A 72,089-nucleotide genomic window follows, 5' to 3' on the forward strand; every position below is an offset into this window, starting at 1 on the left:
TCCTTAGCTAGAGGGGGGCAACTGCCTTCCCTGAGACCCTGCTTTGCCCCCCTGTGAAAAATACAGAACACATTCCTACCTGGAATTCTCACTAATCTTTACAATTATATCATGTGTTACTCTAGCAACATAACAAAGACACTTATTGATTTTGTGATTTATTAGGGTGTATGGAATTCCGTATAATGTCGTATCAGGATTGGGAGGAAAAATTCACTTCCAGATTCAGACTTCGGGAAATGATTTTGCAATTTTCAGTATCTAGAACAGTTGTGAAATTTTGAGTAGTCTTATATTAAAGGTGCGCAATGTGTTTGGGTGTTTTTTCTTGGATGTGTTGCTATGAAGTTTGAACTGCTTAAATTTTTGTTTCCCCAGTTTATCTACCAGGTGGTTATAATTAAAGTGACGGTGTTCAGAGTGGTACCGCACGGGCTGTAATGAGAGTAGCAGTCTGAAACTTCGTAGATATGATAATGAAGCAATGCGCTCGCGAATTATGCAAAAAAAAAAATAGTTCCCATTCTCGCCACCAGGGTAAAAAATAGCGCTGTAAGCAGTCAAAACATGGTATAGTTACAGAAAAAACACTATAAATCGCAGAAAACAATACTCTTTGTAATAAAATATCGCTACAATTTCGCTATTCGAATTACATGAACATTACTAAAGGAAAAACCAACAAGCGTCACCAACCACAACCAGGGAGCTCACACAATGGTTAGGCAATGTCACCGACTTTGACGTCAGAGTTACGGAAAATTCCACGTTTTGACTGCTTACAGCGCCATTTTTTACCCTGGTGGCGAGAATTGGAACTAATTTTTGTTTTTGCATAATTCGCGAGCGCATTGCTTCATTAGCATATCTACGAAGTTTCAGACTGCTACTCTCATTGCAGCCCGTGCTGTACCACTCTGAACACCGTCACTTTAATTATAACCACCTGTTATCTTTTGCTAATAGTGATTCATGTGGTAGAGAGAGGGAGTGGATATTTGATTTTTGTTACTTAGCGTTGTTTTTCTGTCACTTCTAGCTAATCGCAACAACGAGTGATGACGTGAAATTGATGAGGAGACACTCATAAACAGTGTCGCAACCACAAAGGGCCAAGGGGCATTGTCCCCCGCCCGTCGACCTTGGAAGTCCATTCTAGGGGAAGCAAACATTTGAAGTAAAAATCAAGACTAGGAGAATCTAAGAATAGCAGAACAATTGGATACTCATGATGGAATTAGTTTTACGTGTCCTTAGGAGCACAGAGGGGCAATTACGCCACCCTCGATTTCAAATTTTATACAAATAAAAATACATTTCATAAAATTTTCTTGCTCGCTTAGCTCGCAATGTCTGCTGTTCTTATGGTCCAAGTTCAGAGCCATAGCTATGGGGCAGCGGGAGTCGGCCCTGGGAGCAAAACGATCTATCTATATGAAGAAGAAAAATATTAAAGAGAATGCCCTGGTGCGCCCTATTAAAACAATTTCTTTCTAAGAAACTTAATATGAAATATTAATGATGACACTAATCCAAGAAATCATTGCTCAATCAAGGGATTCCTATTTGTTTGTCAGGTGTCAAAACATGTATTTCAACTATAATATAATACAATTCACACAATATTTTGAAAATGGTTAACGTAACCAGTAGGCAAACATTGTCTGTAGTGATGCAAGAGTCTCCCCTTTGAAGGAAATTGAGTGCGTGGTGGACTAAGGGACCCATGCTTTAATGTTTTAGCAAGTAGGCCTACAAAGAATATTATTATTTAATTAATTCGATTTTTCTTGCATAGCACAACACAATGGTGTTGTTGGATTCTCGTTAGATTCCTTTGTGCGTAAATATCTTGCATACTGGAAACTAGAGGAATCATGATTTATAAAGGGCTCCCTTAATCAGTTCTGCAGAGAGGCCCAAAGCTGTTGATGCTGCAGCATTAGGCTCATTCCTGACATAAGCCCAGATGAAAACAAACGAGAATTTTCCGAAAGCTGAACAGTTTGCTTTTGCTATATTATTGGATTGATTTGGTGTTTTAAGTCCACTTTATGCACAGTAAGGCTAATCGGGACTGGACCTACAGTTTAAAGTGGGATCCGAACCACTATGTGCCTCCACCAGACTCCTTGATTACAAGGCGACGTTTTGCTATATTAACCTGAAAATAAATCTTAGAATGAAATTTGGAGCCCCAATTTCGGACGCCTAGACTCAGTGTTTCTTATTATACAGTTACTATTATTCTTTGCGCATCAGGCCCAATTTCGTCTTAATCCGGCCCTGGCTGTTGGTACATATTAATCGTCTATTAACATTATCGACCTGTAAATATCAAGTAGATACGTCCCTATTAGCCTATTTATGTTAAACTTTATATTCTTTGGCAATCTGGAAAGGCCATTATCCAAATATTGCTATTTGATGTTGCTCGAAGTTTTTTTTTGTTCGTTGCAGTATCAACCCTTTTCTGTTACTTACCTCTTTTGGGGGAAGGGGCAAGTGCCTCTGTATACCCTGCTATATCTGCCAATGCGACACAACATATTAAAAATTTGCCCCCCCTACAAAGAATTCCTGGCTACGGGCCTGCTTACTGAAGGGGGAGGCACGCCCCCCTGGAAAATGAATGTCCACCTAAATGTTTCACACATAATTTCATTTCAGTCACAGTAATTTATTTATGTTAATTATTGTAAGGGTGTTGAAGGAACATGATAATTTCAGACTGAAACAGTATATTTTTTGAGAGGGCATCTTTGGGCTCCATGAAAAAAATTACCTTTCTTGCCCCTCCCTGGAAAAAATCTGCGGACGTCCATGCGCGTTGACACATGAAGTAATTTCATTTCGATCAGTTACTATAAAAAATCATTTACGGCAGAGATAAAGTATAGGAGTAATGGCGTGCCAAAGAGAGGGTGGGGTTGGTGGGTGTCATAACCCCCTCACTGGCTTAGTATTCCTATAAGAAGTATACGCACTCTCCTTTCAAAAATCCTGGGCACGCCACTGAGGGAGAGTATAGACCACCGTTTCTCAACCTATGGGGCGCGACCCACTGCTGGGTCCCGAGGGGCGTTTGGTGGGTCGCGAGGTCTGGCTCAAAATTTAAATTCAAACCGTGTTGTACAGTGGGATCCATGAGTATTGCCGTGCAAATTGTCCATCACCATGTTAGTGCACTTTATTTGACCCAATAAGAGCTTCAAGAATTAAAAGAAAACTGAAAACAAGCTGTTGACAACTTCTGCACCAGTATACATAAAAATCCATTGCTTTAAAACACACAGGATGGAAGAGAAAAAGTAATGAAAATAGTAATGGACAATTTGCACGGTAATACTCATGGACACCACTGTACGTAGTCTCAACTCTACATTTCTGTTATTTGCTTTCTACCATTGCACATTATCACATTTTATCGGTGATTAAAAAAACAAATGTTTTCAAAATCAGCATGTGTGTTTAATTAAGTATTAGACTAGAGTAAATTACATATTTAATTTTCTATAATGAAGTATATGCAATATTTGTTTAAGCAAGCGTAAAAGAAGGCTTCTTAAGGAACTGGATGTTAGAAAAAACATGGTTTTAAACTGGGTGCACACTCCTACAAGTAATTCTGCCGGAGCCAATGCTTATGGGTCCCATCAAGTGTTATATCCTTCAAGGTGGGTCCCTGACTAAAAAATGTTGAGTATAGACACTTCTCGGACATACCATAAAGCATGTATAATTTAGAAAAAAATAATTTTTACTAGAAAAGTTGATACATTTGAAATTCATTATTTTTCCAAATAAATTCATATAGATTTCGCTGTTTTCCTATAATATTTTAAAAATACATGTATAGTTTTATTCTCTCATTTGGAGGGAGCTACTGTCAGACACGTATCTAGTTACAGTTGGACACTAACCACGTGTCCCAAACATTATAATAATAATAATAAAATTATAAATGTTATCAGTAAATAAAATGGCTAAAATAATCTAATAGTAAAATATTAAGATGCAGGATTTATAAGACGATAAAATTATTTTTATTTCCGGCTTACGAGAAATGAAATAGCTTATTATTATTATTATTATGCATTAATTTTCGTAGACACTGTCATTGCAATTTTTTTTATCCCAGTCTAACTTTAACTTCATGTTAATTTCGGGGAAATAAATACAATTCATATTATGCAACAAGCAGTCAGTCATTTAATTTTTAGGGGGGCCTTACGACCCGCTGGACCCCTTCTAAATACGTCCTTGGCTGCAATCTAATCCTTCAATCGCCAGAACGTTTTGTTTGATTGGCTGATTTTGTTTAATTTACTTCTCCATTTCTGCCACTTTTTGGCGAAAATGAAGATGAGTGATTTGTTTGTTCGATTTGTTGTTTTAAGTCCACTTTATGCACAGATAGGCTTATCTGGATCGAACCAATTCCACCATGGATCGAACCACAGTGCGATGTGCATCCGCCGAATATCGAACCCGGGGCTCCTTAATTGATTACAAGGTGACGATGTTATCGCTGCGCCATCTGTAGAGACAGAAGGAAGGAAGATGAGCAAGAGAAGGGAAGAAGGTAGATGGAAGAAGAAGAAGAAGAAGAGAGAGATGGGGAAAGGGAGAAGAATATAAAGATGGAGAAGAATAGAGAGAGAGAGAGAGAGAGAGAGAGAGAGAGAGAGAGAGAGAGAGAGAGAGAGAGAGAGAGAAGGAAATTGAGAAAGAGAGAGTGAACAAGGTTGAACAAGGTTGGTTAATCGCAAAGATGATGAGTGATGATATGACGAAATTGATGGAGTATCACTTATAAATACCTAGGTACAGTGAGATTATTTCCATAACATCCCTGGCTGTTGTGCAGTTGGAGCTTGGAAGCGAGTCATAACTCCCAACGCCCCCAATCAACAAGCGAGCTGCTGACGTCATCTTAATCCAGCGCCTATCACCAACGCTCTTGCTGACGTTCTGCACTGTTGGTAGGCTCGCTAACCATGCTTTCGCAGTTAGCTGGAGATGTTACGGAAATAATCCGACTATAACATCCATGCCCAGGCCGGGATTGGAACCAGAGAACTCTGGCGTCTCAGTGTGATGTGCTAAGGAAGAATTTAAATATGGCCGTGCAATGCTTCATCTAGGAGTAGAAGGGCACGTCCCGGTAGGGAGTGGTTATCACATCGTGCTACAACGTTAGGGGTCCCGGGTTCGAATCCCGGCCTGGGCATGGGTGTTTCTGAGTGTCCATTCATCAATTTCAATTGCATCATAGGTCTCCTCGATGGCGCAGTGGTATCGTCGCTGCCTTGTAATAAAGGGGTCCCGGGTTCGATACCCGGTGGAGGCACATACTGGTTCGGATCCCACTTTATACTGTAGGTCTGGTCCCGATCAGCCTTTCCGTGCATACAGTGGACTTAAAGCAATAAATCAACCAATCAATCAATTTCATCATGTCGTCACTCATCCCCATCTTCGTAAATTAGCCTAAAGTGGTACAAAAGGGAAGTAAAATAAACTAAATCAATCAATCGATCTAGGAGTAGAAGCAAATCTTTCTGAAAATAGTTTGTGGATCGAACCTTAGTGACTCACAATACTACCACGCGCCTTACTGACTAAACGAATATGGCTCAGACAATGTATAGGCGCCTCAATTAGTACTCTGACAGTTTGTTTCTTTATACAGCATATTTCCAGAAGATACAATTCAACTTACAAGTGCATCAATATATGCTGTGTAAAACACAGCTTATTACTAACTTCGTTGACCCTGTACTAGTCATTTTATACAGTTGACGCACATACAGTACTGGCCAAAAGAGTGTCAACTTTTGGTTTTTTTGCTGTAACTGAGTTATTTATTGTGAGAATTACACAATATTTGCACCAAAACATCTTCAAATGGATTACATTCGACTGATAACTGAGTGGTTCGGCAAACTGTGAAATGGTCTACAAAAGAACAAATTGATTTAAATAGAAAAAAATACACACCATCGACCATAAATACATATTGTACTTCAGTTCACCGGGAAAGGTCAAAACTGGTGTTGATGAACACAAAACTAACAAACAGCATCTAGTACTTTGTGGCAAAGCATTTGGCGTCAATAGCGGCTTGGCAACGACGCGGCATGGAGTCGATGAGATTGTGGATAAGAGAGACTGGTATCTTCTTCCATTCCTCCTCCAACTGAGCAAACTTCTCATCAACATTCGCTGCTCTCTTCCCTGCCAGACGACGCTCCAACACCTTCCACATGTGCTCAATCAGATTGAGATCCGGGGATTGGCTGGGCCACTCGAGAACATTAACGCGACGACGGCGGAACCAGTTGCTGATGTGCTTGGAGGTGTGTTTTGGGTCGTCGTCTTTTTGGAGGGTGAAGTTACGGCCACGGGTTTGGAGAGCAAATGGTCTCATTGTGTTCTCCAGTATGTCCTCGTACTGGAAACGGTCCATAATACCATTGATTCGGCGTAGTGGGCCGACGCCATTGACAGTGATGCACCCCCACACCATCACAGATCACCCTCCATGCTTGACTGTGGGAAGTTGAAACTTGGGATCAAATCTCTGGCCGACAGGACGTCTAATCCACACTATACCTTCTGTTCCAAAGAGGCAATACTTTGATTCATCACTCCAGACCACATCTTTCTATTCTCTCCTGATCCATGCCAGATGAGCTTTTGCCCATGCAAGTCTGGCCTTCTTATTCTTCGCCGAAATCAGCGGTTTCTTGACAGGCCTACGTCCATTGAGACCAGCCGCTTGGAGACGACGTCTGATGGTCCTTTCAGATGGCGACGGGGTGGTTGGGAATGATAGCTCCCGAGGAATGTTGGCTGACGTCAGTATGGGGTTGCTTCTGCTGATGCGGAGGATGGTCCTGTCGACGTGTCTCGACGTGATCCTGGGTCGTACTATATGGGATTCCTTCACAACACCTCCCTGTTGCTTCCACCGCCTCAGAAATTTCGACACTGCACTTCTAGTGATTCCGAACTGTGTTGCCAGTTCCTGCAGTGTTCGCCCTTGTGCGCGTCCGTTAGCAATGCCTCTCTGCATGTCCGGAGACAGATTGGTGCATCCACGACGAGCACCCATACTCTGAACACATAGATATGTGTCATGATGAACACAAATTGGACAATGTCTGGTATACATTGTTACAATCATTAACCAGCATGGATAGGTACAATAGTAATTTTTCGGCGGTTTTTCTAAATTACTCAATATTATGATGAAAATGGTACACTTCGACCAAAGTACATGCATTGAGCATCAGAAACATCCTCAACAACATATTATGAGACATTCATCCTCATCGGATAACACTGGCAAGAGGTATGCGAAAGAAACACGAAGTTGACACTCTTTTGGCCAGTACTGTACGTTACGTTGCTAACACACCAAGTTCGACACTCTGTATGTATTGAGAGCATCATAACATTTTTCCTGTTATATGCAAACTAGGTTCACTTAATGGATACTTCGCCGTTGAATGGGAGAAGAAAAGCTGAATACTTGACAATAGTCATAAGTGGAACAAATCTGTACATTAAGTAATTACGAAATTGAGCGATATGTTCCACATTCCTGTTTGCCCCTACAGTTGCTCTAGATATAGGCAATTCTCCATCCACTGCAAGAATGAAGTTTATCCAGTGGCGTGCACAGGATTTTCGAAAGGGGTGGGTTACGTTACGTATAACTTATTTAGTATACTCTGTCCTCATTTTGTCATCCTTTCCTGCCGTTGACGTTTATTTATTTATTTATTTTACTCACTTACGTGGTAGAGCACAACGGGAAAGCAAGTCTCTTTTTCGGCAACAATGTCACCTTTTCTGCAATTGTTGCACTAATTTTCAACCGATTTCGAGCCTTTTTTATTCACTTTTCCGTTAAAATACAAAACCTGAGTTAAAGTTTCCGTTCTCTGTGTTAAATCTCCCGTTATTTTGCCCATGAATATATTGATTGTAGCTGTACAGCTCATAACATAATGTGCCACAACATAGCAGCTAATGAGTCGATTTTAGTATGACTTTATTACATGGAGGCTCCGCCCTAAATCCTTCAAATTTAGATAGTGTACAGTGGTAATTAATTTTACTTAATTAGCAGGATTAAACATCTTATATAATATGTTGTAATAGTGAGAAATTCATCTTCAGTCCTTCCTCCGAAATGCGTGATCACATGTACTGTATTGCTACTATGAATGGCCAATAAATCCGGATTTCAAATTATCCGGATATTCGCATAATACGAATAATTCGGATTTCAGAAATCAGACCGTTGTTCCTGATACCTGAGTATTCAGATAATCTGTGTAGTCAGATCGCTATTTACCTTATTGTTCAGTAAGTTATTCTGGCAAGAATGGTATCTGAATGAAAGGAAAAAATCACCAAATAATGGATCGGGACACCAAACTGAGAATGTTATATTCTAAATTGTTTCTCTTTTACGTTCTTTTTTTACGGTGGAAAACTTTGTACATTTATACTGAACTTAATAGTGGACAGATCTGTTGTAGGCAAAAAAAGTCAAACATTTATGAGAAGAATTCGTAAAACGGATAAACACAGATTGGATGAAAGATTTGTAGAGATTCCGTATAACAGAAGTACGATGATAAGTAAAAGAATATGCGAAGACGCAGTAAAACGTATAAACAATAAAACTATAAGGGTAACTTGGCGGGGACAAGGGAGAGCATTTGCCCCCCAAAATTGTCAGGTTTGTTAAAATGTACAAGTTAACCATACTTTTGTTAATATCCTAAGACCTGAGGAGCTAAAAGTACTAATAAATAATAATATTTATGATTTCGCAAATGTAACAGTTATTTAGCAAATAATCCTGGACACTATTTTTATGGGGTGAAAAACTTTTCGACTTTGCTCCCCCAAAAGTTAAGCCCCCCCCCCGAAATTTAACTCCTAAGTTACGCCTATGGATAATGCACACATTCGGGTATTTCGCATAGACATTTCGGATTATCCTAATATCCGATATCCGGATATTTCAGATTCGGATAGAGAAATTATCCGAAGTCACGTGGTTTTTGTTTACATTTACTTCGTTCTTGCAGTGGATGGAGAAAAGATAGCAAGGAAGTTGAGTGTTTACATGTCCGGCGTAATGATTTCCTCTTTAGCTTCCAAAAGTTACGCCTGATGGCGCCACGGGAATGAGGACGTGGGTAATGCAAACACACAAACTCCAGCCATTCGGAACGGATGGACGAAAGTTCGATAGAAGCCTGGTCTGCACGAATATAACTGTTAAAAGCAGCCAAATGGGTGACACGATGAAAGTTTCAACTCGGCCAGGGTCTCGCTTGAGCAGTTTCCACACACTTCGTGAGTGTCCCTTCATCAGTTTCTTCAAATCTTCCAGATGGAGTAGTGGCAAATTCGTCGTCTTGTAATCAAGAGATCCCGGGTTTGATTCCCGGTGGAGGCACGTTGCACCGTGGTTCGGATCCCACTTTAAAACTGTAGGCCCAGTCCCGATCAGCCTATCTGTGCATAAAGTGGACTTAAAATAACAATTCAATTCAATAACTCATCTTCGCGATTAGGAAAAAGTAGCAGAAAAACAAAGTAAAATAAACGAAATCAATAAATTAATTTGTAGGTCACATGAACTAACTAACTAACTCTCTAGCCTTCTTAAACCCGAAGGTTCATGACCAGTAGAAAGCGAACAATCGTGGGAAACATCTATTTATACGTGATTACATGTAGCTGTTGGTATTATTCCATGTATATGTAACACGCACCATAGTTTTGCGGGGATTAAATTTGGAAAAGTTCATGTTATATGTGAAAAAATAGGCATTTTTATTTTAAAGGCTAAAATACAAGAAATGTTAAATTTCACGTTATTTGACGTTTTTTAAAGCACGAACTATGTTCAAATTCGTTAAAAGGCCAAAATTCGGATTTTATGCGAAATCCGCGAATTCGAATGTATGAAAAATGTGTTGAGAACATGTCACTGCACATACATAAATTAAAAACATTTTTTTTTTTTTGCAATAAATAACATTTTTCGGTGTAATAGTGTTTGCGAAAGATCAAGGTCCCTGGTGGGCTATCTTAGTCTGAGTGCTAAGAGGGGAGGGGGAGGGGTAACCTAAAACTTCGACTGCCTAACGCTTTTTGCAGATTCTTGTAGAACTATATACATGCTGTGAACATGAATCCGACTGATGCCAGCGTGGCACCCTTGGGCAATCGGCGCGATATTCGATTCAAATATAGCTGCCAACAAACTACACATGGAAGCTTATACCTTGTGATAAGATTATTATACTGTTGAACGTAGAAGCTCAGAAATAGCGGTAATCGAAAGATAACGCTTCAAAGATTACAACGATAACAAGTGAATTGTCGTTTTCTTTAAAACTTGCATTATAGAAGGAGAAACAGATTGGTAACATTAGCTCCCTATTTTGTCACAGCCAGAGGCACGGCAGAGGCGTCTCCTGAACGCATGCGGTGCATGCTGCGCATGCGTTCAGGAGACGCCTCTGGTAGAAACTATGCACCCAATAAGAAATAAGGCGCATATCTTTGAGAGTAGATTCGAAGTATTTTATCAGATGTTTAGCTTTATTAGTTAGAAAGTTATGTAATAAAACATATATATAATGTAAAATTATAAGTCAAGTTGTAGGATACGATAACATTTGGATATTGTAGATAACATGCAATCTTTGAAGCTAAAAGACGATGCCAGACTGAAGTAGGGACGGCTTAGCTCTAAACACTAAAGTAAATATTGACAGTGAGGGAGAGAGAGAGAGAGAGAGAGAGAGAGATTAAAAACTAAACTATGTTGAGCAACCGCCCTTTAGAGTTCAAAATGTGCAAAGCAGCTTTTCCTTGGGAGATGCGTGGTCTGTGTATATAGTTCCATCCTCGCTGGTTTCTCTATATCTTTAAAGGAGACCACTACATCTATTCAAGCATCTCCCCAGTTGTTCTGGCTCCCAACAGATATCGAACCTGGCATCACTTGCAGTAAAGGCGAGATCGCTAATTACTTGGCTACGTGAGAACTTTAGAGGGATTAAGGAAAATGGAAAAAAGAGAGTTCAATATTGGTTCATCTTTATATTTCCTTTTGTCAAGTTTGGACAATTATTTCAGTTGTTATCGCTTCTAATTCTTATCTCAAGGTTAATGGCAGCTGGAACATGCTATCCCACTATCAGGATGTGTTTATTATCTAGAGTGCGCGTCAAATCACCTGCATATGGCCTTGAACGGCTGAACAGCACCAACGAATCACAGACGTGCGTCGTTGCCTGGTTCCGTGACATGGCGTTTCGCTCAACCACGCTGTCTCTTTTCCGGGTGAGATTTCGACATGGCACCGCTGCAGTACGCTACTATTGGCTATTGCCATATGCAGGAGATTTGACGCGCACTTTAGTTTCTTAATAGTGTTGCTTGCTTATCTCAGTCACGCTAAGTACCTCTACACGTCAACAGTTTCCCCCTGAAATGCTTTCTTAACTAGTATAGAATTGTGATGTGGTTTCCCCCCCTTTTTTTAACGCTATTCTTAACCTTGGTACCGCTCCGCCATTCCGCAGTGTTCCGGCTGCTGGAAGACCATCATGTGAATGCTTGCACCCAATGAGAGGAGAGCTGGGGAGAGCACGTGCTTTGCTCTCTGCCAGTCAGAGCTCGCTGTTACGTTTGGGAGGGGAATTTAAACACTTGGTTCTACAGTAACCTGGTCCAAAATTCCCAAAATGTGAGCATTTAGCAACTCGCCCCCTAGTTGGGTACCAATGGACATTAAAACACCCCACACGAAATTTGTGATCAGAGCGACATTTTCTGGCCGTGCCCCGTGGGATTTTATTTCTCCCTTAAGGGGATAACATGATAGAATGTAAACATCCTCACCGAACCTGGTCGATGATCCTCAAAGAGTATGATCACTTTAATGTTTTTTTAAAATTATTTTTTAAACTTGAGCTCAAAGGTATACAGAAGGTCATGGAAGAGTCACAGAATACATATTCATTGCATAAACATTACATTGGAAATTTATGTATAACATTATCACAAGTTTTTGCTGAAAAAGAGTACAAGTCACAACTTAAGCACTTGCATAACATTAAAGAAAGAGTACAAGTCACGACTTAAGTATTCGCTTAACATTAATAAACAAAAATTCAAGTGATTAGATCATTTGAGGGTCATAAAGTAAGTTCAACGGGGATGCATACAGGCATGTTATCCTTATGGTAAAAATAAAAACTCGTGGGACATGCCTGGAAAATGTCGCTCGGATCCTAAACTTTGTGTGAGTTGTTTTAGGTCAATTGGCACCCAACTGGGGGTGACTTGCTTTAGTAAAAAAAAGGGGAATCTTATTGCTTGCCCTTTCGAAGAACTTATGCAGCAACACTACGGTCGTCCGGAAAGGGGGGGGGGGGGGGGGGCTCCTCTGGAAAATGAATGCCAACCTATAATTATATCTTTGGCGCATAGCTATAATTTCATTCAGTCATAGGAATTAAATTAAATGAAAAGTAAAATTGTACTGATTTGTTATTTTTCTTCACTTCAAGCAACGAACATTTAGTTGTGTCGAATTATTCAACTATTTTCACAAGTATCTCAAAATCAAATTTTATTAGTATCGAAAGTAATTTTATAGGTTTCTTTTAGAATTTCAGAGAAATCTTGATTTCTACAGCAAACCTGATTTCATATTCGAATTCAGGTCCGTACCCAAAGGGGGGCAGGTGGCCATGGCCCCCCTCGAGTCATGATTTTTTAAAATTTGAACGAATAAAAACTTACAAAAATTACGTTGCATGAATTTCTATTTCGTTCTTGCATAAATGAATAGGTTGTGTCTTAACAGAGGCAGGCTTTACAAGTCTGCAGTCTGCAATATTGGGCTATTTTAGTTCTATAACCATTGATGGAAGGCTATCAGACGTTCCGAATTAGTCGGGACAGTCCATTCCTTTTAATCCATGTCCCGACTTTTTCGGCTCGGACCCTACTTGCTATAAGGGAAGAAAGACTCTTGCGCCACTACAGACATTGTACTGGTTATGTATGACTTTCTGTAGAGTACTGTGCACATTATTAAAATTGTATGAACTTTTTATGAATTAAAAACAGTTGATTGACACTCGACAAATAGAAACCCCTACATTATTGAATGGTTTCTTCTATTACAGTGTCACAAATGTTTCACATAATTAGAATAGAGGGGAATTTTCTGTACTCTTTACATTATGGAAGAAAGGTTCCTCAGTGACTGTAATACAAAACCAACCGTATAAGGGGCATTTAGCTCTCCATCCGCCCCGCAAGGTCTGCGATCCCTTTTCGCCACCACTGAGCAGAAAGATAATAAAGTTTGTTTTCTTTCTCCAACATCAGGGGTTTTCTGCAACTTATGTCCCTTCTGCCACTCAATGGCTTAGGGTTAATTAATATTATGTAAATAGGAAAATCCACTTCACAGCATAATCGTTGCTAGATTTTTGGGGCAAAAAATTGTCTGAAGTACTTTTAACATATATTGTTATTTGTCCAAAACACACAAGAAATTAAGTACATCATTATTTACGAAATTATTCTGTCAATCGGAATTTATTTTAGTGTAATTTCTCTTCTTTTCTACTTGTAATTGTCTTGAACATAAATTCACAGTGGTGTGATCGTGCAATAGACAACTTTCACAGTGTGCAGAGGACATCAAGGCCAAAAAATTCGATGCTACGAGCCCTTGGAAATGGCAACCCCATTTAATAGCTTCTTGGTTGCCACTGGCATTTATTTTTAATGTCGAATAAGATTCTAAAAGCGAAAATACACCATAGAAACAATATTACGCCAGCAGACGAACTGCCAGGGTGAAGTTACTTAGCCGTCTCCTTTACATAATTTATTTACAGGGTTCGCACTGACTCCAAAGTCCTGGACAACTGGAAGAGTCAGAAAAACAAGGCTAGGGCTGAGGTCATTGGAAACAAATGATTTTTTAAATCATTTATTACATTTCTTGGAACTGAAGTGACGCATGCGTCAATTGTGGGAAAATAATTATTAATTTGTTTCACTTCAGATCCAAGAAATGTAATATAAGCTTAGTTGAGCGCTCTCGTCTAAAATAAATCCTTCTCCTATATGAAGAAATTAGAATGTAGAAATGCTCATTAATGTCGTCGCAGAGCAAGCTGTCCTTTTTCCCACAATTGACGCATGCGCAGCATTCACCGCATGCGTTCAGGAGACGCCTCTGGTAGAAACTATGCACCCAATAAGAAATAAAGCGCATATCTTTGAGAGTAGATTCGAAGTATTTTATCAGATGTTTAGCTTTATTAGTTAGAAAGTTATGTAATAAAACATATATATAATGTAAAATTATAAGTCAAGTTGTAGGATACGATAACATTTGGATATTGTAGATAACATGCAATCTTTGAAGCTAAAAGACGATGCCAGACTGAAGTAGGGACGGCTTAGCTCTAAACACTAAAGTAAATATCGACAGTGAGAGAGAGAGAGAGAGAGAGAGAGAGAGAGAGAGAGAGAGAGAGAGAGAGAGAGAGAGATTAAAAACTAAACTATGTTGAGCAACCGCCCTTTAGAGTTCAAAATGTGCCAAGCAGCTTTTCCTTGAGAGATGCGTGGTCTGTGCATATAGTTCCATCCTCGTTGGTTTCTCTCTATCTTTACGGGAGACCACTACATCTATCCAAGCATTTCCCCAGTTGTTCTGGCTCCCAACAGAAATCGAACCTGGCACCGCTTGCAGTAAAGGCGAGATCGCTAACGATTTGGCTACGTGAGAACTTTAGAGGGATTAAGGACAATGGAAAAAAGAGAGTTGGGGTGAGGGAGACAGAACCTTCCCCTACACACACACACACACACACACACACACACAAGTTCAATATTGGTTCATCTTTATATTTCCTTTGTCTGGTTTGGACAATTATTTCAGTTGTTATCGCTTCTAATTCTTATCTCAAGGTTAATGGCAGCTGGAACATGCTATCCCACTATCAGGATGTGTTTATTATCTAGAGTGCGAGTTAAATCTTCTGCATATAGCCTTGAAAGGCTGAACAGCACCAACGAATCACAGACGTGCGGCGTTGCCTTGTTGCGTGACAAGGCGTTTCGCTCAACCACGCTGTCTCTTTTCCGTGTGAGATTTCCACATGGCACCGCTGCAGTGCGCTGCTATTGGTTATATCCATATGCAAGAGATTTGACGCGCACTTTAGTTTCTTAGTAGTGTTGCTTGCTTATCTCAGTCACGCTAAGTCAACAGTTTCCCCCCTGAAATGCTTTCTTAACTAGTATAGAATTGGGATGTGGATTTTTTTCCCCCTTTTTTTAACGCTATTCTTAACCTTGGTACCGCTCCGCCATTCCGCAGTGTTCCGGCTGCTGGAAGACCATCATGTGAATGCTTGCACCCAATGAGAGGAGAGCTGGGGAGAGCACGTGCTTTGCTCTCTGCCAGTCAGAGCTCGCTGTTACGTTTGGGAGGGGAATTTAAACACTTGGTTCTACAGTAACCTGGTCCAAAATTCCCAAAATGTGAGCATTTAGCAACTCGCCCCCTAGTTGGGTACCAATGGACATTAAAACACCCCACACGAAATTTGTGATCAGAGCGACATTTTCTGGCCGTGCCCCGTGGGATTTTATTTCTCCCTTAAGGGGATAACATGATAGAATGTAAACATCCTCACCGAACCTGGTCGATGATCCTCAAAGAGTATGATCACTTTAATGTTTTTTTAAAATTATTTTTTAAACTTGAGCTCAAAGGTATACAGAAGGTCATGGAAGAGTCACAGAATACATATTCATTGCATAAACATTACATTGGAAATTTATGTATAACATTATCACAAGTTTTTGCTGAAAAAGAGTACAAGTCACAACTTAAGCACTTGCATAACATTAAAGAAAGAGTACAAGTCACGACTTAAGTATTCGCTTAACATTAATAAACAAAAATTCAAGTGATTAGATCATTTGAGGGTCATAAAGTAAGTTCAACGGGGATGCATACAGGCATGTTATCCTTATGGTAAAAATAAAAACTCGTGGGACATGCCTGGAAAATGTCGCTCGGATCCTAAACTTTGTGTGAGTTGTTTTAGGTCAATTGGCACCCAACTGGGGGTGACTTGCTTTAGTAAAAAAAAGGGGAATCTTATTGCTTGCCCTTTCGAAGAACTTATGCAGCAACACTACGGTCGTCCGGAAAGGGGGGGGGGGGGGCTCCTCTGGAAAATGAATGCCAACCTATAATTATATCTTTGGCGCATAGCTATAATTTCATTCAGTCATAGGAATTAAATTAAATGAAAAGTAAAATTGTACTGATTTGTTATTTTTCTTCACTTCAAGCAACGAACATTTAGTTGTGTCGAATTATTCAACTATTTTCACAAGTATCTCAAAATCAAATTTTATTAGTATCGAAAGTAATTTTATAGGTTTCTTTTAGAATTTCAGAGAAATCTTGATTTCTACAGCAAACCTGATTTCATATTCGAATTCAGGTCCGTACCCAAAGGGGGGCAGGTGGCCATGGCCCCCCTCGAGTCATGATTTTTTAAAATTTGAACGAATAAAAACTTACAAAAATTACGTTGCATGAATTTCTATTTCGTTCTTGCATAAATGAATAGGTTGTGTCTTAACAGAGGCAGGCTTTACAAGTCTGCAGTCTGCAATATTGGGCTATTTTAGTTCTATAACCATTGATGGAAGGCTATCAGACGTTCCGAATTAGTCGGGACAGTCCATTCCTTTTAATCCATGTCCCGACTTTTTCGGCTCGGACCCTACTTGCTATAAGGGAAGAAAGACTCTTGCGCCACTACAGACATTGTACTGGTTATGTATGACTTTCTGTAGAGTACTGTGCACATTATTAAAATTGTATGAACTTTTTATGAATTAAAAACAGTTGATTGACACTCGACAAATAGAAACCCCTACATTATTGAATGGTTTCTTCTATTACAGTGTCACAAATGTTTCACATAATTAGAATAGAGGGGAATTTTCTGTACTCTTTACATTATGGAAGAAAGGTTCCTCAGTGACTGTAATACAAAACCAACCGTATAAGGGGCATTTAGCTCTCCATCCGCCCCGCAAGGTCTGCGATCCCTTTTCGCCACCACTGAGCAGAAAGATAAAAAACTTTGTTTTCTTTCTCCAACATCAGGGGTTTTCTGCAACTTATGTCCCTTCTGCCACTCAATGGCTTAGGGTTAATTAATATTATGTAAATAGGAAAATCCACTTCACAGCATAATCGTTGCTAGATTTTTGGGGCAAAAAATTGTCTGAAGTACTTTTAACATATATTGTTATTTGTCCAAAACACACAAGAAATTAAGTACATCATTATTTACGAAATTATTCTGTCAATCGGAATTTATTTTAGTGTAATTTCTCTTCTTTTCTACTTGTAATTGTCTTGAACATAAATACACAGTGGTGTGACCGTGCAATAGTCAACTTTCACAGTGTGCAGAGGACAGCAAGGCCAAAAAATTCTATGCTACGAACCCTTGGAAATGGCAACCCCATTTAATAGCTTCTTGGTTGCCACTGGCATTTATTTTTAATGTCGAATAAGATTCTAAAAGCGAAAATACACCATAGAAACAATATTACGCCAGCAGACGAACTGCCAGGGTGAAGTTACTTAGCCGTCTCCTTTACATAATTTATTTACAGGGTTCGCACTGACTCCAAAGTCCTGGACAACTGGAAGAGTCAGAAAAACAAGGCTAGGGCTGAGGTCATTGGAAACAAATGATTTTTTAAAAAAGCTGTCAAAACCTGCAAAAGTAAATGATTTTTGCTTGGCAGAATTTGTAACCGGAAACACGTTTCGTTTTATCTTCCCAACAATCTTTCTTTTTTATGTAATATTGCTTATAAAAACGTTCTTTCATTTTATTTTTAATTTATTTTCAAAAATGTTCAACAAACGTGATTCATTTGAATAACTTACAAAGTTGAAGTGTACCTCTTATTTTTAGCATGTTAAATCATTACACAGTTATGTAAAATGCCTGGAAAAGTCAGAGACTTTGCAAAGTGGGTGTGAACCCTCATCTATCAACCCCCCACACACAATGTTGCTTTTCGTAGGCTGTTTGAATTGTTTGCATTATCCACACATGTAGTCTACCCGTATCATATTCTTTTTTTCGCTCTCTGACAGAAACAAATGTCAGGGTCAACTGCAAATATTTGTCACGTAGTTGCATACGTTAGAAAATGCTGTTCGTCAACATTTCGTAACAAAATGAGCAAATTTCTCTACCCACCCTCTCCTACACATCCCACAAACATATATATATATATATATATATATAGTGTATATACGTACACACACACACACACACATATGTGTATATACATATATATATATATATATATATATATATATATATATATATATATATATATATATATATACAGTGTATAATATGAGAGAAAATTTATTTAAAATTTGTCTATGGGTCTGGCCACCCCTAAAAAAATCCTGGGTACGGGCCTGTTCGAATTCAGAGGTGTATGGTGTCATTTTTTCGAAAGAAACTAAGTGTTGTGTAGTATATCCTGAACTGCATTTTTGCAGACTAAGGAGACTCCTGCGCCTGAACTCCCCCTCCCCGCAGTTAGTATAATCCTCTGTGGGACACATTTTTCATGTCCTCTTATTATGCTTGAGATTGCCCATTCATCAATTTCATACTATCACCAATCATCCATCATCGTCGCGATTAGTCAAAAAAGAGGAAAAAAACCGACATTAAATAACCAATTCAACCAATCAGATTCGAACCCAGCAGGCCGAAATTTACAAAAAACATCGTTCGTGCAGGAAACATAAAAAGGCGAAATCTGTTGCGCCATGTTTTAAGTAACTAACTAAATAACTCTCTAGCCTTCTTAAACCCGAAGGTTCATGGCTGCAGCAGCAACACAGCCTTCCATCTGTCCCTATCCTGAGCAAGATCTATATACTCTTTTCTATCCCTACCGATTTCCTTTAGATCCATCTCAACAGTATCCCTCCATCTTCGTCTTGGTCTTCCTACAGGTCTCTTACCATCAGGTTTCCCAACAAGAATCCTGTAAACACTTTTTTTCCTCTCCCATTCGTGCCACATGGCCTGCCCACCTAAGTATTCTTGATTTAATCATTCTAATAATATCTGGACATGAATACAAATTATGTAGTTCCAAGTTATGTAACCTTCTCCACTCACACCTGTCTCTTCATCCCTTTCAGGTCCAAATATTTTTCTAGGAATTTTATTTTCAAACACTTAATTTATGTTCCCCTTTCAATGTAAGGGTTCAAGTTTCGCATCCATATAATACTACATACAAAATTACTGTTTTGTATATTTTAACTTTTAGTTTCTTAGATATTATACGAGTAGATAAATATAATGTTTAATACTTGTTAACCTTAAATTTAAAATAACGATTTTCAGAGGAAATATATGTTTGGAAGGATGGATGTGTCTGTATGTTCAAACCGTCAGTTATTTTATGACTTCATCATCCATTCTTCGCGTTGCGACTAACTTAGAGAAGTAAATAAGTGACGCAAAGGAACAAAAATGTATCAAATATTTCAGCATTAGTCCAAATTAATAAATTTGCAAGATGAATCACATTTACATGTATTGATTTAGACCCGTAGAAAAGTGACAACGTAAAAATATTGAGGAAAACAAATTTCCTGAGACAAAGCTAAACAGATATTTAGAAATCCTTAATGAGGAATAGATGACAAGCCTGAGTCGTTTCGGCACTAACTATCTATCTCTCGAAAATCATGGCAGTTCAGCAACTTGTGAAGAAATTTGTCATAACATGTACGAAACAATATTGAAGTTCACGTACAGTATCTGTAAACAGCAGATTCATGCAGCGTGTTGTGTATGTGTCAAGTGCTTCTTTGAAATAATACACTACATTTATATTTGAAATGTAGCATCAGCAAATGTGAGAGATAATCCATGTCTAAATGTGTGTAACCTGCAATATTACTAACAGCCATGGACGTCGCCAGAAATATTTAGGGGAGTCAGGCCATTGATAAAATTTGAATAATATTATTTTTATACAATAAATACTATTATAAAGTAATATCAATAAACTAATTTTATTCCAAATTTATTATAAAAGGAAGACTTTTCTACTCGATCCACCAAGTAAATGAATACTCAGCACGACTGTTTCTCATTATTCTCTCTCTATTTCATACAGTTAGTGTACTGAAATGCATAGTTGTTGACGTGAACGTCTGGAAGGGGGGCAAGGGGGTGCCACGCCCCCCTGGAAAATGAAAGTAAACAAAAAATTATATATTTCACACATATAATTTCATTTCAGCCACAAGAATATGTGTTAATTTTTGCATGATCATGATAAATTCAAATTGAAGCAATGTTTTTTGAGGGGACAACACTATTATGGGGGAAAATGTGCCTTGTTCCCCCCTCCCTGGCAAAAAATCCTGCGGACGCCCATGGTTGTTGATACTAACTTTACACGACCCATTGAAGAAAAAGCTCTAAAAGCTAGTCAGAAATTTTAGTCATAAAGTTCAGTAACCTTATATATCCTCTCACATAGAAGTGTAATTTTTGAAATTTTGAAAATGGATTAAATAGTACAACATGAAAACATTAATTTATTTGTTTATTTATTATTTCCTTCATCAGAGGTATATCCTCTAATGACAGAAGGCGTACATAATAATAATAATAATGAGTAGTATTTAGAAAATTACAATACCTAACGTGGTTCCTGTATTTTGCACTTCATTCTTTTGATACAATGCAGTTTTTACTGTGGTTATCGGATCCCACTTTAAACTGTACGTCCACTCTCGAATGGCCTATCTGTTCAGAAAGAATTACAATTTCAATCTTCGAATCAATCATGAACACTGGTCACGCCACCGAAGTTGTCGGTTTCTAGTCTCGTCCCGGGCAGTGGTTCTCTTTATGAGTTTATGGTCCTCTTTCATCAGTTCAATTCACCACTTATCCTCATCGTCATGATTACCCAAAAGTGTCAGACTACGATTTCCAGTAAACGAGATAATAGTGGAAATTCATGGAATCTGAGCTAAATACTTAACAAACAAAAGTGAACAAACGAGGCACTTGGTTCATTGGCGATAACGCAATCTGTTAACTGTTAATGACACGTAAAAGTGATAACTGGCTAAAATTGTTAGTGTGAGGCGAATATTTCTTGAAACAACAGCATTGTTTGTAATTTATCTTCACTGGCCTCTTTTCTGATACCGTTTCTGCCAATGTTGCCAGCTGCTTGCGATGCAAGGTTTTTTCCGGTCCAGTGGAAAGTTCCAAGGTGTGCGGCGAAACGACATTCTAAACATGTTCATGCAGAACAGGTTCGGCACATTGAGCTGATCAATAACAGTTCGGTATAAACTTGTAATGTGCTAGTTGAGTTTGTTATTGACTGCATTGTCTAGTCAACTGATGAATGGATATTAATCAGTGTGCGAGTTTACCACTCAACACATTCTGCCACCGAAGTGACTAATAAATGCTTTCTTACAGCCAAGTATGCAGGGTGGCATTTGAAGGGAGGTGAGGAGGAATTGCGCCTGTGCGATAACTAAAACGTTGAGGGGCCCCGTGTGTTGCAATACATGAAATTCAATTTTAAAGTGCGTTTATTTTTTCAATTTTCTTCAAAACCTAGTGAATATATATACACACGCCTACACGTTGAAGTATTTTGTAGATAATTTCTACAATTCAAAAATAAAGTGCAATAAATGAGAGAAGATCAGCAACCGTAAATGGGTTCTGGACTGTAAAGAACCTTTTAATCTGTAAAGTTCAATTCGACCCAGGAACCTTCTTTCCGGATCAATTTTTAAATACGGTCCAGGAACCTATTTCCCGAATCAATTTAAATAGGGTCCAAGTTCCGTAAACAATATGCGACTTGGACCGAATTTAAATTGTGCGAGAAAGAAGGTTCCGGTCCTGTTGCAGAACCTAATTGTAATTTATGGGTTCCTGGACCTTTAACAACCCTGCTTGCAGCCCCCCCCTTCGGGGTATAGCTTAGAGGATAGCCTAGTGGCAATCCCCCCCACACCGCTCCTGAGCACAAGACAGAATCAGACACAACTGCAAATCTGTGCTACTCTGAAACGGCACAGGTGGCGCTGAGTGTTGAGCAGATCTCGGATGAAATGAAAGTCGTCTGCTGACTTTTTCTTAGTCCCGTTACGTCGCGCATTTGGGCTATTGTGACAGGGACCGATAGCGTTTGCGAAGGATGTTTGGGCGTGGTCAGGGCACGCTTACGTGTGCTGCATTTCAACTTGTTCTAAGTGGGCGACTGCCCCCCCCCCCCCCCGCTTTCATTATTGCTCAAGCCACAAGGTGTCGGATCCGCCAGATTGCAGCACGAGCGCATGCAAATCTCAAGCAGAGTTTGGATCTATGCACCTTAGGACCCGTTTACACATGTGACTTATGTCGTGTAGAAATTTCAGGCAATGGCGTATTCTTCCATGTTACCTAGTTAACCGCCGGTAAATCTTCTTACATGTATGCATGCATGCATGTATGTATGTATGTATATACATATATAAATTGACAGAAAATTTCAATATGGCGGACTTCTGTTTTTGTTTTACTTGCATGCCTGCATTAGTGTTTTATTTATATTATATATAATAAATATATGCAATAAATAAGAATTGTCGTCGTAAAACGGGCCAAACGAGCGCGTAGCGACAGCTGTACCAACTTGGAGACATATGCTAACAGTACCAAACCTTACCTGCCTAACCTACTCACGTATGCATCCATTCGCAGAAATAAGCATGTGAGTAGGAGATTATATTTAGTACTGTTAACATAGCTTGCCTCAAATCAATGGGTATCCGGGGGTTACCCTGAGAGGTAAAGGCGGCCGGAGCGTGGTACTGATCACATCACCTCCAAGATGGTCGAGATCGAGAATGTGTGGGGCCCTATCCATACATCCCCTAAACGTGCCACCATGGCACGGTGCTATATGCGCGGGCAACTTTACCTTTACCTGGGAGCACAGGGTTCTCCTCCATAATATTATTGCAGCACACAGTTGTTCATAGAAGGGGGAAATCTACATCACTTTACAGGAAGACGAGATGACCAAGGTCTCTTCGATAGTATAGTGGCTAACGTAGTCGCCTAGATTCCACATGGAGTGGTTCGGATCCCACTTTAAACTGTAGATGTGGTTCGGATTATTCAACCTGAGCATAAAGTGAGCTTCCATTTTTTTACGCAGTTGTTTAACTGTTCAACATCCGGTCCGATAACAAACAGATAAATTTTGCTGTAGAACTAGAAAAAGACACACACACACACACATTTGTTCCAAAGGAATTTATTTTGTAATATGATAAGAAAATGCAAGTTATTTATGACGTCACGCTTTCACAGCAACTCTCACGTCCGAGGAACTATGCTGTGGAATTCATCGAGCAAGAGTCAACTCCAAACTTCCGCTTACATTGATCCAGTGGCGGCGGTTAGGGGCGCGTGGGGACAGTTGCCCCCCACTTTTTGCACTTTTGCCCCCGAACTATGCTAAACTTTATCTACCAGGGGAAAGCAAACTGTCCTCGCCCCCAGTTTTGGGACCGAATCGCCACCACTGCACTGATGAGATTCAAGTTCTCAGTCGACGTCAGTATCCTGGTAAAGTCCGAACACTCAAAATTTCTGCTGAAAAAAAACAATTAAAATGTTTACAAGATATGTTACACTCGTATTACCAAGTCATTTTCTGAACTCACCCTGATGTAGACTTTTATCAGTAGGCTACGTGATATAAGAAAAATATGCTTTATTCATTTAGCAACAATTATGAAAATTATTATAATAAAACGAAATATAGGCTATATTTTAGTTTCGTCTGCTCATTTGTTATATTTCAAACACCAAGTATATTCATAAACGATTGGTCCCTAAGATTTATGTTGTTTTGCATTTGCAACTAACGAACGAGTCATATCTCCCGAACCAGCCAATCAACAAACGAGCCGCTGACGTTATCTCAACTCGGCACCAATCGCTAACCCTCTTTCTCACGCTTCAGGCTCTTGATCCAGTCGCGATTAGCGACTCTGACATTTATTGGTTATACCCGCATCCCAACCCCCCCCCCCCTCAAAAACAAAGCGAAAATTTAATTTGTACACTGGCACATCTTCCATCTTCAGAAAATATGATTCCAGAAAACAGGGTGCGAAATTATTGAAGACTGTTGGGAGAGAAAGACCTTAATCTACACATATTTATAATAGTATTAAATATATAATAAATTACTAAATATTTAAAGACAATTATTATTAAATACATAGAAAGGAACTAATTTTCACACTTTTATAAACCAGATATTTATAAAGTAGCAAACGAATTCCTTTACTAACTGGTTAAATATGCCAATAAATCACAAAATAGTTCAAGTACTTTAATTATGTAATAGTTAAAATGAAATAGTTTTTACTTTCTATTTAAATAAAGCAATTAGATTCCATAGTTATATTTGTCTTGCATTCCTGTTTTACTTTTATTGTGCATGTACTATATTGCTATTGGTGTAGATGTGTTAATGATCTCTTGAAAGAGATGTGTTTCCAATATTATCCTTTATAAAGTATATTTGAAATCAAAACTAATCTTATGTTGTTATGACATATATTGTGCTTATATTTTGTTGTTACAACAAAAACTCTTCCATCCCGGAAATTTTTGGTGGGGGGAAATTCCTCCCGTCCCTCCAGGATTTCGATCTCTACTAAAAACTGTTGCATACGTGTTACTGCCAAGAGCTTTCCTTATCACTTCTAATTTCAAGGTCGTACATAACCTTCAAGCCCATATCGCTTCCCCTTGCATGCAAAATATCCACTTCAAGGTGAACCACACCTATCAAAGGAAAATCATAAAATAATTGGCGTCAGGATGAGGTAGAGGAAAATTGAGACATCTTGGCACATGTTTCCCTCTGGTCATAAAGCAAGAAACATTTTCTTCTTACTCGTTTCGATAACTTTAAATCGACATTTGTCAAGCGCCTGGGTTGGAGAGGTGGAAGATTTTATTTTAGTATGTTCTGTATCTCTTTGTTAATCCCAACGAAAGATGAATTATGATTACATGGAATGTACACACAATGAAACATGTAGCGAATATACAGTTTGAAATATTCAGGAAGTATGAAAATTTTGTGTCCTCTTCTTTTGCAAGAACACCAAGTGTCATTTTGAAACCTGACAATTGTATTCTGTTTGTAAGAAGAGGGACAGAGTAAATAGAAGATAGAGAAAGAGATATCAATAGAGAGAGAGAGAGAAATATAATAAAGGATAAAGAAGAAAGAAAACTTTATAATGTACAGACAGAGAGAAAGGAGCAAAAGAGCGAAAAAGGAAAAAGAAAGAGCGAAAAGATAGAGAAATCTGAACATTAAGAAAGAGAGAGGGGGAGACTATGTAATGTACACAGACAGAGAGAAAAGATAGATGGAACGAAAATATAGATGTACAGAGACAGACACAAAAAGAATAAGAGAGAAAGAAAGAGATAGAGGGAGGGAGAGAGAGAGAAAACTACAGAGAGCGAGAGAGATAGGGAGAAAAGTCGAAAGAATATAAGGGAAAGAGATAGAGAAACTATTCAATAATGTACAGAGTGATATAACGAGTGTAAACTAGACGTGCAGAGACACAGGGAGAAATGAAAAGAATGTTTAATGTACGGAGACAGACACATAAGACAGTGAGAGACAGAGAAGGAAAGAGAAAACTATTGAGATGCAAAAGAGACAGAGAGAAAGAGGGAGATAAAGTACAGACCGCAGAGAGAGAAAGAGAAAGAGAGAGAGAGGAATAAAGCAAGAAAGACAATAACAAAGAGAGAAAGAGAGATAAAGCAAGAAAGACAATAAGAAAGAGAGAGAGATATAAAGCAAAAAAGACAGTAAGAAAGAGATAGAGAGATAAAGCAAAAAGACAATAAGAAAGAGAGAGAGAGAGATAAAGCAAGAAAGACAATAAGGAGAGAGAGAGAGAGATAAAGCAAGAAATACAATAAGAAAGAGAGAGAGATATAAAGCAAAAAAGACAAGAAAGAGAGAGAGAGATAAAGCAAAAAAGACAATAAGAAAGAGAGAGAGAGATAACGCAAAAAGACAATAAGAAAGAGAGAGAGATATAAAGCAAAAAAGACAATAAGAAAGAGAGAGAGAGATAAAGCAAAAAAGACAATAAGAAAGAGAGAGAGATATAAAGCAAAAAAGACAATAAGAAAGAGAGAGAGAGATAAAGCAAGAAAAACAATAAGAAAGAGAGAGAGAGATAAAGCAAGAAAGACATTAAGAAAGAGAGAGAGAGAAAGCAAGAAAGACAATAAGAAAGAGAGAGAGAGATATATAAAGCAAAAAGACAATAAGAAAGAGAGAGAGAGAGATAAAGCAAGAAAGACAATAAGAAAGAGAGAGAGAGAGATAAAGCAAGAAAGACAATAAGAAAGAGAGAGAGAGAGATAAAGCAAGAAAGACAATAAGAAAGAGAGAGAGAGATAAAGCAAGAAAGACAATAAGAAAGAGAGAGAGATAAAGCAAGAAAGACAATAAGAAAGAGAGAGAGAGAGATAAAGCAAGAAAGACAATAAGAAAGAGAGAGAGATAAAGCAAGAAAGACAATAAGAAAGAGAGAGAGAGATAAAGCAAGAAAGACAATAAGAAAGAGAGAGAGATAAAGCAAGAAAGACAATACGAAAGAGAGAGATAAAGCAAGAAAGACAATAAGAAAGAGAGAGATAAAGCAAGAAAGACAATAAGAAAGAGAGAGACAGAGAGACAAGAAGAATGATAGAGAGGGAGAATGATAAGAAGAAAGAGAGAGAGAGAGAGAGAGAGAGAGAGAGAGAGAGAGAGAGAGAACAGAAAAAGTGACGCGAAGTAAAATAATAGAAAATAATAGAGAACGAAACGATTTCGAACCCAACCAAATAACTTCCCGCTGTGCATCGGGAAGTGAAAACGTCGCATTCCGAAGTGAGTAATTCGCTGCGCAATAGCGACACGTCGTTACTTTTCGGTATCCTCTCTCTCTCTCTCGCTCAGTTTCTCGCAGACGCAGGACAATTGCTAAGCGAAAGCTGGTACGGCTTCAGGCAAATTAGGCTGGAATCCTTGAAGTCAAGGTTGTGCAGGAAGAAAGCGAATGCAAGTTTGATTACATGTATGACGCGTGCATGTGTGCATATGTGATCTAGTTCCCGTGCAACAAGGCCAGTTTTAGGCCCATTTCTCGAAACTGTTCGGAAAACAGGCGTGTTTGCACAGTGGCGCCTGCTAAATATAGACTTCCGTGCTGCGATACGTCAATCAATTTGTAATAATAAAAAGAAACAAATTTCATACATTGAAGAAGGTTGTATCGAATCAACCTGAGTTACGTGTTTGTAGCTAGGGTTGTTAGAAAGGTCCAGTAACACATACATTCTAATGGGTTCTATTGGGTTCCGCCACAGGACCGGAATCTTTATTCTCGTACAATTTAAATTCGGTCCAAGCTGCGTATTGTTTCACTCAAAAAAGGTTCCAGGACCGTATTTAAAATTGATCTGGAAAAAAATATTCCTGGACCGAATTGAAATATACTTTACAGATAAAAAGGTTATTTACGGTCCAGAACACATTTACGCTTGTTGATTTTCTCTCCTGGACCGAAATTAAATTTATTTAAAATTCCTGGACCTTTAACAACACTGTTTATAGCCGGCCCCCGTGGCAGAGTGGTTAGCACATCGCGCTACGACGGCAGGGGTCCCGGGTTCGAATCCTGGTCTGGGCATGGATGTTTGTGACTGTCCGTTCATCAATTTCATCGTATCATCACTCATCCTCATCTTCGCAAATTAGTCAAAAGTGGCACAAGAAGCGAAGTAAAATAAAGCAATTCAATCAATCAACACTGTTTATAGGACCATTACTCCACGCTTGCAACTCAGCTCCTCTGTGAGCAGGTTAAGGCTATTATCATAGAGAAATGGTTAGTATAAATTAAGCACACTATGGGAACAAATTTTCATTCAGTTGGCAACACTGGTTTACCTCTACACCATCGGAGAAGGAAAAGAAAGAGGAAAAAGACTAGAAAAATGAGGAAGAAATGAAGATAGAAAAACAGAGGGAAAAGGAAGAGAAGCAATGGTAGGAAAAGACAGAGAGAGAAAAGGGGAAACAGGGAAGGAAAGAGATATACAAAAAGAGAGATTATGGTAGACAGAAAACAGATAAAGAAAGAAAGGAACAGAGAACGAAAGAAAACCGGAAGAAAGGAGGAAGAAAATGTGGAACATTTTGAGCCGTAAGATGTTTAATTTTAATTCGGTAATTTGTTAACCTTCTACATTTTTATCTATTTCTTTTCTATGTCTGTCCTTCCTATCCTTCCTGTTCTATTGTAATTGTAATTTATTCTCGTTCTGTGTACTACATTGTTGATATTTCTATCTACAGTAGTATAGAACACATCATCTTGTTACATATAACATCATATTATAGTATGATTACAGTACAAATATATCCACTTAATTACATATATGGGATGCAGCAGAATTATAATTACAATTGGATGTAGATCAAAACGTAAGTATGTGTGTAAGTATGTATGGGCGACACAGAGTAAGCAGTTTTAGCTCGTATGATGTAGATATTCTTCTATGCCAGGGGCATGCCATGACCTTTCGTGATTGGCAAGCGATGGGTTAATATTTCGTTTCGGTTAATTATAAAAAAAAGGTAAAGGTAAAGTGTTCCCCTGTGCATAGCACCATGCCATGAAATACAATTTCAAATATAATATAGGCCTACACACATCCCTACTTACAATAATGTGCATAATGGTGAAGTATCGGGCTTGAGTGTGTGAAATGTATACATACCGTAAAATCAAATCTTCGCTGCACGGTTTATAAAGAAGAAAAACAGCCTCTCGATATAAACTTGTAAATTTCAACCATGAAGAAAATAATGATTTACTTGATATTTGAGGGCAACTGTAAATTAAATTATGTTCTTTTTTAATCCCTGAAAATAATAAACATCCTATTAGAATAAAGTTTCGATCTTAAATAAACGGACGGGTTTCGGTTTCTTACTTGGCTAGAATTATGAATCATGACTTGTCTTCAGTTGGATGCAAGCACAGATGTGATTATGGGAACGTTCATGTCTTTGCACTGCATTATAAAAATTGCTCAAGTCACTGTAGCTTGTATAGTTCCATGTTCCTAAATTTGTATTGAACAAAACACATGGCCAACAAAATAATTTATTAAGATCATTGCTGCCACATAACCACATAATATTGTTGTACTGAGATGTTTTAAACTGCCTAATGAAAACTTTCCCATCTTTCTTAGTTGGTTTGGTTATGCACAGTTCAGGACACGGTCGCTCATGACTCACAATCACAAGCTCCAACTTTACACCATATGTTCTCGAACTAAATGGTTTTGAAAGAAGGTCCCTAATCAAGGCCTTACCAGGCGCGGATCCACGGGGAGGGGATAAGGGCGATCGCCCTTTCAAACTGCCAGGTTGTTGTATATATTATTATGCCTAATGTTTCTGAAGACCCAAATGTTCTGTATTTTGTTTAACATTTTGTTTTTTGAAGTTTTATTTAAGTTCACTTCATGCTGACTGCTGAGGATAGGCTAATCGGAACTGAACCTACAGGTTTAATTTGGATCAGAACCACTGTGCAATGTGCCTCCAAAGGAGATCGAACCCGAGACCCCCTTGATAATAGTTTTTTCTTTATGTTTATTCACTTTACTCCTCATATATGATCGTTCAGTTTACCGTGGAAATGATAGCATTTATGATGACATTCAATATTATTAACCATCAATTCCAGTCGTAGACCTCTAATTTTACAAAACCATAATATGGAAATCAAAGTCAACTCGATTCTTGTTCACAGTATCATATATTGTTTACATGAAAACAGTGCAAACGTAGGTTGGAACTGATTTTTCTGTGAGGTAAGGCACCCGACTGAAATTCGCCCCTCCCAACTGCAACTTTTGGATCCGCCACTGGGCCTTACCTGCAGCACTGCAAATCGATGGCTCTTATGGTATGTCAACCATGGCGGAAATTTTCAATGTAGAATCATACTTTTACACCAGGTACAAAAACACGACACAAAGAACAGAAAAGAAACAGCACAATATCACAGTAAAAAACAACACGCATCCGCAGCACCCACGCTTCTAAATTAACCTTCCTTTTCACCCTACCTGCAGTGTTACATTCCCTCCATATTTCCGAGTAACCGACCACATGACGAATATGTTCGAGTACCGGCTGTGATTTCATTTCTTATGAATTGCATACGACTGGTGATCACTGGCTAACTTCATAATGTAATTTCTTGATTACTATAGAGTTTCAAACATGAAAATCGTACCGCGTTAGGTGGTGCTACGGATGCACAGAAAATTCTGGAAGTTAGCAACACTTGTGGCCAGTGTGGACAAATTCTTTCCAACACCCTTGCCAAAGACAGATGCGGTCTTGGTGTTGCTTACCCTCAGCCTTTTTTCTTCATGAACGGGGATGGACAGTGTCCATGCAAGAACTGTATAAGTCACTCGAAAAGCGGGGAGAAAGACGAGCAGTCCTCTTCTGCTAACGCGTTCAGTCGTGCCGCATAGCTCAGCGTCGTCAAGGGTGTAACCGGTTTATGTTTCAAGCCAAAAGAACAGAAAATAGAGGAAATAAAAATTCTGCAATGTAAATATCCTATAGTAAATAAATTCCATTCTAATGTGTATAAAGGCATTGAAAAACACGAACTTAAGATATGAAAAGTGTTTTAAAAAACAACGCAAGCGGCGCTTGCCCCGCCTTTCCTTACCGCACGCTTCTGTTCTATGCTGTAGGGTGATGTTTCTAAGAGGTAGTTTTTTAAATTTTATTTTTGAATAGTTTAAGATTTGAAGACTAAAATTGGTAAACGATGTAAGTCCCAAAAAAATACAAACCGCGTTTTTCACGTTAAACTGTCAAATGTGCCATGCTTTATAATGTGGTAAATGTGAAAACTGGCTGGTAGCCCTCTAAGTAGTTCAAAAGGGCGTGTAAAGAGGTCGCTAGTGTGAACGTCCATGTGGGCTGATTTGGTGAACGATGGAAGTGCCAAACGAGGTTTCTGAAATTCACAAACAACAAAATGGGAAAAAAATATATTACAGGTACCAAAAGAGGTTTCACGGTGAGGGTGAGTGAAAATCGGAAACGTTGTAAGTGCCAGATATGTGGAAAAACAGTTTTTTGCGATTTCCCAACACTTTCGCTTTTTGGCACTTACAACGTTTACCACTTTTAGTTCGCATTTCACATGGAAGTTTATTGTATATTATTATTGCAGTGTTTTTGGCACTCCTTTTACATAGGTTTTGTCTATGGTTTTCTATATGTACGTTTGCCTTTGCTCTTGTGTTATGGTTATGTATATATTACTACTTTAATTGAAGTTTTTGATATTGTGATATACAAATAGGGGGCATTCTAATATACATAGGGATGGTACAGTGGGATCCTTGAGTATTACCGTGCAAATTGTCCATGACTATTTTCATTAATTTTTCTCTTACATCCTGTGCGTTTTTAAGATATGGATTTTTATGTATGTTGGTGCAGAAGTTGAGCTTTCTTTTAATTCTTAAAGCTCTTGCTGGGTCAAATAAAGTGCATTAACATGGTGATGGACAATTTGCACGGTAATACTCATGGATCCCACTGTACTGTAAATAATGAAAGTTTGGTGAACAGATTTTTACTGGACCATCACCATTCTGATTATATTTTTTTCTTGTACAATGAATACCTCGGACAGTTTTGTTGCAATATACCATACCTTAGTCTAGATTCTACGCTTGCATAATAGAGTATTTTTACCATTCTTAAATTTGAGATACTGCTCATTTTCAGAATCGCATAATGTAAAGTGGATAGTTATTTTCAAATATATTTTCAATATGATGACCAAAGGACATATTTTCATCAAAATAGTATTTTTCTTTCACCTTTATATATTTTTCTGTCTCATTCTTTCTTCTTCCTTCTCCCTTTAATCTCACGTTCTATCAGTTCGACCTTGCCCGTACGCTTGCACCAAAGAATTAACAGGTCGTTTTCTGTGTACAGAAGGTGCATATCAGTATCACAACTTAGGAAAGCTGATAAGGTGATTGATAAAACTCTTAACACTAAAGGAAGAAGCGATCCTTAGTGATACAACATGCTTTTAAGATAAAACAAAGTTGAACTCTGCGGAATTTCCTGTGAAAGTTAGTCTTACTTTGCTCATTGCGTCATAACTCGCATTAAAACTGGAAATATGTGAAAGCGGCATTTTAGGAAACGAATGCTTTGGTTCTGAATCCTAGTTCTATGTGATGAAAAGAGACTGTAGGGCGAGTTATGAGTATTTATGAGTGCAAATAAAAGATGCTAATTGAATCAACCAACCTGTTGTTTCTCTCTCTCTCTCTCTCTCTCTCTCTCTCTCTGTGTCTGCCTCTTTTTCTCATCCTTTCTCCTTCCCTCTCTTTTACTCTGCTTTTCTCTTCCATTATCTTGATACCCTCTGTATCTCGTTTACGTATTCCTCTCTCTTTTCTCTTTCTCCACCTCTTTTTACTTCTTCTCTCTCTCTATTAGCATACCCTTCTTCTTTCTATACTTCCTTTCTCTCTCTCTCTTTCCACTCTCGCATTTTTGTTTCTTTCCGTTCTTGTTATTTCCTCTTCTCTCTCTCTTTCTTTAGCTTCACTACCTCTTGTATACGATTTGCATTGAACATAATAAAATATGAACATATCCTGCCTCATTTGAACGCAAAGAAAATATTAACAATGGACAGAAGAAGGCATCTGCACTATATCACCTTCATAAACAAAATTTTGAAAGTAAGTAAACCAGATTATCAATTCAGAAAACTTAAAATAGGCACTCAAATACACTCACACTTCACGCGAGGGCATAACAAACTTTTTACATGTCATTACAGTACCGCCTCCTTCAAATCATCATTCTCGGTAAATGCAGTTTCAACCTGGAATAAATTGCCCTTAACAATAACTAACTAATCAACACTGCATGTTCTTATATCCACAGCAAATGACTATCTACTATGTAAACAGTTTGAATCTAGAAGCACACACGAATAAAAATACATCCCACAATGTATTATTGTCAATGTAAGAATTTGATATTACTTCATGTCAAATATTTCTATTCTTGCACCATAAAACATTAACAAATATGCATTTACGTGTACATGTGTGTGCCTATATATATATACACACACACACACACACACACACACTTAAAATTGTATTTAGAATTATAGTTTCATTAATTGTATCTTTACAGTTCTTATTTGATTTCAAATTGTCCATACGTTTTTCTTTCATCTTTCTTACTTATTTACCATTATTATTATTATTATTATTATTATTTTTTAAATTTTTTTTCTTATTGAATGTATATACCGTTTGTAACTGTTGACTGTATTCTGACAAGGGTTAGTTGGGAGAACAGCGTACACTGAACCTAGCCCGCTCAATAAAGATATATTATTATTATTATTATTATTATTATTATTATTATTATTTCACTCTCTCTCTATTACTTTTGCTTCTCCGATCTCTCGGTGTTTCTTCCACTACTGGCGTATGTAAGGGGGAACTGGTGGGGCTTCAGCCCTTCCTGAAATTTTGAGAAAATCTAAATTTTCAAATGAAACCAGTAAAGAACTCGGGGAAAACCCGTGGCGGAGTGGTTAGAACATCGCACTACGCCACCAGGAGTCCCCGGTTCGAATCCCGGCCTGGGCATGGATGTTTGTTCATTCATCAATTTCATCCTACGTATCATCATCACTCATCCCCATCTTCGCAAATTAGCCAAAAATTGCCCCAAAGGCGAAGTAATATAAAGCAAATTAATCAATCAATCGGGGAAAACCAAAATTGTAACCACGTTACCTTCAATGAACCCAAGTTTGTCTGAACAACTTTCAAAATGGCAATTACGAAATATTTTGTTGTGCACACCCCAGGACGACGCTACATAATTATTTACCATTACAATTCCAGCCCACATAGAAGAACCTGGGTACGCCAGTGATTTGTACTCTCGCTTTTCCCTTCCTCCAGTCCAAATTTAGTGCCTTCACTGTGAAAAATGCTATACAAAGGGTCACAATGTGTTTTAAATATAAAAATTTATTAGTAATCATTAGTAAGTTGATCATGTTGATGATGTTAAACCCCCCTCCACACACCCATACAACCCCAGGCTTCCCTCGCTCTGTCAATTTTTTTTTCGATTCCATCTAATCGGCTTCTCTCGATTGATGCATACCAATTTCGTACCATACGGTTGTCGTTTAAACTCTTGCTTCGTATGAAGACGCTCGCATGCCATATACCGTCAGCAAAGTTACGACTGCAACGTGATTCCACAAATTACGCTCCAGTGACTGTAGGCCACGCGTGCAGCTCTAAGTGTGTCGTCATAAATATCACTGGATCTGCTTTGATGCAGGCATTGTTCATGACTGAAGCACAGAAATAATATATGCGGACCACATATATATCTAATACATAAATGTCTATTTCTTGAAATTGTGCGCTGTCCAAAGGGGTCTATAGAATTTTTAATATGAGGGTGCAATAATAGAATAAAGCGAGAAGTTAACCGCACGTCTAGAAGTAAAAAAAAAGATATTACTTGAAAAGCAAAATTAACGAAATTGAAACAAACAGCAAAAACAAAAATATCAGAGATTTATATAAAGGTGTAAATGAATTTAGAAAGGGGTGGCAACCTAAAGTAAACCTGATAAAAGATAAAGACGGTGATTTTCTAGCATACCCAAGCGATATTCTAAATAGATGGACGAACTACTTTAATGACCTTTTAAATGTTCATGTAGGAGATAAATCGGAAGTAAATGAAGTACACACAGCAGAACCTGAATCTTTAGTTTCAGAACCTAACTTGACTGAAGTTAAAGATGCTATTAAAAGGCTAAAGAATAACAAAGCACCTGGCATTGATTTAATACCAGCTGAGTTAATTAAATATGGGGAAATTCGTTAATATGTCAAATTCATAAATTAATTTGTTTAATATGGAATAAAGAAGAAATCCCTCAACAGTGGAAATAATCCATAATTGTTCCTGTGTTTAAGAAAGGTGATAAAATGAACTGCAATAATTACCGTGGAATTTCTCTACTCTCAACAACATATAAAATATTATCTAACATTCTTTTAACAAGACTAACCCCATATGCTAATGAAATTATAGGTGTTTATCAATGTGGATTTAAACGTAACAGATCAACTACAGATCAAATTTTTCACAAAAAAGTGGGAATATAATCAAAATGTCCATCAGCTATTCATTGATTTCAAAAAAGCATATGATTCGGTCAAAAGAGATAAATTATTAATATATTAGTAGAGTTTGGAATACCTAAGAAGATTGTTAGTATGATAAAAGTATGCACCAGTGAAACAGAAAGTAAAATTCGTGTGGGTATTAATATGTCTGACAAATTTACAATTCATGATGGGTTAAAACAAGGAGATGCATTATCTCCATTGCTCTTTAATTTTGCCTTAGAATATGCTGTTAGGAAGGTAAAAGAAACTAACGAACCAGTTTCCAAATTCAAATACTTAGGAGTAATATTAACAAATGAAAATGATATTAAAGAGGATATAAAGTAACGCGTCTGACTACCATGCTAAAGGTCCCGGGTTCGATCCCCGGCCGGTTCAGATCCGGGAACATTTCTAACGTTGGAAGCGGCTCCGGCGCCCACCCAGCGTCGAATAACATGGGTACCTGGGGGAAACCCTGGAGGGTAAAGGCGGTCAGGGGCGTGGTGCTGATCACATCACCCCCACTCACGACCGGATCAAGAAAGTGTGGGGCGTTACCTCCACACCCCCTATACGCCTTCATGGCGTGGTGCTAAGCACAGGGGAACACTTTACCTTTACCTTTATTAAAGAGGAAATAAAAAGTAAACTTAATTCAGGAAATGCTTGTTACTTCTCTCTTCATAAACTTTTGTCTTCTCGTATAATATCTAAGAAACTAACAGTTAAAATATACAAAACAGTAATTTTGCCTGTAGTATTATATGGGTGTGAAACTTGGTCCCTTACATTGAAAGAGGAACATAAATTGAAAGTATTTGAAAATAAGATTCTTAGGAAAATATTTGGACCTAAAAGGGATGAGGAGACAGGTGAGTGGAGAAGGTTACATAATTTAGAACTACATAATTTGTATTCATGTCCAGATATTATTAGAATGGTTAAATCAAGAAGACTTAGGTGGGCAGGCCATATGGCACGAATGGGAAAGGAAAGAGGAGTTCACAGGATTCTTGTTGGGAAACCTGATGATAAGAGACCTGTGGGAAGGCCAAGACGAAGATGGAGGGACAACGTTGAGATGGACCTAAAGGAAATCGGTAGGGATGGAAAAGAGTATATAGATCTTGCCAGTGGCGAAGCGTGCTGTCTCGGGAAGGGTAGGCACAGGATGGAGCAGGGTTTGGGGGGAGGGGAAGATGTGATTTTAACAGTAGTATGTTAAAATATAGCCCCTAGAAAATAAAAGATAACATATTGCCTGAATCTCGTCTACTTAAGTCGGGATAGTGACTGTAAAGGATAATGTAGTGATTAACGCTCTCGCCTTATAATCAAGAAGTAGAAGGTTCGATTCCTCCTGGAGGCATTGGTTCAGATTCTACTTTAATCTAGTCTCGATTAGATATCTGAGAATAAAGGCGCTTCTGTCTCGAATGTCAGAGAACAGTGACAATGGGACTCGATGTTCTGACCACGCGTCACCCAATGAAAAAGCCGTTCTGTGAGGCCCAGCCCTCTTACATCTCTTATATTAAAGCTGCTCGTAAAAATTATTTGCTACTTCAGTAACAGTATTGTAAATGTTTCTCGCATTACAGAAATGGTTGGTTCACTTGATCGTCACTTAGCGTTTATTTCTTTTTAATGCTGACCTCCGCGGCAGATTGGTTATAACAGCGTGCTACGACAAGGGCCTCAGGTTCGAATTCCCACCTGGGCATAGGTGTTCTTCGTGAGTGTCCCTTCGTCAATGTCATCATATTATCGCTCATTCTCATCTTCCCAATTAGCCAAAATTGGCAGAAAGCCAAGTAAAATAAACTAAATCTATCAATCAATTATTTCTTTTTAACTTTTTTATGCATATAATTCTTCTTCAACAGGCGACTTTTTTAAAAAAAATTATGATATGATTTAGAAAATGATGAAATGCTAAATGAGAACACGGACTGTGTAACACACCGACCAGAAAATTTCAGTAACATGGATTTTCTCTATACGTTTGCATTGTACGTACTTTGCCCCATTTTAAAAGTAGCGCGTTTTCAGTTATGTCACTAATCATGAAAGGAAATTTCGTCTCAATATCCCTTTCCTCAAAGAAATAAAATACTTTCCCTCTCTGAATCGAGATTGGTGTGGGGCACATCCAGCAGCTAACACTTCGCGAAAAGCGGTTCCTCAAAAGAGCTGAAAGCACCAAACTTAACACTGGTAATTGCAGTTACAATTCTAATAATGCATACTTTGATAGGTTAGGAGGCCAGGCTTAGAGGTGTTAGCAACACATTTTCGCTACATGTTAGCAGCTGGGTGTGCTCCGCTCCCGGCACAGCTCTGAATCCTCCATGGAAACACTGCTTCAACAAGCTCTGTACGTCCACTGCCTGCTTCGTCACGCGCTCGTACACGATCGGCACTCTTCGGAAGTCAGGGAGAAAGGGTGAGAGAGAGAAAAGAGGCCGGCCTCTCAGGTTACATTACAGGCGAACGTACCCCTGGAATTATGCTTTCCCGCACGAATCACATAGGTTGTTATGGGACCAGCTGAGGCACTCTCAGGCGGGCCTCGCTGAATGCTCAGATACGGTTCCAGGCAGGATTGCTAACTTGTGGTAATTATCGGAAGACCAAGAATTTCATTTTTCTTTTATTAAGCGTCGTTTAATGAAATTTATAAGTAATAAAATAATCCGTTATAGACAAATATATTAGGGTAGGCCCGGCCTCCGGGCCTCATAGGACGCTTCGCCACTGGATCTTGCTCACCATAGGGACAGATGGAAGGCCTGTGTTGCTGCAGCCATGAACCTTCGGGTTTAAGAAGGCTAGAGAGTTAGTTTAGTTAGGGTGCGACGACAATAATAGTGGTGGTGAAATTGTAAACTTAGCACCAACAAGATCATAAATCAAGTAGAAATTTTCAGCGAAAAAATGCAGGCTCGACCCGGGTTCGAATCCTGGCCGAGGCTTCATTTTTCGCTGAAAATTAAAAAAAGTTTTTCACAAACTTTCTGATGGAGTGTGAAGATAAATCACTGGCGACCATGAGGGTGAGTAACGTAATGATATGATGAAATTGATGAAGAGACACTCACAAAGAGAATACATGCCCAGGTCGGGATTCGAACTTAGGACGCCTTGCGTCGCAGCGCGCTGTGATAACCACTCCGCCAAGGAGGTTGGACGTCTCCATTTGTCATACCTAAATAATGCAATTTTTTCTTAGCTCCAAGCAGACCTATTTTTGGTTCGATTCTCGATTGAAACCAAGTATGAATGTTTTTGGTGAGAACTGCAATATGTCTGCGTTGGGGTCCCCATGGCGGAGTGGTTACTGGTTAGCACATTGCGATACGACGCCAGGGGTTCCGGGTTGTTGCATGGATGTTTGTGAGTGTCCATTCATCAATTTCATTACATCATCACTCATTCCCATTTTCGCAAACTGGAAAAAGTTACACAAAAAAAGCGAAGTAAAGTAAAGCAAATCAATCAATCAATCAACCCGGGACTTGTTGATGACAATGTGATAGCGTTACGATTCATCTCTACAATGTGATAGCGTTACGATTCATCTCTACGACATCGGGAAGCTCCTCAACGGGATGTTGCACCACGGATTTAGGTTTAATGCAGGAAGTGAACTTTTGCATCCGACATCGTGATTTGGTATAGAAATTTCTCATAGAGTTGCAAATTACGTCATGCTGGCCCACCGGTGTATTTTGATAGATACGTCAAGTTTTACCGGCGAGGAGTAACGTTCAAAACAGCTGTTGTGATTTAAATACAGCTCACACCTACAACGATATATGTTTAGACCACTTTCAGGTGCTCCTCGAATTGCGTGGAGCACCATGTGTTGCGAAGGGAAGAATGAGAGGTAGAAGGGAACCGCAAAACTCCTGCAGTTGTAATTTATGATGGAGGAAGAAGCTAAATATTTTGAAGGATGCGGTCGGGAAGGTCCCATAAGATGCATTTTTCTGTGTGAATTTCATCCAACAGCAGGTCCTCAAATAACATGCCAGGTAGTTTACGCTAGTATAGAAACTATTTTTAATTGTACATTTTGTCTTCCTTGTGGAAACTACATATAAAATTGTGCAGTATTGGTACGAATGTCATTATCAAGGCTATTATCGCAGGGAAATTACATATCAACATTTCTACGTGTTATTCTTCCCCAACGTATTTTAGTTATTCACTTGGTGGGCACTGAGAAAATTGAGATGCTAGAAATGTCATAGGAACTGTGGAACTTGGATGTGATTTTGGAATATGCTGAAGTAGGAGAAGGATAGAATCCAAAATGAAATAAAAAAAAATTAAAAAATATATTACTTTTCATTAATTACTGATAAACCTGTTTCAAAAATACTTTCTACATATATTTACTTTTCTTTTAGGTCCCAGAAGATTATGTATCAAAGGAAGTGTTTGACGCTGTCAGTGTCTACATTATCCCCAAACCACAGTTGCAGAGAAGTATTTTAACAATGTAAGTAATTCCTTTTTTCAAATCAGTTTTTAGTTTCGAACCATATGTCGGGTTTCAGCAATTGTGCACGTGTGGGGGTACTAATTTACTATTCCCCAAACTGATTTCTTCATTTTTACACAAGAAACTACTTACGGTAATAAGATCCTGTAGCATTGTATAACATCTGGAAGATGTTTTCTGTCATGTGTGAATGTATCATAGCGGAAATTCATGTTGTTTTTTTTGAAAATTAATTCTCCGACGGACAATACCCTTTGGTGCGTATACCTTCATAGATCATCACACGTTGTGCTTGTGTTTTGTTGATGTTCATTGGGATGCAGTGTTTCCAACCTTCTGTGTTTCCAACCAAAAATACAAACATGACTGTCGTGGATGCGTGGTGAAATTCATACTGGGAGCCCCAAGAACTATTTTCGGCAAGGTTAGGTTAGGTTAGGCAAGCATAGTTAAAATTTTGTTTGTAGAACAATGCGGTGGTGAAATTCATACCGGGAGCCCGACAAACCATTGATGGATAGCCCCAAAAACCATTCACGGATAGCCCCACGAACCATTTCCGGCAAGGTTAGGTTAGGTTTGGCAAGCATAGTTAAAATTTTGTTCGTAAAACAATGCAAAGAAGTAAAAAAAAAATTAAATTACATCAGTTTTTTTCATGAGTGTTTTTTGGGTTACGAAGGTTGGAAACTCTGAATACGAAATGAAAATCGACAAAACACAAGCACGACGTGCGATTATGTACGAAGGTGTACGTGCCATACTGTGTCATACGCAAGCGAGACAACGCACATAAAGAAGTACTCATAATGTGAAAAATTGACATTACTTTCATCAAAGAAACGTGAATACACCTTAAAGAATGTTCCACGAAGCAGATAGGTAAGTACGAATGTTAAAAGTGATGAAACTAAGAAGTTACAGGTGTTCGTGGAATAGTAAATTTTTACCCTAATGTTAATGGTTTGTGGGGCTAACGTCAATGGTTTGTGGGGCTAACATCAATGGTTTGTGGGACTAACATCAATGGTTCGTGGGACTAACATTAATGGTTCGTGGGTCTAACGCCAATGGTTTGTGAGGCTAACGGTGAAGAAGGTTGAAAACACTGCATACACACTCCAAATTGACAAAGCACTGCGACAACGCGCGATGAACCAGTATGTTATCGCCACATTGTATATTAAGGAAAAATGGTGAGTACTCGTAAATTTAAAAAATATACATTATTTTCATTAGAAATTCATTATTACACCTAAAGAAATGTTCCGCAATGTAGAATTGTACGTTAGCAATGTTAAAAAGTGCAAAAGAAGTTATTTCTAGGTGTTTCCATTATACGGAAGTAGTACCTATATGATTACAATGGCTTAATTTTTGAAAAATTACATTATTTTGGTTATGTTCCAACAATGTAACATTCATCAAACTAAAATTAAATGTCTGATGAAGGGGGCATGTATTCTCCCGAAATGTTACAACAAAAACTATATTTATATGCTTGTAACAACCATAAACTGCAAGAGAAATAAATACATGATTGCAAGAAACGAGAAAAAAATGTAACTCCCATACTGAATCAAGTGTACATGTGTACAGTACAGGTATATAAATGTAATATTTCTGTTTATGTTTATTTATTTTACTACATTCAATTTCTTCCTTTGTAGAAATGCTCTAGGATACAAGATCACAGGGTTCCCCGTGAGAATTGACAGTCCAAAGTATGAACGGAATGCCCTGTACTTCAATTTGTGCTTTGTGTGTGATGCATGGGCAAGAACTGTCCAGTATGAACCTGTGGTAAAGAAGCTGGCAGAATATTTGGTAAATTTACTATTGTGATTTATTCTTTCATCACATTTTAATGATACTAGGAAGTAATTTTTTTTGTTTTATACTTGTCAGCCTTCAAGAACAATTTTTACATCTGCTCAGTAACACCCATGGTGATTGCTATGTAAGTGGAAGCCAACATTTTTTTAAAAAAACCATAACCATCATTTCAGATTATGCCTTGCACTTAAAATTCATGAAGGTAAGCAGTGCTCAAAGTAGAAATTCACAGCTAGGAGATGCTTGGTCCAGTTTGTGGTTAGGAAGTGAGGGGATGCTTATGCAAATGAACCTTCCTGGGGAGGATAAAAAGTTCCCAGTGCATACAGCACCGTGCCATTTTAACACATTTACTGAATGGTAGGGCTCCACACATTCTCGGCCATTTTGGGTGATGTGATCAGCGCCATGCTCCAGCCATCTTTACCCCCCCCCCCACCAGGGTTGTCCCCAGGTATCCATTGATTTGAAGCTGGGTGAGCCCGAGAACCACTTTATGTGAGGACAAGGCTGGAAAAATTCTGATCATAGATCATCCGCCCTGGGAATAGAACCCGGATCTGCCGTGTGGCAGTTAGACATCCTACTGACTAGACCACCATACTCTACCTGGGTAGGGTCACCAGACGTCCGGTTTTTCCCCGGACATGTTCTACATTTTAGCCTTATGTCCGGCTTCCGTGAGGAATTTGGAAAATATCATAAATGTCCTACATTTTGAGCATCACATGATATTAATTAGTGTTTCGGTTGAACAAAGAAATCATGCAAGTTACAAGTCTATGGACTGCATTCCCAAACTAAATAGTGAAATTTTTTTTGATTCAGTCATTGTCCAAAAAATAAAATAAAAGTTTGTCATGGTACTGGTTCAATATATTTTCAAAGGGTTAAACCGTTCAATCTCTCAGAAATATATTCATTAAGAAATCATATTTTTTTAAAAGTGAAAAGTGTCAATTTTAAATTACTTTCTAACGTATTCTAGAAATGTGTATTTTATTATTTATTGCGAGTGTTTTGTGTCCTACTTTTCCATTAAAGCGATCTGGTAACCCTATACCTGGGGGTGATACTTCATGAAAATTTTCTTAACTAGGAGGACATGCCCTGCATCCCCCCCTCTTTGAGCATTGAGATGAAGGCCAACATTTCCTATATTTTTTATTTTAAACATTATTGTGTATTGAGTACTTTTATACTCTCTCCATTCCATATTCCACATATTCCAAAATATGGTATGCAACATGTCATTTATGTTGTTCCAGGGCCGCCCCAATGGTGCAGTGGTAGCGTGGAGGCACACAGTGGTTCGGATCCCACTTTAATCTGTAGATCCAGTCCCGATTAGCCTTGCTGTGCATAAAGTGGACTTAAGACACCAAATCAATCAATCAATTATGTTGTTCCAATATATGGTATGGATATGCAGCACATTCTAAAATAAGGCACAGGCAACTATCATTTTTTTTTCAATATATAGTATACGTTTCCTACATGCTTGAAAATAAGACACGTACACCTATTTATATTCCAAAACAGAAAGGCATTAAAGCATTCAACTGTTAACTGTTGTCCCTTGGACTTGTACTTAGATTTTGGCTCCATTGTTGGTCCTTTGGCTTCTACTGGAATGCCACTGCTGGTGGCCACTTAATTTCCATCCTAAAAAGCAGTAGTTTCTCTGTACTGTAGAGTACTTGGCCGATGCATATAAACTCTGGACCCACTGGACTGACAACAGTCATATCCACGCAGTAGATGCACCTTTTAATGCTGAACATCTTAGCACTGAAATCATTTGTGCAATAATCCTACATGTTGAACTCTTTTTCCGCAGGCTCTAGCAGAATGATCTCCCCATTTTTTAAAGACATCAATAAAATGAGCAACATAGATTTTATTCCAAATTTTGTTTTACCATCACTCAGAACATGTTTGCCCGCACGAGCTACACACTACTGAAGCTTCAATCATTGCTGTGATCACATTGCGAATGACATCCTTCAATTCCTCAATTGTCTGCAGCCTATGTTTAAAGACTACAGCTTTGAGGTATCCCCAAAGAAAGAAATTACAAGGAAATAAGTGTGGTGACCGAGTTGGCTATAAGATGAACTCGATCACAGTGTCACAACTTTTAATGTAGGTTTCCAGCACAAATGCATGTTCACCATTCATGCCATGATGGCAACTATAATGGCATGTTCTGTACTGCTCAAGGATATGCAACTCTAGCGTCCACTGCCAATACAGCAAGCATGGAGACCAAGTCAAACTGGGAAGATCATTCTGTTACACCCTGTATATAATTCATGATGAAAGTTGTGCGAATTACTCACAAATTTAATATAAATATATTAATAACTTACGTTTTGCGAGTTTTAAGGTTTTAACATTCCAAGGAGCAGTTTCTAATCGGGGAAACAGCATGGTAGTATGACATGCACCTGTAATGGGTTTTAGATTTTTATTTTTTTTTAACCACACACCTTTTACCAATCCTATATCCTCCTGTACCTATGGAGAGGTCGACGTGGTTATGATTTATATATAATCTAAACATGAACAGCCTGAGGAAGGGAGCAGTTGCGTCCCGAAACGTCGCAGGAGCTACATAGATACTCGCAAAACGTAAGTTATTAATATATTTATATTATCCTGTATATCATCTTCTGGAATGGAGGGAGTATCAAATAAAGTTATTTTAACCACTTTCTGCACAGGTAGGTTAATCTGGACTGAATTTACAGTTTAACCTTTTGGGTCCCAGGTATCTCGATCGAGATACCCAAATGTAAGCCTCACGGTCCCAAGTATCTCGATCGAGATACCCAAATGTAAGCCTCACGGTCCCAAGTATCTCGATCGAGATACCCTGTGTCAAGGTCGTAGTTTTTTGTTAGAACTTTTCTATTTTTGGCTAGAATTTCGATTTTTTTTTATATTGTTCCTAACACATGTATTTAACAGAAATGTTTTTTTTTTAATTTTTTTTGTCTTCATGAAAATGGAGGGGAAAAGGCGGGAAAAGGGACTTCTCTTCTGTGTCTCTTTTCAAGGTCAAATTTTTGCCGACAAAGGAAGACCAGCTTTGTTGTTCTAAAGCAATGCTTTTCACTCCCTCCTCTTAATGCATTCGAAGGAAGCTTGTTTATCAGTATCCGATGTCAAAATGAAAGTTTTCCGTGAGGGTGCAAGCAGGGAGTGGGGGGAGGGGGAAGACTGGTTGTTGAATCTGCATTGTGAGAATGGAATTTCGAAGCATGCTGAAGGAAACCTTTGTTTGTGAGCACAAGTGTTCCACAAGGTTGAGCATAGGTTACCCTGCATTGTCTAAAAATAGAATGTCAAGCAGTTGTAAGAATCGGCGTTCATTTGTCACTATGTTCTAGCTTTTCGTCCGTGAATGTTGTGCGTAGGTGTCATTTTGTGCCCAAGTGCGAGGACATTTTTTGGGTGGTGACAATTTTTGAAAATAATTTTTTTCTCCCTTCCCCCTCCATATATACGCCAAATTTGCATAAATTTTGCATTTTGTGCATTTTGACATTTTTTTCAGGGGGCAGGGGTAAACACCCTTTTTTTTTAAGAAAAGTATTTTTGAGGGGATTTCCCCCCTTTCCCCCTCCATATGTACGCCGAATGTGCATAAATTATATATCGTCTGAATCTGTGATTCATTCTGCGTACAACGGTATATCTTTCATATCTCTAGGGCATTTAGTTTCTGAGCTATAGTTATTTCAAGGTACCGCTGCATTTTGAAGCTTTAATCAGTGGCGTGCCGACCATTCCTTTTGGGGGTACAACTCAAGTTACATTGGTCATACAACAATGATGCAAATATTTTTCTGTTTCTTACATGCCAGCGATAATTTCTATGTGCATTTTGAACTTTTCATATCCTTTTTTTCGGGGGGTGGGGGGGGGAGAAACCCCATTTTTTAAAAAAAGTATTTTTAGGGAATTCCCCCCTTTCCCCCTCCATATGTACGCCAAATGTGCATAAATTATATATCGTCTGAATCTCTGGTTCATTCCACGTACACCGGTATATCACTCATCTCTCTAGGGCAATTAGTCTCCGATCTACACTCATTTAATTGAAACTCTGCATTTTGCTCAAAATCGGCTTGGGACCGAGAGGCTTACATGTGAAAATGGCCTTGGGACTCAAAAGGTTAAAGAAGGATCATAACCCCTGTGCAATTTGTCTCCACCTGGTATCGAACTCGGGGCCCCTTCATTATGGTTTTGCCACTATGCCATTGGGAAGGCTGCCATTACAAAACAGCATTATATAAATTAGAAATGGGATTGAGATATCATTATACATTAAGTGCTCAAAGACTGCCCTTCACTCTCAAGTAGAATTTCTTTTTTCGTTACAAATTTGTGCTTTTCTTGCAGATAACAATGGAAGTTGAGAGTGGATTCTTGTCAAACGAAAGCCAGGCAGAGGGTGGAAGAGCCCGGCTTCCTATCATTCTGAAACAAATTTTACAAGACTTGAATTCGCACAGGGTATCAACAGTAGTTGGTAAGCATTCTGGAATGTGATTCATTATACCCAAGTAAAAATATAATTACACGTACAGTCTGCAGTTCTATTAGTTTGGCTCATGTCGTCTTGGTGGCCAAGCACTTGAGTGCAGGACCCGCAACCTAACCCCTAATGGCCCCAGGTTAGAGTCTTGGCTTAAACAAGATTGTTCCCTTCAAACCCTGTGTAAAGTATAGATTTATCCTTGTGTTTGTCCTCTTACCCATTTCATCAGTTGTCCCAAGGGGGCTTATATGCATGAACAGAATTCATCCTCGTTTGTCTCGCCTTAAATATCACCATTTGTTGCTCAGGTGAGATTCCTATGGTTTTGAGAGAAACGTATGCATATAATCAGGACTGAAGGAGAATCAAGCATAAGGCCAGCCGCACACAAAACAATGCAACACAACACGATGAGGGGCAACGTGATTTGACACGAGAATTCATTTTGTTTGCTAAACTCTGATTGCAGATTTTGTCCATGTATGCAGTAGGTCTAGAGCTGTCTTTTGTAATTTGGGAAATTGGTACTATGCATTATAACTGTTTACAGCAGAATCAATGTATCAATGTGTATGTAGAATTAATGTATCATTTTATGTGCTTTGAATTGAATCTACATGTGTATATATTGCTACTGTCCCTGTACTTTGGTGATGTTTATTTCGGAGGCCACAGATGGCTATTCAAATAGGATTTGTCCCATTTCCAGTCTGTAATTAGAGGTCTGTGGGTGAAGAGATGGGATTTGTGCATGCACAGATTGTTTTGTCGCAAGCTGCTCCATGAGAAACCAAATTCCATGGATCTTCGTTATTTTGTTGCAATCTGTCCGAAAGTGACTAGAGGTGGAGTGTTGGCCCCTGATAAATAATCCTCCTATGCACTAGCTTTATTTCACACCTTACACTAGATCCATGCATATTGATGTCTTTACCCAAACTCACCCAGTGTTCGGAGAGTACGTGAAGATCAACTGTTAGTCGCAAATACACAACCCTGAAGATGGAGACAGAATCAGTCTCCGAAATGTAGACACAACTAAGAAACATTGGTTGAAAATCTGGGAATTCAACTTGTTTTGTTTAGTTTTTTTTTTTATCGCGGTATAAGGGGTGATTTTCTTTCAAGGTTCCCACTGTAAAAGGGGCAGATACCTGTTGTGAGCAGCATAATAAATAATAAACAATTATCAACCTGCCTTCCATGTATCACATCTAGGAACCACATTCTTGAGAGTGGCGTAGTGAATTTAGTTTTTGGATGTATCTTAGTGTTTTTTTTTAATTGAATTTTTTAGTCAAGGTGCTCTAGTCTGTCTGTCATATGAGTGTCGAACGGAATACATGTGTTCGATTTCCCTTGTTGGAGATCTAAGGTTAGGAATTTCATGTAAGTCCTAGTAGGGGTTTAATAATTTATTTTGTGGAGCTATTTAAAGATTGCTTGTCCCTGCATAAAACTGGCTCTGGTATTCACCCAGCCTCTTAAGAAATGAGAACTGTGAAAATTGGATCATTGTCACCGTTTTCTGGCTTTTGTGGACTAGAGCCCACTTCAAGTAGCTCCCCAATTTTCCATAGGATGCTGGGACTTTACGGCTTGTACAGAAATCAAGAGAGCTAATCTTTTGGTTTTCTGGGAACTCCACATAAAAATTGACAGTAAATCTAATCTAAATATTTGCAGTCGGCTAACTGTCACTTTGCGTAGGTATCTGTGAATGGAGGCAATGCCTCAAGTTTCTTGCTGAGTGTCATGTAATGAATATAAATGAAAAGAAGAAAGGCACTTTTGACTATTATTTTAACAGTTTTCCAAGTAGGTGTGTTTTGATTAATTTTGAATTCTGTCACTGAAGTTCTCTAGCAAGTACAAGGAGTTAAGAGTAAACATGTATTATTTATTTTTTAAATCTTAGTACTGCTTGTTTTTTGAGGTTGCAAATTTTGTACAAAGTAAAATGAAAAGTGAGAAAACAAAAAAAATAACATGTAAGATAAATTCTACCTTTCTTAAAAAATATATGATAATGTTAAAACGAATGTAACATAATTGCAACACAGTGGTGGTCATGGACGTTGCAGGATTTTTTTCAGGGGAAGGGGGCAAAGGAGGCATATTTTCTCTCATAATAGTGATGTCCTCTCAAAAGCACTGTTTCAGTCTCAAATTACCATGTTTCTTCAATGCCCTTATAATTAACATAAATTACTATGAAATGAAATGTGTGAAACATAACTTTTAGGTAGACATTCATTATCCAGGGAGGTGGGGGTTGCCCCCATTCCAGGCATCCATGGTGGTGGCAGAAAGCTTCCAAACTAGAAAGGAAAAACTGAATGCTGAATGTTTGTTTATTTCAATCTGTGTGTATAGTGGAGTATACAGAAAATTCCAAAGTACAGCACTTTTACACATACACTCATAATCAACTATCACAAAATAAAATAGAAGAGGAACATAAGAATAAAATTTAAAAGAAAAATGTTTGACAAGAAAGATATAAAAATCCGAACATTAATATAAAATAGTCCAATCCTAAAGACTTATGTCAAAGAACAGCAAATCCAAAAAAAGGAAAAAAGAAAAACACGTACACATTCAGTTCTTCTTGGTATATTGAGTTATTAAATTATGTAATAATGATTTGTTCCCCTTATCTTTATGCATTACTGTTACTGCTCTACAATTACAAACAACATGTGCTGCGGTTTTAGTCCCATTTTTATGAGAATATTGGGACATGATATTTTGCTATTGAAATTATTATCTTAAAAGTTGATATCAAGATCACTACTCCTATCCTAGGTTCAATCTGTGTAACATATTTTCTTAGTCATAATAGAGATGAAATAATTTAAATTGACAATAAATAAATCTAACTCATTTTCTATACACACTCTATTACATGTTGTTAATAGCGAATATTTTATGCATTTCAGAGGGAACTACGACAATGCATTTAAAGGTTGTAAAAGTATCTCCTGATCCCCCACCCGTCCAGGATCATCATGTGCCTATCTTTGCTGTGGATAAAAGTGCTTACAGATCTGAGCAGTGGGATTTGACTACCCAACAAGTAAGTGTGAATCCACATTTTTTTTACTCTCCCTCGCTAGGTCTTGAAATTTTACTCATATTCATATTAGGGAAATTGAGCTGATATGTTATTTTTGCATAATCTTTAACACTCGGGCTGCCATTCCCAATTTGCCAAATTGTCTGATTCAGAAACTGTTGGGCCATTCCACATGAAATCACCCAATTGAAGGACAAAAACTTGCTTCATAGTTTTGATTTGCTTCAATTTTTTTTTTGCTGATAGATACTTGGTCCAATATGACAAATATGTAATATCAGACTTGTCCAACAAATGTCGATAGTTAAGAATTTTTGAAAATTTGAAGATTTTCAGAAATTTGGTGGACAAACGAACACACCATGTGACACAAAACATGTCATATCTCGGAAACTATGTAGAGTATTATAATGAATTAGGTATTGTTGGAGAGTAGAAGGACAGTCCTGACAGAAGATGACATTATTACAACTCTTACCTTCTCAGAAAGTAGAATAATCTCTAAATAATGTAATATTTTGTGATGAAAGAGACACCACTTCAGGTAATTGTTTGATAGGGAGTCCCAGGGTTTGCCACAATGAAAATTGTTACACAGCATAATCAATACATGTTGAACATAATATTAAAAAATCAGAAAGGTAATTTTTTTCGTAGTAAAATATCACGTGTTCCAGTGTATGGTGTATGAGCCAATGAGACCTGTAGGAAGGCCAAGACGAAGATGGAGGGACAACGTTGAGATGGACCTAAGGGAAATCAGTAGGGATGGAAAAGAGTATATAGAACTTGCTCAAGATAGGGAAAGATGGAAGGCCTGTGTTGCTGCAGCCATGAACCTTCGGGTTTAAGAAGGCTAGAGAGTTAGTTAGTTATATCACTGATGGGGGGAACTTAAAAAATTGATATTTACAGAATACTCTGATGGTGCAGTGGTAGCGTCATTGCCTTGTAATCAAGGGGTCCTGGGTTCGATACCCGGTGGAGGCACATACTGGTTCGGATCCCACTTTAAACTGTAGGTCCAGTCCAAATTAGCCTTACTGTGCACAAAGTGGACGAAACCAATCAATGAACAGTATTTTCTAAAATTCTGATTTATTTATGCAGAATGCATTTAAGAGTATTTCTTTATAATATATGTTTTTCTTTGACCTTTTGTATTACAACCCTTGTCCCATCAATTGGCACTGCCAGTATCAACTCACAATGAACACAATAAATAAAAAAAAATCTTTGTAGCTTGTCAATGAAACGAATGTGTGTACCACAGGTGATACTTGTGACAACCAAAGTTTTTGTGGTGATGGGATATACTGATGTGTATTGGACAATATAGGCATGTTGAATTATTATCAGTAAAATTAGAGATAATGTTATTGCTCAGGAGCCTGTAATCTTTTTCCGCCTGTATGTATAATCAAGTAATTGAACATTGAAATTGCTGGGATTAAAATATGATACTCTTATGTTATGATGTAAAGTAAAGTGCTCCCCTGTGTATTGCAGCATGCCATGAATGCGTATAGGGGGTGTGGAGTTAGGGCCCCACACTTTCTTGATCACTGCTGAAGGTGGGGGTGATGTGGTCAGCACCATGCCTCTGGCTGCCTTTACCCCCCCCATAGTTTCTTCCAGGTACCCAGTTTATACTATGCTAGGTGGGTGCCGGAGCCGGTTGAGCAGGTGGATAAAATCCTGGTTGTGTAATTTCTTCAGGTGGTTATGCACTAAGTTGTAGATTTCTTTTTGCTCAGGATATATTTGGACATTATGAAGGGCATGTACTCTGATCCAGTATTCTTTTATGTTTGTGTCATTTTGACAATTGTAATAAGAAAGATTGTTCAATAGTTTTCTTCGCTGTTTGTTTTAAAGTGTGCAGTATATAGAGCAAACAGGCCTCCCCGATGGCGCAGTGGAAGCATCGTCAACTTGTAATCAAGGGGTCCCGGGTTCGATACCTGATGGAGGCACATAGTGGTTTGAATCCCACTTTAAATTGTAGATCCAGTCCCAATTAGCCTTACTGTGCATAAAGTGGACTTGAGACACCAACTCAATCAATCAATATAGAGCAAAGATAAGTTTGTTTAAAGTGTGCAGTATATAGATCAAACATAATTTATAGTTGAATGTGAAAAAATAAAAAAAACGTCAGTGCAGGAGTCCCATCACCTCTGTTTTATGGCTTTCAAGACCTTAGCATGCTACTTTTCCTTTTGTAAACATTAAATTAGGAGGTGAATGAACCATTCGTGATCAAGAAAGAATTGCGATTTTGTGTTAGAACAGTAGAACATTATTGATATACATCCATTCCTAGTTTTAAATTTGACCTAATGTTAAATAAAAAGTAAAGAAAAGTATTTATTTCTGTTTGCTTGCTTCAAAGTGTACTGTAGTATTCTACATTTTATTTTACTCTAACATTTCCTTTTTCAGGTCCTCCCGTATATAAATGGATTCAATCATGTTGCTAAAATTGGTGCTGAGGCAGATGTTGAAAATAATCTGGTCAAAGCATGTGTTCAAAATCTGTTGTGAGTATACATATTCATGTCCTTTTTATTCTTAACTTGCTAATGTTGTGTTTGTCATGTGCAGGAACCTTTCACAACTTTGCACTTTAACCTTTCTCAATGGGCTCTTCACACCCTTTTTCTTAACATTAACTAATAATTTTCTTATTAATTAAAATTAATTAAATTAATAATTTTCTTAAAATGAACAATACATTATTAATATTACGTTTTAGATAAGAGGATGTTTTTCATGTGTACTTAGAAGGGTGCAAAATGGCCGTAACTGCTGACACACCCAAAAATTTTAACTCATTCATTTTTATGTGTTGATAATCATTAATATGTAGTAAATTTGTAACTTGCCTTATCATGGTGTTGTTCCTGTACTCTCTCAATGCTTCTGCTTATAAACATTAGCCTTTATCAAGAGTTTGTTAACGCTTTCTGGACGGGGCTTAGAATATAGAGTGTTCCCCCAGCAAATGTTTTTTTTTTTCAAAAAATCATAGAAAATATATTTATTTTCTAAAATCTACAACACTTCTCTTTCCACAGATATATATATTATGTTACATTTTACATAAATTTTCTCACATTTATGATTTTTTCTGAAACTAATATTTTGAAAGTAAGAAAAAATTATAACATTGCATAAAAGTTACTGAAGACATTTTCAATAGGTAATATAAAGTTAATTCATGAAAATAATGTAAAAACTTCTTATTAGGATCAAATCATCACTAATTGCAAAATTCGAAGTTGAATCATCGTAAGAAATTTCCACAATGCAGATATAAATTACTAAATGTTATTTTCAAAGAGTATAAACAAAAGTGCAACGTAATTTGACACGAGTGCAAGTAAAATTCAGCAGCGAAGAAAACGTGACATCTAGAGGTTGGAATTTGAAAGAGGTGGTTACAGGTGTCCTGCACAAGAGACACGGTGCGATTATAGCCCTTCGTTCATTCACAATTTTATGGTGAACTGGTGGGCTATGCTCGTCACTTGTCTTATTAGACAGAAATTGTACACCCACCATTCATCCGGGAAGAGTTGAAGTGTTGTATGTATAACTTTGTTGTTGTCGCTGTACGACTGGACGTATAGTTTCCAAAGTAACAGCAGTACTACATATGCCATGGAGTTCATGTTGAAAGGCTAAGCAAAGTTTAAAAGGGGCTGGAATAAAAAGAAAAAGAAAGTGTCGTCATCATGTGCATGGCACATATTGAATATGCAGCGGTAACATCAGCTGAATTGTCTTTTACCAGAATGCTAACTTGGTGTTAAGTGCTCGTTGTGTGAACTAGCCACCAAAGTTTCCAGATTCGAGTCCTGGGAGCCAGCCTCCGTGACGGAGTGGTTAGCATAGTGTGCTACAATGCCAGAGGTGCCAGGTTTGAATCCCAGCCTGGGCATGTGTGTTATTTGTGAGTGTCCCTTCATCAGTCTGATCATATCACCACTCATCCTCATCTTCGTGATTAGCCAAAAGTGGCACAAATGTGAAGTAAAATAAAACAAATGAATCAATCAATTGAGTCTGGGAGGATGGTGTTCGTTGTGAGTGCCTCTTTATCAATTTCATCTTATCACCGTTCCTCACTGTTGCAATAAACCAAAAGGTGCAGAAAAGCTATGTAAAATAACAAATATGCAAAATAAAAATGACCAGAAGTGCTCCCAAGTAAGGTGAAGTTTTGAATGCCATTTTGATCAGCGTTGACATCTTTTTGAAATAAAAGTTAATTACAAATACTGCCTTTTAGCACATCTATCAATCTTTCATTGATGTTCCTGTTTTTCAGGAATTTCCTGCTTGCCTAGTGTAAATACTCTCATCTCACCTTGTATTCAAGCGATCTTTGGTTCGATCCCTGGTGAAGGCACATTATACTGATTCAGACTCTACTTAAAACTGTTAAGTTGTTCTTGAATGATGGAATAATGTCAAAATCGGCATTGATTTACAATTTCATTTTCTTTTCTCTTTATGAGTTGTCTTTCTTCTTCATTATGTCTTCCAGCTTTTATTGTTTGTTGTTCCAATTGTATTTGATCCTAGAGTTTCAATTTCTGGCTTATTTTCAGATATTATGGCGTGATTAGCCTTGCACCAATTTTCCAGTATAGTAATGTATATGCAGTAACTCCAAAGTTAAGGAACTTGGCACATGATAAGAAGTTGCAAGAGGAATGCCTGGACTATGTAGCTAGAGTAGGTAAGAGTCTAATGCATTATTTAAGTGTCTTTCACTCTGTCAAGTTTGTGACTATTACTCTATTATGTTTGTTATAATAGTTTATGTAGGTAAAGGTGCATGTTGCACCGTACCGTAAAGGCACATTTGGGGAATAAGGGGTGGGGATAGGGCCTCTTGATCTCTGCCATTTTTGGAGGTGATGTTTACAAAGAAATGCAATTTGCAGACAAGTTTAAAGTTAACAGATGCTAAAAATGTTCAGTGTTTTTCATGAAAGATACTTGGTTTCTGGCTTGATATGTCCCATGTAACATGCCCCTTACACATTTCAAATGCTTTAGTTTTCCACAAATTTTGCATTTTGCAGTAGCGGCTCATGACTTTTCAAAGATGTGTGCTACAGGTGATGTTCTTTCTTGCATTTACAATGCCCCCCTCACACACACACATACGCTCACTTGGAACTGCTAGCATAAGGAGGATATTTTTTTCTGGAGGGTGCTGGAAGTGTAATAGTCTGTATCACATAGCTGCTTTCTGTTCAAAGACAAAAAATCTGAGGGAGTTTGCATTTTCCACATTGTTTTTCCCCAAGTTCTCTACTGGTTTCATTTGAAAGTTTTGGTTTTCTCAAAATTTCGAGAGGGATGTAGCCCCACCAGCCCCTCCCTACCTGTCAACCCCAAGTACACCAGTGCATGGAACAAAGTTAAGGATTTGAAAGGGATTGACCAAGAGGTGTTTGAGAATTGTGCAATAAGTGAGATCCCTCCCCCCCCCCCTTCCTCATGTTTTGTTTTGTCCCAACCACTGAAATGCTGCATAACCATTAGGGAATAAATTTCTAGCATTTAAAGAGGGTGATTTAGATCAAATATCAAATAAAAACATTCAAACATACATTTCACATAGCAGAAAGCACTTTCGGAAGAACTACAGAGACAGCTTGATAGTTGGAATGAGGAAATCAAAAGAGCAGGAATGAAATTCAGTGCAGAAAAGAGTGAGGTGCTAATAACAACAAGAAACAGAGCCGGAAATGAACCAAGAATAAAGATGAACACGGAGGAGTTGAGGGTAGTGGAGAGTTTCAAATATCTAGGAAGCATAATTGAGAGAAGTGGAAGAATAGATGAGGAGGTAAACAGAAGAGGACAAATGGGTGGTGGACTATATCAAAGTGTTCGAAGATTAATATGGAGCAGGGATGTACCTATGAAATGGAAGAAGGTAAGATATAACACACACTATGTGCCAATAATTACGTATGGAGCAGAGACTTGGACAATAACAGAGAGAGACAAAAGAAAGATAGAGGCAATGGAGATGAAATGTTTAAGGAGTATATTAGGAAGACAAGAAGGGATATAATATGGAATGAGGAGATCCAACATGCAATGGGGGTGGTGAAGCTTCAGGACAGGATAGATCAGGCACAGATGAGATGGTTCGGATACATGAAGAGGATGGGTGCAGAGAAACTACCAGTAAGAGCTTACAAGGAGTGGGAATAAGGCCAAGGAGGAGACCAAGATGTCAGTGGAGAGAGCAAATAGCAGAGAGTGTTAGGAGAAGAGGACAAGATTGGAACACCGTGGAAAGAGAGGAGTGGTGGAAGACCATGAAAAAATGGAGAGCTTTAACTTCTTTCCTGCCAGAGGCAGGAAACTGTGAAGGATGATGATTATGATATACTTAAATAATTGCAATCTATGCAACTTACTACCAAAATAGATTAAAGGCTGAGCGATATTGTCAATTTGTGTTTCAATTCTTTACAGCTGGTGCTAATATATATTACACATTACAAATATTTCACAAATGCACACTAATAATCTACAGAAAGCCTGTGTCTGTTATTCTGACAGACACGAGAAGGTTGACATAGACTTTCTTCTTATACTGAGATGACAATACATACCGTGTTGTGGATCTGCATAGCACACTAGCAGGTGGTTTTCCCGAGGCAAAACCCTACCTCTCCTGTAAGAACCGATGGGCATGCACACCGCGAGGTGGCGAATGTGCTAAGAAGTCAATAGCATGGTACGGTATTTGTTATGGCTTAACATTGAGCTTCTAAGGTCAAAATTTTTTTGAGCTTCTAACGTCAGAAGTTTCAATTCATTTCAGTGTTTTATTAAACTACTAAAATGTATGAAATTTGTCCTTTTCTTTCTTTTAATTTCAGCAAATTGAGTAATGTGCTATATCACGGTAGCACGTGTTAAGCAGCTGCCACTGCATTCATAACATCATGATCATATACTCTATGATATTTTTTTTTTTCAGAAAGGCAGCTACCAAACCTTCGAGATGTGTTCATGATGTACTGCTGCATGACCCATGGCACAACGGTGAGGGACTTGTGCATACGCTTGAGTCCTCATACTCTGAAGATTGATGAGAGGAAGTTGGTGCAATTTGGGCTCATGAAGGGATTGATACGCAGGATTCATAAGGTAAATTAACATTTAATTTTAGAAGTATAAATATATTGTGTATTTTTCTATTTGGAAATTATCTCAGGTTCGTTCTGTGTATGTGTATGGATGTGTGGTATAGACATTTTCTGACAGGATGGGAAATAAAAAAATCCCTATAGTAAATTGTGATGTTCAGGGTGCAAAATGAAATCATCCTTACTTTCAGATGGGAGATTTTTTAAAAAAATTCTGACATTCAGGATAGTCAGGATGAGAAATAAAAAAAATGCAATAATCAGGATCAGGAAGTAAAGAACATTGTGATTTTTAGGATGGGAAAGAAAATATACATCCTGATGTTACGTGATAAGAAATACAAGGCATCCTGAATTTCAGGGTGGGAAATAAAAAGAACATCCTGACTTTGAGGATAGGAAATATTAAAATTGTGATATACAGCTTGGTAAATAAGAAATCTCAATATTCAGGATCGGAAATCTGGGGCATTTCTTACGAAAATCCAGAAATTTTCAGAAGGAAGAAGTATTCAGGTTTCATGACACTGCAAAAATATCAAATTCTGAATTTATTTTTCTCCAAGAAATTTCCAATTAGGGTTGAGCTGATATAACTTTGAACCAATATTGAAATCACTGCTGATACTGACTCATTCCCAGCAATACCGGTTACCAATAAATGAAAATTGTAACTTTTTGATGTAGTTAGTAAAATTTGTAATTTGTACTATGTAAATTTTCCATTGTAACTATTTGCATTAAATATTCATAAAATCACATGAGATACTCATTATAACAAAATCTATTTCTCCCTACAATGTTGTTTCAAAATTTTTGCATAATTTCCATAGCGTTTTGGCAATTATGATACATATTCATATGTTTCTATCCCTTAAACCATTTTGTTAATTTTTTTAACTAGTATCCCATCATTTCAACGGACAACACAGCCCAGACTTCTGGCTTGCGGCGTTATTTCAATGGTGCGTGCTCGTATGACGAAATATGTTGTATCACTGGACTCTCTACACAACAGCTGGAGGAAGAGGTGGAATCTGATCCTGGAGTTACTGTGATCTGGAAATAATTTTTTTAGTTATATGTTTTTGTAAGTTGTGTGTTCTTTTGCCTGTAAGCAGTATTATATAGCTTTATGTTGGAAGTCGCTTACTTATATTGATACATATTATGGAGCATAGAGGCATGATTTTTTTAGCACTTGAAATTAAAAAAAAGTAATTCTCATTCACTTTACCAAGTTACACATTGTTAACTTTTTCACAAGCAACTTTGAGATTTTCTAAAATGATTTGCCCAAATAAATTCATTCGTATTTATGACTGTTAGAGGACAAGAGATTAATATATTTAAATAAAACACTGCTAAAACGAGAGTGAGAGAGAGCCTGAGCACATATTTGTCATTTAATCATTATATATTCCATATTTGAAAAAGAAAAAAGAAAGAAAGCATAACATTATTGTTATTGCACATAACACGTTCCCATTTCATAAATAATAAAACTACATCCCATATTATACATACGTACATATTGTACAACGTGTAAAATGTTGTGTAAATACAGAGAACATAAGTACTGCAGAAAATTTTACCCAGAGTTCTTTAGAGGATTTACAAGAAAATCTACGAGAAACCAATCCCCTATCTGTCCTATAGGAGATAGACTGGGGGGCCTGAAAGCCTGGGCTTTCAACCATTGCAGTGGGGGGAGAGGGGGCAAGGGAGGTAGAGGTAGAAATCTTCCTTTTCCTTGGGTCGGCCTTTTCTACCTGGAAACTGGTCAGGCGGAAGAAGAGCGATCTAGGGTATCCAGCCAGTTTTGCCCGCGGATTGCACCGATGGACGAGAAGCACGTGGAAAAGAAAGTGTTGCATATGAACTGTGGCTTTAACAAGAGAATAAATATTGTGATTTGAATATAATTTGAGATTGATTGATCTATCTCTGCTAGACTAGCTACTCCTCAGTGCACGTCACTGACAATAGCCATGCTAATTGGTCAACTTTTGATCTCACCGTTGAAGTTCCTGGGTTCAAGAGTCCCAGCCTGGGCTTGTGTTTCTGACTCCATCAATTTCATGTAAGCAACACTCATCCTCACGATTAGCCAAAAGTGGCATAAAAACGATGCTAAAAAAACAAAAATACAAACACATTAATGGAATATAATTAAGCCTTGTTTCCATATTTAAAAACACTAAGTTGCTGACCAAGGCAATTTATTATTAAGATAAAAACACTTAAGAGGTAACGTTTCGACCCTGTATCAGGGTCTCCCTCAGAAGAACTTCGTCTGAGGAAGACCCTGATACAGGGTCGAAACGTTACCTGTTAAGTGTTTTTATCTTAATAATAAATTGCCTTGGTCAGCAACTTAGTGTTTTTACATTAATGGAAGTGAAAATTAGTTACATTCATTGAGAGTCATCATCATCATCCTTTGCCGTTTACTGCCTCTGGCTGTGTTGGCATTCGTAATTTTATGGCTGTCATATTTCTTCTTAAACCATCTATTACCTACTAACAGTCAGTTTCTTTTACAAAACTCCAGTAACCTCCTTCCTTTGCAAGGCATTCTCTTTACGTATTACGATGTTGAAACACTTCTAGATGCTAGAACACCCATGTAGCCAAATCCAAATGGTTTGGTGCGAACAGTCCCCAGTGGCAGCTCTAAAAAGTTTGATGTTAACCCATTATTTTGAGGACAATTCGTTTTGAAAGCCAGAAGTGGGATGTGACCAGATATTATTTGAGTAATTAAATCATGAAGACCTAGGTGGTCAGGCCATGTGGCATGAATGGGAGAGAAAAGAAGAGTTCTTGTTGTGAAACCTGATTGTAAGAAACCTGTAGGAAGGCCAAGACGAAAATGGAGGGATAACGTTGAGATGGACTCAAAGGAAATCGGTAGAGTGGAGAAGATTGGATTGATCTTGCCCAGGATAGGGACAGATGGAGGGCTTGTGTTGCTGCAGCCATAAACCTTCAGGTTTAAGAAGGCTAGAGAGTTAGTTAGTTAGAAATGGGATGTGGTCTGTTAACCATGCAACACCCGACAAACAGCTGCTTGGCAGGCATGGGTCCTCAAATGTTCCCCTAGTGTTCGGAGCTTAACATTCCGAGAATCCTGTGAAAAAGTTGGTGGTTTACATAGAAATTAATATGAGTTCAGTATTTATTGCTTAGTGCAAAGGAACTCATGCCTCTAGATGTAACGCATTAAAATTTTGTAGTTAAAGTGTATGAAGCTAAAAATGTGATGTTTTAATTGTATGTTCATACAGAGGAATCTTGGTTGTTTTATCAAGGGTCTGATACTAGAAACTTAAAATATGTGGAAATGTAAAATTGGGAAGAACATTTTGCTATATTGCGATTGGAGAGATTAGGTGGGAAAATGATAGTCTGGACTGTATAATTGTGGTTTGAAGAATTTTTGCAATGCTTTGTGTCTGACGAATTAGTGTCAAAACCACAAACGAGAGAATTTTCATGTTTTACCTGTGAATTGTAGGAACTTTTGGCCATGATGTGAAGTTTCATGTGTCTTTCTATATCACTCAGCACGTGGCTTTAATTCAAAGAAATCAAACACTCAAACAATATGAATCATACTTATGTCCCTGCATCAGATGAGGAACAATATGCATGTGTTTTCATTTTTGGCAACCTGAACATTTTTCAAACATTTGTGTCAAACCACAATCATAAGATAGTTCAAACGATATAGTGATATCAAAGGTTATTGTTACCAAAATGGAATTTAAGAAGCATAGTGGAATATTAGCATATTAGTACATCAAATAAATGACATTTGGCAAAATTACTTAAATTTTACATAGTTCAATGGAAAAATGAATAAGAGGAAAAGTATATTGTAAGAACGTATTAATTGGTTTATGGGGAAGGAAGGGGCGTTAAGTTTTTTGTGTGCAATTTTGTGTATTTGTATCCAGTGTGCAATCTTCATGTTTGTTCTGCAATTGTATGTCATGACATTCATAAAAATACTTAGTTCAACAGGTAATTAAAAACATATTTTTGGGAAGGGGAAGCTCAAATCTGACAGCCTCTACTCTAAATGTCATTACATAAGTGTATATTGCTTATAGGAAAAATTACTCTGCCATGAATAGATAAGCAATACAAATTCATAATACTTGATAGTCCAATGATCCAATACAAAAGGAAAATTATTTGCTTCTGAACTGTAATGCGAAGCCAAATATGTAGTGAGGTTTACATTAGTAATAGGAACAATAGTTTTAGTTATGCATTAAAAAAACTATTTTACTTTGGTAATTGTGGTAGAATTGTCAAGGTATATATTTATACATTATCAGGGTGGCTACTCAGGGGGAATTCCTTGAATTATGCGTGAATTTTTCTCTGTAGACGTGACATATTCCAACTTTTATTAATCCAAATCCCATTGAATTTATACATATTTAGAAATGCCCTGAGACTAGCATTTCACAGTTTAGGTTTTTTTTTTTCGAGGAAGGAGAGAAAGCTATGTGGAAAATAAAAGAGAGTTCTCTCAATTCTTTTACTTTGTTAGTGTCCTTTGCAGAACAATCTATCTGAGAGAAAAATTATTGGAAGATCAAATATCACGAAGTTGATTAGGTAAATTTGAGTGTGAAATTCTCATACAATTAATAATTTTTTGTAGATTTGTGACTTGTGTTTGTAGATATATTTAGAGTCTGAATATGTTAAATTGTAAATGTAAACTCTGCATCTTAAACAAAATATTTTAAATACCATATATTTAGTGTTTAATTGAATTGAATTAGACCCTTTATATTGTTAATATATTTGTGTGTATATTATTGTGGGTGGTGAGAGGCAGTAATACATAAGGTTGAAATAGAGAAAATATCTACTTGAATTTTGGGAAAGTTCACCTTGAAAACCGGGAATTACACTTGAATTTTTTCATTCTTCTGTAGTGGCCACCCTGATTATTATGTAGAAGTATCAGATTTGTAAAATTATTGGCAACATGCTATAATAAGCTGTTTTATGATAATTAGTTGATAAATTGGTCCCATCCCTAATTTTTAATATTAATTTTTCAATGTATTTACTATTTGTAAAGTAGCAAAGGCAGGAAAGGGGCATAAAAGGAGAAAAATGATCCATCTTTGCTTGAATTGAAATGCATGATAAATGTAATTGATGCATAATTATTTTTGTACATGCTGTAAGTTTAAAATGTTTTGTTCAACGTAAAACTGTTACTTTTTCATGTATGTAACAAGTATTAGTGTATTGTCACATCTTGCTAATCTTTTCATACTGTGGGAATGAGAAACGCGGTAATAGATAATTCAGGTACTCACGTTTTCCGAGAAGTTATTTTCTATTAATTTCGGTAGCCACTGCCACCATCCTCATTGGAATTCCAATTGCTAATCTTGCTAAAAAATGGTAATGCTATATGCTACATTTCATCAGCTTAATGGAAAGAGAGTACTATAGTTGCAACATCTTTCTCTCTCTCTCTCGATCTCTTTCTGACTGGGTGTACCCTCCACAGTCATCCTCAAATTGCTTCCTGTTCTCAGTTTTCCTTGTAATTTTCATCTCTCTCTTTCTCTGTGTAAAAACTTGCACTAAACATGTTCTGATTGAAACAAGTTAACACCTGTTAAAGTAAAAATTTCTAGGAGCTTGCATCATTAAACATTTATTATGGTCACATGATTAGTGGCAATCACCAGATGTTTATGTGGTCATCTTCCAAACTTACCTTTCTGCCATCAAGACATTATTTCTTTTCAGAATCAAAATTCGATTCTGCAACTGAAGCCAAGCTGGTTGTATTACACAGTGCATTCGTTTTGGCTGTGGGCCGAGATAGCGCATGACATGACTCAGATGCCGGCATTTTTGTCCCATAACGTCTCGCTTATTTACGCACATACCTTTAGCATATAGACAATTATATTTATATTGCATAACAAGTACTAACTTGTGTTATAATAAGAATTGTTCAAAGTTGTTCACACGTTTTCTCGTCCCACAGCCAAAACTGTACTTACTTTCATTTGATTGATTTGCTTTATTTTACTTCGCTTTTTGTGCCACTTTTTGGCTAATTTGCGAAGATGGGGATGAGTGATGATATGATGAAATTGATGAATGGACACTTCGCAAACATCCATGCCTGGCATTGTAGCACGCTGTGCTAACCACTCCACCACCGGGGGCAGCTTCCATTCATTTGCCCATGACATTTTTAGCATAGTAGAACGTTATGTATCATGCTGGTACATTTCTTCTTTGAAGTTCAAATTGTTATTATTATCATACATTATAAGTATTAAGTGTATAATAAAATATTAATGAAGCTCTCTACTTGAGGAAGATCTCATATTAGAGAACCTAAGTCAGTATCGCAAAATATAAGTATTCAATTTGATAGTCTTCTTTGTATTGTCACTTATATTCATAGTCCTAACTAGAATTTAAATACAGTAGAGCGTCGATTATCCGAAGTAATTGGGGGACATGGGTGTTCGGAAAACTGGTTTGTTCGGATAATCGAACTGTACATGTTTATTTGCCAAAAAGAAGTACTGTACAGTAAATTTATTCATAAAAACAGGCATCTCTTTAAGTATGTATTACAAAGTAACGTACAAAGGCAACTTTAGTAGGAATATATAGTATGTGGTACAGTTTATTAAACAAAAATATGTACATATTACATACGCATTTTGCATGAACAATACACACAGTACACAAAATTAACGTTTAAAAAAATATATTTTGGTCTGTCTAAGCAAGCCTACACGCTTACGAGCAGCTAAGTCACGTACTTTTTTCATTACAGATATCTGAAAGTGAGCGAGTACACAGTTCGGTTAAGCGGTCGTTCGGTTGACCGACGTTCGGATAATCGACGCTCTACTGTATTTACTTACCAGATGAGATTGACAAAACATTTAATTTAAAAATTTGTAGACGTTATATTTATTTACAGATCAGCTTTGAATACACTCCTCATAAAAGTTGGGAATATTGTTATATTAGGCCTTAGGTGTTGGAATGCAACAACACATGGTATCTGTGTCTGCTGGACATTCTTATGTTTTCACCAACATATGCCCCAGTGCCTATCACCTATTCCCTAATGTAACAATATGGCAAACTTGTGCCTAATATAACAATATTCCAATTTTTTTATGAGGAGTGTATGTATGTTTTGAAAATAATATAAGTATTTAGTGAGTGACTTCCAAATTAACAGTAGTTGTGGATAGTTGTGTACATTCCTAGAATTTGTGCTTGTCCCCTGTAAGTATTATCGATATGATCTTTAGATTATAGAAGGCTGTGAAAGTTGCGTCATAATTTAACTCAGGATAATATTGAGCATTATTTTGCATTCAGTATTATTATTGTGTATTTTACGTTCATAAAATGCACCAAATATCTTACTTTTAAGGTTTATTTGTGTGGATATGTGCTTAACCTTTGTGACCATTTGGAAAGAGTATTATTATAGCAGGCACAATAAAAGAAGATTGCAAGCTATTTTCAAAACATAAGGTATAAAAAATATTCATATTTATTATATGCTTGTATGCACTTTATTTTGCTATTTATACCACCATTCTGTGCCATTTTTTATACATGTTACTTCTACCCTTCTTCACATGTACTAAATTATTTCCTTTCAGAAATATATTTACTAATGAGATTAATTGTTCATGTGGTGTTTTATTGTGAAACATGTCCATCATTAATATCATCCTTTTATTAACAATATTTATAACTAAATTTACTGAAGCCTGACATGCTAACTTTCCATAGACACATGCAAAGTAAGGTGGAAAATGGTCTGTAAAATCAGTAAAAGTCAGTTTTTCATGATAGTCTGTAATTTGTTAGTATTTTTTAACCTTTTAAGTCCCAATCAGTCATGTGCTGACCAATGGCATTTTTGGCCACAGTCCCAGTCGGTCATACCTTCACTGATAGAACAGAACCTTTTTTCGTTGCCTTGCAACCCTGTTCATTTTCTATGCTCATGACTCTGTGTGTTGAACTTGAAACCAAGAGTCGATATGCGTCAACAGCGACGCTGGTGCTCTTCATCTCCCTAATGACATCAGCAGCAGCTGCTAAATTTACACCTCCTCTTTGTCGACACAGTAAAAGAGGCATCGAATGAGTTGGCACCACTGTAAATGCTTGTTTACAATCTCATGCCTTGCAGGAAAGCGATGTATGAGGAAATTGTTTGTCTATTGTTTTCCTTCTCAACATGCTGAAGCAGGTCATGGTCGGAGGGGGAGGGGGTCATTGTTGTCAAAAGTATTTTGTTGCGATAACTTTTCAGCAGGTGAAATGGACTTTGCACAATGCTTGCTTCAGAAGACAACCACTCCTCCTTCCGAAGGAAAATGAAAGGGGGGAGTAAGAGGTAGGATTGGGGCTAAAAATAACTCTTGTAATTTTTTCAGCTGACTGTCCCTTTTATTTTGAAAAGGATGCGTCATATGAGTTCACAGAGGCATTATGAGGCGTTGCAGTAATGTCATGCGCATAGTTTTCGCGTATTTGCGAGTGGAGTGAAAGATATTTTTTCATGTTTTGATCGTCGTGGGAGTTTAGTGAGAGGTATTTTTACTTTTTTTTTATTTTGTGTGTGTGTGTGTGTGTGTGTGTTGTGCGAACATGAGTTCAGCTATACGGCTAGAGGATTTGGAGTGGGAGGTAAACAATATACTAGATGGTTTTGACACAGATGGGAAATTGGAAAGCGGCGAGGAGTTCCGGGAAATTGTGAATGTGTTAGTGACTCGAGTCAAAGTGAATCAAGCAATTCAGAGGATGAATAACTTCTTTCAGAGACTTGGTAGTGGCCAGGGTCAGGCAATGTTGGGCCCTACAGTCCCATTATTTTGTGCATGTTGCCAACCCTTGTCGAAAATGACTCTTGCACTTCCTTGTGCATGTTGCCAACCCTTGTTGAAAATAACTCGTGCACTTAGTTTCTTTTTCATTTTTTTCTTCGGATGGCAAAAGGCATTAGGAACAAAATAAATATTGAATTATAATGTAGACATGTGGTTGCAAATAGGGCATATAATTTGTTCCTGTCCCATTTCTCAACAGGGAGGGGCAATTTTTTTTTCTTTTCTTTTTTTTCAATTTTCACATTTGAAGCCACGAACAATAACAAATACATACAGATAGTAACACTTTCATGTCAAAGTACATTTTATTAGAATAAAATGTTTCTAGTTTCACTAAATTATCTGCCATAGGAAGATTTTTGCTAAACCTTACAAAACTCGTTTAAATGGTCTGGGACAGGTAAAAACTGCATAAGAGCCACGGGACTAAAGGTTAAAAATAATCAAGTCAGTATTTTTGTTTTAAAATGTTCAGTAGTCAGTTTGCATGACTACAATTTGATTTTTTTTTTAAAACAATTGTTACTCCTTTACAACTTCCCACTGTGGTTATTAGTACTATTATTTCAATTCAACTAAAGGTAAGGTATATTTTGTATAATTTCTCCTAAAAGTGATGAAAGCATTTCTTGAGTATTAGCTTTCTTCAATTAGAAAAAATCTAATATTACTGATACATTTCCTAGTATGTTATTTTATATAATGTATAAGTAAGAGATCAAGCCACAGCTACAAAAGAGCTCTTGCAGATGGCAAGAGCAGCTCATATTCATTACAATCAACATTGTGATGAGCAGTTTGTTATTAAAGGCAAGGAGGAAAAGGCGACAGAAGGAAAGGTAAAAGACACTGGAATTGAAAAAACTGATGAAGATAGACAAACAACCAAATAGTCTACAAGAGAAGGAAACAAAACTGGAGAAGCTGAGACAAGAACAGAATAGCAAGAATATGATTGGTTAAATGTTGCTAAGTGAAGAAGTCTGGTGAGTAGAGTACTGCATAGGACCACTTTCGCTCGCTCGTAATCATAGTTTTTGTCTCCTACCCCCAAGCATGCTACACTGCAGCACACAATAAAATATTGTAATTCGACTATAATCGTTTATGTAAAATATCTGCCTTTAATTTCAGCCCACAATCATCTAAATTCAGAGGCGTGGGGTGCAAGTAACCGCTGGGTAACATCAAAAAATAAAGAATTGAAGAACCTGTCTTAAAATATTATTACATACATAAACTGGTAATATTGTCGTAAAGTAAATATTGCAGGCTGACATTTTTTCTGACACCGGCAAAAGCGAAGAGGAGGACTGTTCCGGTACCCTCCTGAGGCAACATGAAAGAGTCCTGAGCTCGCGCAAGGAAGACTTCGCATCGCGGCAAAGACTGTTATGGCGGGAGGAGGAGGCAGGTTATTGCCATGCCTGTTTAGCCGCCATAGTTGCGGGTGATCCTTATCGGATACAGATCAGTGTTGCCATATTCAATTGACAGAAAAGAGCTAAGTCACCGAATCGGGTCTATCTTACTCTGAAGGTGTCCACTCACACTGGAGAACGATGGCGCAGTGGTAGCGTCGCCACTTTGTAATCAAGGGGTCCCTGGGTTCGATACCCACTGGAGGCACAAGTGGTTCGGATCCCACAGGTCCAGTCTCGATTAGCTTGACTGCATAAAGTGGAATTAAAATGCCAAATCAAAATAAAAAAAATCAAATCACACTGGGGAAAAGCAAACTAACAAGTGATATTTTGTATTTACACTAAACATAAGTGATTACGAAAGTACTCTTTGTCCTTCTTTGACATTGTAGGCGAGAAGGAGAGGAGAGGAAAAAGGATGGTTAAGGTGTCCACTGTCCTTGTAAAAAGGTCAACCTAAAATTCTATATTTCACACATATAATACGTATTATTTTGGTTACAGGAATTTGTGATAATTGTTGAAAGGGCTGATTGAGATTGACATAAGTTGTCGCAGGAATGCGATAATTTCGGATTGAAGCAATGTTTTTGAGGTATCAGGACTGTTTTTGGGTGAAAACATTACTTACAAGCATAATTTCCAGATTGTTATCTTAGCATGCTCTGAAGTGTCAGGTGTCGCAGGTTTGAATCCTCAGCAAGAAATGGTAATTCTTTTACTTACATAATTATAAAAATTAATAATTACATACACAAAATAATAATAATTTTATTTCAATAAATCACCATGCATCCTCATCGTCACGAACTTGAAATATACGAAATAGTAGTGGTGTCAGAAATGAGATTTCTGTGGATTTAGCGAAACATGGGAGTGGGAGTAGTAAGGAAACAGATGAAGACTACATCTACTCTACATACGTCCTATTTGAAGCGAAGAGTTTCGTGATTTGGGCAAATCTGGTTTCAAAAGAACTAAGATGGCAACAGTAGTAGAACTGGACTTCTTGCAGTGTAAGGTTCCGATGGAAATATTGGCTATTGGGGAAGCGCCGCTGCTGAGAAGGGAGGGTTCAAGGGAGATGGGGGTGCTTCACCTGTTACAAAAGTAAACAACTGTTGGCGGGAGGGACTGTGCAGTGCAAGTTTTGTGAGTGGTGTCTTTCGTCTTTGTGTTGTTTTCGGGCATTGTCAATTAATTAAGCGGAATGGAGCTTGCTTTGAGTTCCGAGGTGGCGGGTTCGTCTTATCTGAACAGTGTGTGTAATTTTGCGAGAGAAGATATTTTGAACCAATATTTCGGTTCGCGTGCTTTTGCAGGAAGAGCGAAAATGTGATGAAAGGAAGGGCAACGCCTATTTTGAACGACTTACAAACCAAGTCATCTGCTGGATATGACCGACATTTCAATGTTTCATGGTATAATGACTATCCATGGTTATGTGAATGTGCGCAGTTGTCGAAACTGTTTTGTTGGTTATGTACTCTATTTTTGGGTGAAAAAAACGTGTGAAATTCAGGTGTGGATAACATGGAAAACTTCAGGACTATCAGGGAACGGCACGATAAGCAACATATTGCATCGAAAGTGTTTGGTAAAACAAGGATTGATTTTTCTTTGAGCGAAGCTTTTAAGTGATGTGTGGATAAGCACAATGACAACATTAAAAGAAATAGATATAGGATGGATGTTCCCAGTGACGTGCACTGAGGAGTAGCTAGTCTAGCTGAGATAGATCAATCAATCTCGCATCTCGAATTATATTCAAATCACAATATTTATTGTCTTGTTAAAGCCACCACAGCTCATATGCAACACCTTTTTTTCCACGCACTTCTCGTCCATCGGTGTTCTCCGCGGGCAAAGCTGGCTGGATACCCTAGCTCGCTCTTCTTCCGCCAGACCAGTTTCCAGGTAGAAACGGGCGTGCTAAAGAAAATAAAGATTTCTACCTCTTCCTCCCTTGCCCCCTTTCCCCGCTGCAATGGTTGAAAGCCCGTGCTTTCAGGTCCCCCAGTCTATCTCCTATAGGACAGATAGGGGATTGGTTTCGCATAGATTTTTTTGTAAATCGTCTAAAGAACTCAGGGTAAAATTTTCTGCAGTTCTCTGTATTTACACAACATTTTACACATACAATATGTATGTATAATATGGGATGTAGTTTTATTATTTATGAAATGGGAACGTGTTATGTGCAGAGAATAATATTATGCTTTCTTTCTTTTTTCTTTTTCAAGTATGAAATATATAATGATTAAATTACAAATATGTGCTCGGGCTCTCTCTCACTCTCGTTTTAGTAGTGTTTTATTTAAATATACTACTCTTGGCCTCTAACAGTTTTAAATACGGATGTATTTATTTGGGCAAGAGGACGTGCGTTCATATTTTTGTTGGATTGGTTTATTTTACTTCGGTTTTCTGCCACATTTGGTTATTGCGAAAATGAGGATGAGTGTTGATAAGATGAAATTGATGAAGGGACCTCATATGAACAATCCAGGCCAGGATTCGAACCCGTGATGAGTGCGCATTCTTGTCCTATGTGTTGTACTCTGCAGTGAATAATGAAATAATTTGGAGTGAAAAATGTATCTCAGAACTCAAAAAGCCAAATGAACATTATTGAAGAAACTACAAAAAAGTGTGTTTTGTTTCCTGTTTTGTTTCTGTGCATAAAGTGGACTTAAAACACCAAATCAACCAACTGTGCGGGAGTTGTTATCACAGCGCGCTACGACACCAGGAGTTCCGGGTTCGAAGCCCGTCATGGGCATGGGTGTTCTTTGTGTTTGTACCTTCATTAATTTTATCGCATCATCTTCGCAATTAACCAAATGTGACAAAAAGCAACTCTAAGTAACAAAAATGAAATGAAATCATTGATTGATTGCTCGATTTGGTTTATTTTACTTCGTTTTTCCGCCACTTTTAGCTAATCGCGAAGATGATACGATAAAATTGATGAAGGGACACACACAAAGAATACCCATGGCCAAGCTGAGATTCTAACCCAGGATCTCTGGCTTAGTAGTCAAATCAAATCGTTTTTTATTTTCGAATGTGGGTGGGGTTTACGTGTACTTTTTTTTAGTACTCATTCATCATTTTGTAATCTTTTCCTGTTATTGACATTCTTTTTTTTAGGAATACTGGCCCCTAAAGGGGGAGGGGTGTGACACCCCCCCCCCCTTGAGCACGCCACTGACTGCTACCCCAAGTGTCGACGTCACCGCACGTCACTGGATGTTCCTAAAGTCAGCCTCCTCCAGTAGTCAGCCACATCACAAAAAAATGTACATTTATAAGGCTGCCACTAAACCTTGTGTCTATATTTGGTAACAGACTTGGAAAACCATATTCCAGTAGTCAGCCAGCCTTTGTGTGAAAGGCGGTGGCATCTGGTGAAGAAGGAAGGAACCATCCAGTGGAGCTGTTTGTGTTACTGATGCAAGCACATGTTTTTTCTAACAAAAAAGTAACAACAGCAACTGTGATAACAAATAGGTAACAAGGTTATTTAGTGAAGAATTACCAAATATTTTGTTTGTATTTGTGTTAGAAGGAATAAGGATTTGTTTCAAAGACGTTTTAAGCTGTGTATTAATGTCTGTATGTCGACAGGGGGGAGGCTGAGTACAGGGTTGTGAATTCTGGCTTCCTGCCAGTGGTCAGCCTCCAGGGGCTGACTACTGGATTTAACCTTGGTTGGCTCATTGGGACTATCTTACCATGTTCTGGACATAGAACAGTAATCCCTGTAACATGGTTCTGTTTAAAATGCTATGAGACAAATCCTTCCAGTGGGCAGCCCCCATATCACAAAAGTGGCTAGCTACTGGTGCCAGCTTATCCTGTAGTCAGCCCCCTCTACTGAAGAAGGAAAATCACAGGCATTTAAAAATTCTAGCTATTATAAAGTGCCTCTGCATTGATAAGCAGGTATTTTATTTGGTATGAGCACATATTAAAATAAGAAAAATACATTGAAATTGTAAGCTGGAAGTTGTAGTCATATAATTAGCCTACAGGTAACTGAATGAGGGGAGTAGGTCAACAATAATTTACTTTTCATGCTTTTCCATTGATTCACATGTTATAAAGCAGAGCACGCCCATAGCCAGGGCGTTATAATGGTGTTATAATTGGACATTTTCCAAGGCTGATGAGGAAAATTAACAACTGGAAGGACTTGAAGAGGAAAGAAATACACAAAGACGAACAAGAGAAGTTTCTGGAGGGAGTAATCTTTGTGTGTATATATAATGCCCTTTTGTTGTATCTGGTTACTTTTGTACTTGATACAGAGTCTGAAGAAGACCTTGCTAGAAGGTTGAAACGTTACGTTAGTTTATGTTTTTTAATAAAATAAATTACTGCCTTGGTCAGCATATTTAATTTTTCATAATCATGGAAACAAGGCTTAATGGTGTTACCATAGCCAGGGTGTAGGGGAGTAGGGCAGGCCTTACCGACTGAGCCACCAACGCCGTAGACTACACAAACTGTGTGCAGAATGCTTTGGAGCAGATGTCTTTGACCACAAACTTACAAGAAGGTAATACTAATATTCAAGTGAATCCAACAAGAGATGAATGTGAAGTTGCAATTGTTGTAATTAAACACTTCCAAGCTAGACTTGAGAGAAGAGGCATTGATGTGGCAGCAGTTGTTGAAGAAATCAGCAGTGTAACAGTGACTTCAGGAGAAAATGAAACTACGTGCGTTTCAACAGACTCTCTTGCCCCTACCTGTGTTCAGCCAGAAATGCATGAGTTTCTCCCTGTTCCACCAGATGATGCAGACAGCCTTTCTGCTTATAATCAGATTGATTCTGACGTGGGAAATCTTGCACCTGGAATGTATCAAGGAACTAACTACCAGTGGACTTCTGGAGCCTACTTTTGATCTGACACA

The 72,089-nt window shown here is 37.9% G+C and overlaps 1 protein-coding gene across 1 annotated transcript; it reads left to right on the forward strand.

Moving 5' to 3' along the window:
- Positions 1-39,213: 39,213 nt before the first annotated feature.
- Positions 39,214-59,007, forward strand: LOC145991631 (GATOR1 complex protein NPRL2-like). Its single transcript, XM_083127693.1, has 9 exons — positions 39,214-39,667; positions 40,046-40,137; positions 41,811-41,967; positions 46,390-46,519; positions 49,471-49,607; positions 52,053-52,150; positions 54,227-54,357; positions 56,632-56,801; positions 57,705-59,007. The coding sequence occupies exons 1-9, from the start codon at positions 39,557-39,559 to the stop codon at positions 57,867-57,869; spliced, it is 1,191 nt and encodes a 396-aa protein (XP_082983819.1). The 5' UTR covers positions 39,214-39,556; the 3' UTR covers positions 57,870-59,007.
- The last annotated feature ends 13,082 nt before the right edge of the window (positions 59,008-72,089 follow it).

Source organism: Lepisma saccharinum, chromosome 8 (assembly GCF_977018435.1).
Source record: "Lepisma saccharinum chromosome 8, izLepSacc3.1, whole genome shotgun sequence".
NCBI lineage: Eukaryota > Metazoa > Arthropoda > Insecta > Zygentoma > Lepismatidae > Lepisma > Lepisma saccharinum.

Coding starts and splice junctions, on each gene's coding strand:
- LOC145991631 (XM_083127693.1), top strand. CDS start 39,557: ATGATGGAGGAAGAAGCTAAATATTTTGAAGGATGCGGTCGGGAAGGT. Junction 40,138..41,810: donor CAGAGAAGTATTTTAACAAT/GTAAGTAATTCC, acceptor CTTCCTTTGTAG/AAATGCTCTAGGATACAAGA. Junction 56,802..57,704: donor TGATACGCAGGATTCATAAG/GTAAATTAACAT, acceptor TTTTTTAACTAG/TATCCCATCATTTCAACGGA.